The sequence below is a fragment of the Colossoma macropomum genome, unplaced genomic scaffold, assembly GCF_904425465.1.
Source record: "Colossoma macropomum unplaced genomic scaffold, Colossoma_macropomum, whole genome shotgun sequence".
NCBI classification, from domain to species: Eukaryota; Metazoa; Chordata; class Actinopteri; order Characiformes; family Serrasalmidae; genus Colossoma; species Colossoma macropomum.
Window position 1 is genome coordinate 13,549,593 of NW_023494797.1, and position 72,089 is coordinate 13,621,681.

The window sequence follows — 72,089 nt, forward strand, 5'->3', positions numbered from 1 at the left end:
CATTAGTTTAATACTCACCATTCAGTTTATTAGGAACACCTTCAGGTTCCACTGACTGGCAACTTGATGTCCACTTAACTTAAGGTCAACAATATACACAATGGGCCCATTTTCCTAGAACCAAATGAAGCTTAATCCTAGGCTAAAAAGAGTTTCCAGTTCAATTGCAAGTGCAATTTAGTCGAAGACTAAACTGGCCTGATACGTCCAAAAGTTTGTAGACACTTGCTCGTCCAGCATTTCTTCTGAAATCAAGCACATTAATTGTAAGTTTATCCCCCTTTGCCACAGTAACAGCCTTTACTCTTCTGGGAAGGCTTTACACTGTGTTGGAACATTGCTGTGAGGATTTGATTGCATTCAGCCACAAGAATATTAGTGCAGTACTGATGTTGCATGATTAGTTCTGGATCACTACAACCCATCCAAAAGTTATTAGATGGAGCTCTATCATTCTACTGCTCCACAGCCCAGTGCTGGGGGGCTTTGTACCCCAATAGCCAACGTTTGATATTGGCCATGGTGACCCTAGGCTCATTTGAGCATCCTATCCCACTGGTCAATGCTTTTCTATAGATGTTATACAACACCTTGCTTAATTCACAAATAAGCCATGTCTATAAGCTTTTGGATATATAGGGTAGGTGTACAATTACAGTAGCCCCCCTTTAGCCCGTTTGTCATTGGTCAGTTTCTAACCATAAGGCTCCTGTTGTCCAGATATTGTTGTGGCGGATGATTCTCAGCACAGCAGTTATGCTGACATGGTAGTCTATGTGGTGCTGGTACAACTTTATCAAGTACAAACGTTGCATCAATTTGTAAAAAGACAAGAATATCCAGCCTAAAGTGAGTCTGTGGTCAGGAACTGACCACTGATGGAGGTCAAGAGGATGCACAAACTGTGCATCAACAGATACAAACTCAATCTATACACCAGTAAATATATAGATATATATATATAGAAACAGCATAGCTGTCAACCAATATGCTTCACAGAAGTTACATAACACGTTTCTTCCCCAGATCTCTAAACCCATTACATAGACAAACACCTATAACCTGCTCACGTACCCTGGGGTCTGTTATTTGGTCGATATAAAGACAGCTAAGTCATAGCTAAGACTTCTTCATACAAAAATGGTACAATGCTTCAGCTAATACTAGACAGTCTATGAAATTTGATGGTGGTCAAGAAAGGGCCCGAGGGACACTATTTGTATTGGAAATTGTCTTCTGGTCTTTTTATCGAACAAAGAGGGTTGATTGCTTGGAGACAGAGGGGTCCCCAGAGTGGGGAGCAATTATTGACTTTGCTAAGTCAACCTTTAATGTACAAATCACCGTACAAACCCCGTCCTTGTCACAGAGCCTTTCTCTCTACAGCGGAGAGCATTCTGCTCACAGTCAAGCACACATTAATTCCTTTCAATCTTCACACTCAATTTATTCTGAAACGTCCCTGCCAATATGCTCGGGTCTCTGAATTAGAGCGGGTGAATAATATGAAGAAAAAAAAAAAAACATAAAATAAAACTTGACCTCATAGCATGTCTGTGTGTGGGGGGCCGAGTATTGTAAAGCTATTTTATTGTACCCCAAGGATATGCATGGGCAGTGGAGGAGGGTAAGCTAATGGAATAAACAAATACATAGCAAAGAGCCAACATAATTAAACCCTTTAGTTACGCTTGGGCATTTTTAACAAGTGACATTTCTGTGTGCTTGTATCATGCTTTTGGGTGAAGAGTGAAATTCATTAATGGCTCATTTTAATGGACATTCAGGAGCGCACCTTTTTTTTTGGCCACTAATGAAACGCAAGTGTTTAGGTCTATTAATGGATGGGTGTGCTTTATTATTTCTCTTTCTCCTTCTCAAGGCAACACATTCCCTCACACATTCACTCTTAAAATATAGGTTCCTCAACAGGTCTTTGCTTAGATATCTGGTGCTGCAAAAATTGGAGATTTATTTATTTATTTATTTAAATTTACAGTCAAAATGGCCATTAAGTACAACTCATTTGTTTTTCAGCATCAGGAAAAAAGAACAAAACAATTTTAACAGATAATTACACCTCATCAACTAAGTATAATCAGTATTTAGTGTGTCCACACTTCGCCTGTATTACGGCTTCCATGCTTTTTTGGGTGACTTGCTTTCTGCTTTGCACAGAAATCTGCAGGAATATTTTTATACACCTCCAAACTTCAGTCTTAGAAGTTGGTCGAATTTTCTGCTTCTCATGATCCAAATCATACCAAACACAAATTTAGATTTATCAGTCTATAAAAGCTTCCTTCACATCTCAGATGTCCAGTTTTGACCTAATGAATTTTTCTTCTTTTTTTTGTCTTTCATTTTCTCAGCTTGATCAGAAATATCTCCAGCAAAAATGCAAAAAACTTGTACTTTTTTGCCATTTTGACTTGAAATATTAAATAAAGAAGGGTGGTAATTTTGCAAAGTACGGTGTAGCTCTAGGGCAGGGGTCAGCCTGTTAAGAAGATGCTATTTTGTCAGATCAAACCAGCATTTTATGTCCATTTTTCCATCTTGGCTGTAAATTTGTCTCAGTATGTGCTAATGTACTTGTATAGGCTACAAAATATAATATAAACAAAAACACAGACTTAATTTGCTCTGCTTTAAGCTTTAGCTCAGATATAGCCACTTTTCTCACTTCTTGTTCTAATTTTCCAGTTCTACCTTAAATGCAACTGCAGCACCATTTAAGGTGGAACGGGAAAATTCAAACAAGACACTGGTAAATGACAAGCTTCATGACTTTTTAGTGTTTGACAGTTTCTCATTGCAGATTTAACATATCAGAAAACCAGCTGAGTGCTTATAAATGCAAATAAGTCCATTTGTCTTCAAATTACTGACGTTCATCTTAAATCTTTCTCTTTGCCTTTTCGTTAGCTACTAGCTAGGTTGCATTGCTATGGTGACCAGCAGACCTGCACACCAATCTTCAGGGTTAAAGCGTGAATTTGCACTTATACATTAACTCATAACTCACTAATACAGCGTTAAAGGCCATTTATTGTTAAAACTGTGTTGAATGATCAGCAGAGCTTTATTTTACTGCAAAGGAGGATTATTTTATTTTTACCTAAAAATCCAATTCTGCTGTGGAGCTGCAACAGGGCAGTGAAAGAGCCACATGATGCTGACCACTGTTCTAAGGAAATCCTTCAAATGCAGTTGCTATAACTGAAGTTCGGGGGAGTAACATGCCTGAAACCCCTCCTTCTTCCAGTCTAATGCCCTGTAAATTCACATCCCCACTGCCACCCCATCTCCTCCCTGTTCATCTGTCCAACGTCAGTCCTACCATAGCTATGGGGGTGGTCCGGCCCAAGCTCTCAGAGCTCTCCTCCCTCCCTCAATGAGTCTTCCCTCATTCTACCACCACACATTGAAGGCATGGTCTGAACTCACCATTTGGTAGAAAACCTTTAGAGAGTGTGGAAGGTCTTTAAACTTTAAAGAGGTTCTTCACCCTCACAGATCACATTTATAAACATGCTTCTTTAAAGAACCATCCTCTGAAAGGTTCCTTAGGGAAGCAGACATGCTTCTTCTGTGGCATCACTTCAAAGAACTTTAGTTGTTAAGAGTGGCGTTCACTCCTACAGCCCATCCATCCCCCCCACCCCCCGAACCCAGCGAGCATTTACTTCATGAATACATCTATTTATAAGATTGTGCATGGAGTATATTGATCATTAGGAGTTCTCTGCTTGAATAGTTCTACTAATAATGCTTGTTGGAGAAGAGATTGAGAATTAAAGGGGGAAAAAAAACTGACCCATAATAATGAATAGATTAACCTCTCTCCTCACCCTCCTAATGGACTGGAGCCTGAGATCAAAGCCAGCTATCAAAAATTACACGTAGATTAGCCTCAGAAAGGCCATATACCAATGAAGCTTGGTACATATTTTGGCAGGGTGTCAAAAAGGGCTCTATTGATGTCAGCATCATCAAAGTCAATCACACAGCCCTTCTGTATCCAACCAGGTCTACATCTACGTCATTCACGACTAAGGAGTGCAGTTCACTGTATTTGCATTTCACAAGGATCAGAACTGTTCGAGAAAGGCAAAAGTCAACCTAGAGAGCAGCCTAGGTCTGTGGAAGTGCTTGTAATTTTCATGTGGATGATCAAGCCTCGCTGATGCGTTTTCTGGATGTCTCCGGAAAGGTCTTTGTCATAGCAACACATGGATCAGAAGACTTGGCAAGAGTGAGTCAGAAATTAGGATGGGACAACAGTGACACCCAATGGAAGGCAGAGCTCTGCTCTGCAGACGTGAAAGGAAAACAAAAGTCCTGGTCACCCTTGTCAAAGAAAGTAGGCATTCTTATGGCAGTAAGAGGTTAAATAAGAGATAATCCAGTACTTCGCAAAGAGATGCAGACAAAATAGCATGTAGCACTGAGTAATGTTCAATATGAGACTGAACAGTAATTACAAGCATCCTGTTTGCGCCACTCATGACCACCTTTGACATAACACTGCCATTAACAGGTTGTTGTGAAATACATCAATAATGCATTTACATGGCCAAAGATCAGCAGCCCTGTTTTATCATGCCAGTGCCGTGGCTTTCAGTGCAGTGGCCCTGCTTGAATAATTAAGCCATTCTCTGCATTGTGCCCTTATGCTATGCCCTGCAAATTGTCCATTTGTGTCCGCGCAATCACATTTCTGAAATGACCTACGCCGGAGGCCGGCTCTAAAATGAAAAACAGTTCTCTTAGCACAGTGCTGAAGAAGAACGCTTTTAGGCGAAAGTGTCAACAAAGTCACAAACAGCACCTGCAAAGTAATTCACATAAACAAATAATGTCCTCTTGAATGTTTATTTGTGATTACTCAGGAGATGTTTTTGAGGAGATAATCCACTTGCATGATGAAGGAGAGGGTTGAAGGAAAATAACTGTAAATAAACCGGAGTTTGAGAAAATAGGACTCCTAACAACAGTGCAAGACCTGGTAGTCCAACTAAATTGTCCCCCTCAGATAAACAGCACTTAAAGCTTTCATCTTTGAGAGAGAGGAGAAAATCAAGCTGCTTCAGATCTGAAAAAAATCCACAAGTGTTTCTGTCCATCCTTCCACTGTGAGAAGACAACTCAGCGCTATGGGTCTGGAAGGATGTGTAGCTGTCCAGAGGCCCTTACTGAGAAAAACAAATGGACAAAAAAGAAGAAAATGGAGATGTGGCGTGGTGTTATGGGCCGATGAGTCTAAATTTGTATTTGGGAGTACTTGGATTGGAGAAGCAGAAAGCTACTAACTTCTAAGACTAAACTTTGGAGGTGTGAAAAAATTCTTGGAAAAAGTGAAAGCGAGTCTGCTGAAAAGAATGGAAGCTGCAGTAAAGGCAAAGGATGGATGCACTAAATACTGAAAAATAACTGATATTGTGGAGTCGGCAGAGAAGAAGATGTGGAAAACATTGCAAATACGGGCAAATGCTCTTTTATTTTCACCAGCACTTCAACAGTGAGTCTTCATGAAGGCTATAAATGACTACTCCAACACAAAGGGGGAGAGGGGGTAACACAGGAGGACACAACACATGCACAAGGTGGACAAACACACATAAAGCCCTCCCTCCACAGACTCAATTCAACAACCCAAATTCAACACATTAACACACACAACAGCAACAACAACAACAGCTACAATGAACGTCCTTCTTCTACAGGGAGTGTGGTGCCTCCCGAAAGCCACTTTGCATGGCCTCAAACTCTAAGTTCCACACAGCAACATGGCCTTTGGTGGACACGACAATATTATACTTAGTTGTTGAGATTTGTTGTTTTCTACTTTTTTCCTGATGCTGAAAAATGAATAACTTTTACTTCATACATACTGGAAACTACATAAATGGAGGTCTCTGACTTCTGCACAGTGCTATAGGCTCAAAGTTCTTTAAACTTCATACAACATGGGGCAAAACTACATCATACTGCATCGACACAGTAGCAGTAAACAGCACATGTGATCTGAGTTTGGGTCTGTGTGTGTGCATGTTTATCCTAAGATCAATATTTACTCATTTTCAAATATTCCGGCAAATCAAAAGGCTGTAATTATCTGACATTACTCTCTAGAGATCAAAAGAGGCACATTTTACTCAGGCTGCACTACAAGGCGAAGCAGGAGCCCTCATTCAGGGAGAGTTAATCACCGTGTGGTGCCGTGAGCTGAAGGAATTCTGGAATGAGATGAAAAACAAAGCATGAAGAATGATCCACACCAAAAGAACACGGCTCAGATTCTCAAATATCACCCATCTGCTGTGTTGGACAAGAGAGTGCGGTGGTCTCTTTCACTGCAGAGTGCTTTGAGTAATGTTTGTCACTGTTGTACAAGGGGCCTTTTGACTGCTAAGAAGTAAATCAATCATCTTTCTGCTTGCTAAAGCCCTGAAACTCACTACCGTCGGTAGAACCACTCTTAGAATATGATGACCCATTAACAGTAAGTAAGTTAACTACAACAAGGACACTTAATTAAGTAAATATGTAAAGCTGTTTGCACTTGTTTTTGTGTTTTTATGCACTTTATTGTTATTTGCCATGTGGTTTATGTTATTTGTACCTTAAATAGTAAAAGTGGTTCCTAGTGGTTCTTGGCCTAAGCCTATGATTCTAGGAAAAAGTCATTACATCTCATTTAGAACACATCTTACTCAGTAAAATTATTAATTTAAGGCTACTTACATAAAGACATCGTAACACATGCATAAACATTAAATAACAATTATAAAGCCATACTTACATATTTATAAACAGTTTATACCATTAATTGCAAGAAGGCATAATATGTTTTGTGACATAAATGACATTGCGTTGACTTAATGGGCCTTAAACTAAACTGAGAGGCTAAAGTTCCATTTATAACACTGTTATGAACCATCTTTTCCAAGTTTTGGGAATTATAAGCCAAAGGCCTAAGAGCATCAGTTCTAAGGAAGACTTTGATTCTCTCAAACTTAAGTGATTGTTTTCATACACATTTCTCATATATGTAAAAGTAAAAGTGAAAGTTTCCTGTCTAAGTTTATATTTGAGCACAAAAGTACAAAATTATATGCTTTTAAATGTGTCAAATCCAGGAAGTCTGATATATGGTCACATATGGTCATATATCATAAAGGGTCCAGCATATATTTTTTAAATATATCCATATATCTCTATAACTGCTGATCTCCTGGGTTTTTAACGCACAACAGTCTCTAGAGTTACTCAGAATAGTGCAATAAAGAAAAACATCCAGCGAGCGACAGTTCTGCCAGTGGAAACATGTTGTTGATGAGAGAGGTCAAGGCAAAATGGCCAGTTCAAGCTGACAGAAAGGCTAGGGTAACTCAGATAACCACTCTGAAAATTGCAGTGAGCAGAAAAGTATCTCAAAATGCACAAATGTCAAACTTTGAGGTGAATGGGCTATAACAGGGTCCAATTCTGTCAGCCAAGATGAGAAAGCTGAGGCTTCAGTGGGCACAGGCTCACCAAAACTGGACAGACTAGAAAATCGCCTGGTCTGAGGAATCTTGATTCCTGCTGAGGCACACAGATGGTAGGGTCAGTATTTGGCACCAACAGCATGAATCCACAGACCCAACCTGGCTTGTGTCAATAGTCCAGGCTGGTGGAGGTGGTGTAATGGTGTGGACAATGTTTTGAATGCCACAGGCTATTTGAGTATTGTTGCTGTCCATGTGCATCCCTTCCACATGGACAGCAACATCCCTTCCCCAGCCACAATTTACCCATCTTCTAATGGCTATTTCCAGCATGATAATGCACCAAGTTACAAAACAAAAGTGGTCTCAAACTGGTTTCATGAACATGACAATAAGTTTATTGTACTTCAGTGGTTTTCCTAGTCACTGAGTCACCTGATCTGAATCCCATAGACAAATTCTGGAAGTTGAGTTCAATCGAGAGTGTTTTGAGAGCAAAGGGAGGCCCTACCTAGTATAAGTACAGTATTCCTAATAAAGTGCTCGGTGAGTGTATGGCATGTACACATATATGTCTATACGTGACTAATACAAGGTCAATATATGGGAAATCCATATATTCTCATATATGTCATAAATTTGAAATCTGTATATTGCCATATATCAGATATACATATGGGAAAAGGGAATGTACTGTGAGTAATTACATTTATTTTATGAACAGTTTCTATGTGGGTGATCCATGTGAGCACAGACATGAGAAGCAGTGCAGAGCAGCCACACAGGTCTACTTAATATAAATTGTACAATAACTCAAGTAGAACTGAGATATGATGTTCTTAACTAGGCCTCTGCCTTGTAAGTTCCATTATCTGGGAATGATGTTTCATAACAGTGTTATAAATGCATGTCACTTCAGTTTAAGGTCCCTCGCATCAGTACAATGTCATTTACTTCTTAAAACATCTTACGACAGCTTGTGATTACTGGCATAAGCTCGCCACAATTATTGCTTATACGTTATTCAATGCTTATGCATGTGTTAGTCTTTATGCATGTAGCCTACAAATAACTTGTTAGCAATTATCTTTTAAAGAGCTAAGGTTCTTCAGGAAACCAAAAGTGGTTATTCTATCACATTGCTCCAAAGAACCCTTGTTGGCACACTTGTTTATAAGAGTGTATAAACAGTCGTACGCCAAAGTTTGCGCGCAACTGGTCGAATTACTTGTTTTGTTGATTTTTGTCAAAGTAAGACATCCTCTACAGAAAACACACTCCTGCACATTTTAATGCACTCTTGCTGTTTATTTGTTGAATTTAACATGTTGAAAAAAAGTGAACTGTGCAAAAGTTATGGCACCCTTTATATTTTATGGGTTTTTTTTCCCCAAAAAATATTAAACTCAGTAAATAAATATAAATTGTGCACTAGAATTTACAGACAATATGTTAACTTATTTTCACTGAGAAAATCAATAGACCTGAGGTATTCAAAGTTTTTGCACTGTGCATCTTAAGATCACATAATGTATAATTCTAACCCCATGTCTGCACAACTGAACTTCATTAATAAGCACTGTTTAAACAAAAAAGGGACCTAATTACACCATAAGGTGTTATGGTGCTTGGTTTGAAAAAATACCCACTGCTGCAGCTCTCACAAACTGCTGAAGCAAAGCTGGATCACAGCAGAGGCTTGACAATTTCTGCACGACCATAAGAGCCTTCGTCGTGTGAGTTTGTGTGCTGAGCACAATGATTCTCAAGTTTCCGTCAGCAACACATTTTCTCGGCCAAGAAGTAGCTGAGACCTAAAAATGAAATGTGGTAAATGCAGGAGTAGGCAGGCATGTGCTATGAACGGGTGCTTAATAATTTTAACAGTCTGATGTTTTGTTTAGCAGAGGAATAAATACCCAAATCATTCTGAAGGGAGTTTTCAGAGAGAAACAAGTCACTGATAAACAAAGGACTTTTGTTTAGTCGATTTATTCAAAGACGTACAAAAGTACATTCAGCATGCCATCAGTATCGTAAAATAGTTTCACAAAATAGAGCTTGTGTTGCTAATGCATCAGCTACTGAGCTACTATCCCTCACCTGCGGCCTAGAGCATGCAGCACGTTTGGAGCTTCCACACTATAAGCAACATGCTACACATTCATCCATTCAGAACATATACAATACTCTGAAAGGTTTTGTGCAAATATCATCCAACATGAATCCATAAATACATAAATAAAGATCTTAATTAGAAAAGAGAAGGTATGAATCCAATTGGGGTTGGTCAGTCTGGCTTCACTGTGAAGCATCTACCCTGACTCTTCCCAAATCATTGTCCCACTCTATAGAGTCTCAGTCCCTGCTTCTATTACTCATAGTCGCTGGAGTCCACGCTGCCTTGGGTCGAGATGCTGGTGGAGTCCTGATAGGCCAGCCAGTGTCGTGCCTGAGTGCATCTCCTCAGGCTCTCCAGGGACTGCTGGAAAGAGCGGCGTGCCTGGTCCTCGTCCAGAATCCCCTCTTCGTTTGCTTCTTCTGCAATTTTACTGCAGGTGAAGCGGCTCTCCTGCTGGCGGCCAGGACGACCATTCTCACACTCTGTGGCCTTTGGACTTCTCACAGGCTGGGGGAACTCCTCCATGGCCAAAGCCACCAGATGAGAAGGCACAATGTTGAGGCGGGTCAACTCCAGAGAGGCCATTGGTTCAGGAACAAAGGTCTGGTGGTGGTCACAAGGAAATCTTCTTCACCAACTGTTGATGGTCTGCAGAAAGTTCAAAGGCTTTCTGTTTTTCTACGTCAGTCGTGTACCAATTGATGCAGGAATCAAGGTTCGAATGTGGTACGAAGGAAACCTTGCAAATTCTTCTTCACCAGCTGCTGACGTGCTGCAGAAAGTCTGAACTCTTTCTCTTTTTCTCTGTCAAAAAGCGAGGCCTGTGTTGAGGAACAAGTGAGTCCCAAAGCTTGAAGTGTAGACAACCTTGCCTGGAAATGCGAAGCCCAGAAGAAGCGGACGAAATTACGCTCTAAATGTGTTCCACGCTGTAGTCTTCGCTGCTTCTTGTTCAGTATCCGTCTTGAGTGCTTGTAACCACCAGCCACCCCAGTGATGCTTTATATAGACCAGTGCTTCCCACTCACTTCTCCCTCAGAGCCTGCTCTCCTGCCAGCCCCTCCTTCCTCACAGCGCCTTTCGCACTTCCGACTTCCATTCCGATCTGCCGGAATCTCCCCACCCCTCCCCGGAAGCTGAGCGCGCATGCGGGGTGCAGCGGGCAGGGGGGCGGAGGGAGAACGTTCGGGATTTGGCAGGCGGGGATCATCACAGACAGGGATTAGCTTCATTGATCAGGAAGAGTCAGAGAAGATACAATAATGGCAAGCATGAATTTTGGGCTGGTGTCTGTTTTCAAGCCTCTTGTTTGTTAATGCTTGAGCATGAGAATGTGAAAGAGATGCAGTTTGAGCTTGTGTGGGTGGCTTGGGTGGGATGGAGCTGGAGCAAAAGATCTATTTCAGGGCCATGGCACCAGATGGCCCCTGGCTGGAGGGGAAAGAAGGACAGAGAGGGAGAGAGAAAAAGACAGAGACAGAGTGATAAATAGAGAGAAGGAGAGCGAGAGAAAGAGCAAGAAGAGGTGTGGAAAAGAAACACCATCATCCATGACCATACTCTGTGTGAAACCTGCAAATGAAAGCACAAGCCAGGGCTCCATAAGGTCAGAATATGTGTAATTATGGAGTGAAGGGGTGTGATTCATGCGTAAGGAAAACCATATGGCTCAGCTAGGGAAAAGGGGTTAAAGCGACAAGCAGACCATAAGCACCTATTCTGCTGATCAGAGCGAGTCAAAGGTGTAGTATTACAAAGCAGGTCTTTAAATGCTGATTTCAACAGCTTTTTAAGCTCAATAGCCCTTGGGCCAACAGAAACCTGGAGGAGTTTTTTTCTCCTGGATATTCAGACCTGTGCTGCGGGTCTTGCTATGAAAGTAAGAGATGAATTATTATTTAATTTCTATAAATATTACACGTTTGTGATGAATCATCACTATTAGAGCCTTCAGTTTGGGCAATAAACACAAAAGCTGAAACAAAAAATTACGCAGCTCTACAACAATGTTAAATTCTGCTAGCACCCCTATGAGGTTTCTAATAGTATGTGAGTACTAAGCTAATGATGGTGTATATGAACATTTTCTTCTAGATTTGAAGCTTGTACAAGACATTCCATAAGTTATATTTGACATTTGTAACAGACATGATTACATTTTACCTTATATGTGGCACTCATGAGTGACTCAGTAAAGACTCCTGGTATAGAGCTGCTGCTGTTTTTCATCTCTAATAACTGATTGAAACCTGGTTAGACTACAGCACATATTCAGTCAGTGATCTATGTAGGACTTTCAGGAGGCCTCGAGTGAAGTCCTTTCTCATACAATTGGCTCCATTCATTGTAAATCAAAATGTGATAGTTTGATATCACTGTGACTTCTTATGTGTCCAAAGGAATGTGGAAACTTGACCATCACACCTATGTAAGCTTTCCAAAACCATGGCTGTTAATCAGGAGTTGCCCCCCTTTGTGGCTATAACAGCCTCCACTCTTCTGGGAAGGTTTGCACAAGACTTTGGAGTGTGTCTGTGGAAGTTTGTGCCCACTCAGTCACTCAGTATTAATTTAAAATCATAAGTTAATGACACAGGTCAAATAAAAAAAAATACCAAGAAACATAGTTTTAATTAAATGTTAAGTCAAAGAGATACATTTTTTTTAAGGTTTCTTAAAAGTGAGCTGTCTAATAGAAGGTGAAATTGAGTTGCACAGTTTAGAGGCATAATAATTAAAAGAGTCTCTCCATGTTTGTATTTTACGGAAGGGTTTGCAGAAGGCCAGTATCTTCAGATCTAAGATCACATGCTGGAACAGACAAACATTCTGCGATGTAATCAGGAGCTAGGTCACTTAAAGCCTTAAAAACTAGTAGCAGTCTCTGTTTTGTTCGGTTCTGTGCTGCTGCATTTTGTACGAGTTGTAAGGGATGCATTGTTTTCTTAGGAAGCCTATTAAGACCAGCATTACAGTGATCAACTTTGCTTGTAACAAATGCATGAACAAGCTTCTCTGCATCGCTTTGAGATGGAAAAGGCAGAACTTTAGCAATATTTCTGAAATGATAGAAAGCTATTTTAGAGACTGCATTTACATGCAGGACAAAACAGAGTTTAGAGTCTAGGATCACACCCAGGTCTCCTACTTCAGGGTTGGTACATGAAGCTAAAGAGCCAAGCTTCTCGTAAAGCAGTTTTCTTGTCTTAGTAGAGAAAAGTGTAGCTAGTAAAGACAGTGAACAGTCATCACTTCAGAGATCATGTTTCCACTGCTCCAGAGTCCAGTGGTGCTGTGCTTGCGCACAGGCTTGTGTGCAGCTGCTCGGCCAAGGAAACCCATTACATGAAACTCCTGAAGCACAGTTCTCACAGTGATGTTGCTTGCAGAGGCAGTTTAGTAAACTCTTTAGTGACGGATGTAACAGAGGACAGACAATTTTTTTTAATGCTCTATGTGCTTCATCACTCTGTGGCTCTGCTCTATGCGTTTGCATGGTCTACCACTTTGTGGCTGAGATGTTATTGATCCTAGATGCTTCCATTTCACAATAACAGCACTTCGGGCAGATAAAGCAGGGAAGAAATTTTACCAAATAACTTGTGGCAAAGGCAGCATCCTGTGAGTTTAAAGTCACTGAACTCTTCAGTACGAGCCATTCTACTTCCTATAATTGTCTATGGAGATAGCATGGCTATGTGCTTGATTTTATACACCTGTTAGCAATGTGCGTGACAAGCACCTGAACTCAATCTTTAGGAACCACACAGTTTTGGCCATATAGTGTACTTACCGATAGGGCTGTTGTCAAGACCACCCTCATCAAGTCCAAGACGAGACTATGACTAGTTGACATTGAGTCAAGACTGTCTAAAGTGGGCCGTGACAAAGTTAAGACTGAGTCCCAAAAAAATGGAGTTGTCTAGTTTACAACTGCTTCCAGTAGAATGAAATGACACACAAGATACAATGATTAAGTTTTGAGTTTCTTGAGTATGCGTCACTGTTCATTGGTGACAGCAGTACTTTTGTTTGTTTGTTTTAAGGGTAGTTGGAGACCATCTATTTTTTAAAAATGCCTTTTAGGCCAAAATCTAATATCAAAACTATTATGAAAGTGTCTTAGTCATCAGGATTCAGCATTCATAATCATTTCATGTTATAACTTTGTGTGAGTGAGCTTTTAGAGCCATTAGATACTTTAGACGTCTGGTTCCTATCACCACCACTGTGAACCATTCTGACTCATTATTGTTTTCCAAAATTGTGCATATCACCTCAAACCACTCTGAATTACTTTATATCTCAAGCATTTAATTACATTTTTAATTTTAATTACATAGATTTTTGAAAAGGGGAATGCCAGTGATTAAGTCATCATTTGTTAGGCACACTAGCCCGGTTGCAACATTGCAAAACTAAAGAAACTACAGCCACCAAGCATGTCTTGGCATTCACTACATGTCAAGTGAGAGGAGAATTTTAGCCAGGTGCTTGAGAGGCCATTACGCATTACACTGTGGTTTTGAGAGGAACTTTTACCACTTTAACATTGGCAGTCTAAACCCACCATGTAGGTGCTCATTACTCAGTGGTGCTGGAGCCGGTATTCAGCTCAGCCTACTGACAGCAGCAGGTACTTGTTCCATCACAACACCATACTAGGCCGATGCATTGTGGTGCAGAGCTGTAACTAATTCCCTTAGACACTGTGGACTTCAAAGCGGATGGTTCTCAACCCAAGTCCAGAGTGACCCCTTTACCCAGTTTTAGCATTTTCCTTCCTCCAAAATGACTGATTCAGCTCATCACAGGCTCGTTAATTAGTGAATGAGTTGAATCAGGGAAAATACGAAATCGTTGACTGCTATGAGCATTTTTGGACCTCATTTTGGCAACACTGCTGTCCCATCTGCTATCCTCTCTGACACAGATCTGTCCCTCTGCTCTCTCAAGCAGTAAGCCAGGCACGTTAGTCAACTGTGCGCTCTTCCCTCATATTCGTATTCCTGTGTGTCATCTTTCAGTTCTGATCTCTGCTGTAAAGAATACAAGACTCACACCAGGCAACGGCTATGAGAAAGCATTCCGTTTATTGTTGTAAGCCAAGTAAGTCTGAAATTCACATAACAGACATCAGATCATGCTTCATTTCATCCACTGACTGCTCAAGTGCTGTGGTTGTTCTCACTGCCCAATCCAATCGAATGCACTGGGAACACAAAATGGGCTGAAAATAAATGCATTTTTATAACAAATCTGGCACTACCTGGTTGACAGGAAGCATTGTTTTGGGGAATGTACTATACTAGCAAAAACAACTGTGCTCTTATTCAAACCTACTCACCGAATTTAACTTACCCCCCTCACCTCACTGCATTAGTAGTACCGTCATCAGACAGATACACTACACTAATAATCACATACACAATAAACCTGCCACCCTGTCTTAGTGCAATGCAAATTCATCCCATATGAAGTTCGAATAAATGCCCATAAGAGTTTACAGGGCACTTGTGCATACAGCCAATGGAATCTGTGATGCATTCTAAATGCAGGACATGCAGTTCATAAAAAACTGCTGTCAATCTAAGAACAGAAATATGGACCAAAGTCACTGAAATTAAACATACAGTAAACACTTTTAAAAAGTTGATTCAAAGGACCCTTTTTTAGCTTTGGAATATTATCTATAGCTGAGGTCTTCAAAAAACCAGACCTTGAATCCAGATTCAGTAATAAATGTACACTAGGCGGCCAACCAGGTACATCAACAGGTTCAATTAACTACCAGTGATTACAAAATCCAAGACGAGAAACTGGATTTCAGGTCTGGATTTGAAGACCTCTGATCTACAGCGTTCACAGAAAAGTCACTGGAGGACAAGATGAATTACAGGTTTGTACAGCTATGCGGTATTGTGCAAAAGTCAGACACCACCGTTCATTTATTTCATTTTCAGTCAAGGACACTATTAAGTACAAGTTATTTATTTTTCAGAAGGCATTTCTGAGGAGGTTAGATATAAAACAAGAAGCAGAAAATGCAACCAACGTCTAAGACTGAACTTGAGGTGTGGAATCATTTCCATGCAGATTTGATTGAAGACCTCAAAGCAAGTCTCCCGAAAAGAATGGAAGTCAAAGGGTGAAAGAATTGATATATTTAGTAGTTGAGGCTTGTACTCAATGAGTGTGTTTACATGAATTTCATAATCTGATTGTCAGTAATCTGATCAACATGTTTACATGCACTTGGGTAATCAGATAATAGGAAAACTCCAGGTCTTTGTGAGTCAAACAGTAATCAGATTTCTGCTTTGCAACCAACCAATAAACTCACCAAAGAAAACGTGACATAAACGTAATGTAAAACTCAAACTTCATTTATAAACACTGCACCACTTTACCTGAAAATATGAACAGGCATCATCTAGAAGATGTAGTTGGTTTCAGCATTGCTTCAAAAGTGTTTTGCTGCTGTCTCTCGGCAATGCTGCTAGCTTAGTTCCAGAGCCGCGGTCTGTTTTCGCACATGCGCAGACTGAGAAATCCGAAAGAAATCAGAGTAAGAGTTTACATGCACTGAGAAATCTGATTACTGAGCTAAAATCCAGCTCTCTTTATCGGATTTCTTAACTCTAATTTCTAGATCATACTTCGATCTAAAAAATCAGAGTGTGCTGTTTACATGACTACTTGAATAATCAGATAACTGCAGAAATCAGATTATGATCGGATTATTGAGTTCACGTAAACGCACTCAATGACTGGATGGTCTCTGACTTTTGCACAGTACTGTACTTCACGTTACGTTTTACCCACATCTAGGACACTCATGAAAATAAAACTTATCAGGGAACCAAACTAGAATATAAAGGGCAATTCCCTGAATTTAAACCTGAATCTAGGTCAGGGTCTTTAGACTCAGTTCTGCAGCATAGGGGTTTCCCAGCTGCAGCACACCTAATCCACGGAGTACCAGCATTGTAATTTACTCCTAAATGAGACCTCATTTGTGTCCAGAAAATAAAGCTTCATGCTTAATATGCAAGCATTAACGTTAATGCTAAGAAGTGCTAAGAAGTAGAAGGACAAACTGTAAAGAGACCTGCAGAACATTACAGACACTCATTCGCTAATGTTCTTCTATTAGCAAAAGTTAAAAATGTATCACTAAATCCGGCAAATTTAGATTCTGTTAGCACTGAACTGATGGTGACTTCTCTGCAGGACTGTAGTAAATTCAAGTACAGATTGAAACTATCACAAATGAGCAATCCTATTACGAGCAGTGTAGTGGGACTGTGAAAGGAAAAGGAGTTTTAAGGAATTAGAGGTTGGTCCATCACTGTTTTCTTCTTCTCCATCTATCCGTCCAGCCATCCTCTTCTTCCACCTTTTCTAACCCTGCTTCTGTTTCTTCAAGAAACGCGCACGATGAGAGAGGCCCATGTTCATGAGGACCTTGGTAAGCAGTCTTGCAGGGAGCAGAGCAGAGGTCGCCCAACCCTACGGCAATAAAAACAATTACCAGGTTAAAACAGTGCTGGCTTTGAACTAGGGTTAAATGACACGGACAAAATACTTTAATTTAGATTATATTTGAAGCAATAATAATGATTTTATAAAATGCCAGTCAACATGAAATATAAGAAAATACACATTTTTTCAGAAATTTATCAATATTAAATCATAATCGACATTAACAAGTATTCCACCAAGAAATGTAGTCCCTTTAGAGTATGGTATTGTTGCCAAGCAACCATGTACTGCTGAATGAGAAGGTTGCGTCGTCCATCACTGTATACTGTGGTCATTTCATGAATTTTTTATCGTATAACAATGAACATCTGATAACACAGCACTGTTTAATGCAAAAACTTCTGCTTTATAAGTACTTTTTTTGTCACCATTTACCACCGCGTGTCTTATTTAGCACCAATCCAGTGGTGCCGCTCTTCTTGTGCTGGGGCTGAATCTCACAAGGCTCCCTGCTTCCTACATACTGCACTACGTAGAAATTTAAATACTGGATCCTGCAGCCCAACAGTGCAAAATACAGCTAAGAAATAGTCATTTGGGACTCCGACACATCCATACTCGATAAATGATGCACTACTTGGCTGTAGAGGCCAGAATTTCTAAACTTTCATAGTTAGCACACCATTCAGGGAGTACGGATTCGTTTGGGACCCTGGATTTGATGCTACTTCTGACTGAAACACGAACTTTTGAAGCCTGTAATTCATTCAAGTGACATTTTTAGACTTTTATACTGCCGTTTTACAGTTAATCATACCGTAAGTACTTTAAGCCTGTGAAATAAATGATGAAGTTGTTTAGGCTGTTGGCGTCACCTTTTAGCCTGTTAGCTAGCTGACCAGCCTAATTCTAGTTAAGAACATAAGTCGTCAGCCCCTCAGTTTAAACAAAAAACGGGTTCTTACTTCACTGATATACTCGGTGGTCCATAACAGATTTTAGGTGCCTATTTATGTAATTAAGATATGCTATGCAATATATTCAAAATCCATTAGTCAACCAAAAATGATATGTAGCCAGTCTTCAAGCTCACCCTACAGCACTAAAGGATGAAAATGAGTCTGTAATTTTAACCAAAATTACTGACTTTCATTGGGCTACATAAATACCTTGATTTATCAAAATACCCATAGAAACACTCATCTGGTCATGTGATTGGTCAATATGATGACAAGCACAAAAAAAATTGCTTAGAGTTCTCATCTGCATATTGCAGTCTTCTGTGATATCAGTATTGCAAAGGCCAATATTGCGCTAATGGATAAAAACATTATTGTGCAGCCCTGTTCTGAACTCACCATCAAACAACCAATCACAATGCAAACAAACTCAGGTAACATACAAACATTTATCCATCTACACATTGAAACACCAATGAACTCGATGAGAGGGCTAAAATAGGAAAGGGTCAAACTCCTGAAAAAAACAAAAGCTAATAATCCACTTTAATCCACTTCCTCACGTTACAAGCAAAGTCTATTGATCTATATGTCCTAGATTTGAGCACAGCTGGTCAATACAGGACACAACAGGGTCAGCCAGCCAGGAAATGTCTCGCATTTCCTTGTAAGTTCAGCAAATGCTTTGGAGAAATGCTTTTGAGCGACCTTGTGAAAGTCAGGTCAAGTTCTTACCATGATGGCGTGCGGCAGGTATCCATTAGTCTGGCTCTGAAGACCCACAGTGTTCAGCTGGGCCGCTACATAGCGCTCAGGAGTGGGAATGTCCAGAGAGGCTCTTTTGATCTTGCTCAGCTTGGTCGTCACATAAAAGGGCAGCACGCTCTAGAAAAGGTGGACAATTTACCTTAAATAAAATGAACTATGATGCAGTTCCAGATTCTATTCAGATACCAAAGGCTACAGTTAACATCAAACGAACAGTTCTTTGTTCTCAGACTGACTGGCCACCCTATTGTCATCCTGCTTCTCTCTGCAACAGTTTTCTTTCACTACTTCTCTTACTTTCTCTTACCTGGATGATGACGCCTTTGCTCTTGTACTCAGCATCAAGTCCACGAGAGAAGAAGTCCACAAAAGCCTGTTGGGAGGCAATTGAAAGCACTGATGGTCATTGGATTCTGCACATTTCAACCTAAATAAACCCCATCCTTCAAGGACAAGCACAGGTACACTGTATCCACTGCTGAAACAGAGCGATGTGAAAAGTGTTTAGAGCCCTGCAAATGCTTAACACTTAGAATCAGTTACCACCAGCAATAATAAAAGTATGGTGCTATTTGATCAATTATTTCTCACTCATAGCTCACTGAAGCAAGCAGAGAAATTCTGTTGGAAGTGCAGACTCTACTTTCAATTTACACCATATTTCTGTTTGGAAGTAGAGGAAGAGAACATTTATTAGGATTTGAATTAAGATTGCGTCAAAATTTTGGCCACAAAAAATTTGCATCCTTCATACAACTCATAATAAAATATCTAGAAAAAGAAAAATGGTTGAGAATTAGAGTGGCCTACAATGAAGTGATAAAACCTGACAAAGTTACAAGACTTTACAAATGATTTTCATGGTAATGAAAATTAGAAACAGCAATTAAAAACACTGTTTCTTTCACTCTCCTGACAGAAGCTAGAACCATTTCACAGATTGTATGAGGGACATCAGACAAGTGATTTATTCACGCTGGGTATCAAGTCAGGATATAACACTAGGGGTGTGCATTTTGACAAATTTTGATATTTGACTACCTGCTATGGGGTCATCAGACAAGTTTATTTTGTTTATTTTTCAGATCCCCATTAGCCGCTATCATGATAGTCGCTATTCTTCCTGGGGTCCAGCAGACACATCATACATTACAAAATAGTGCAATAACAATCAATACAAGTCATACAAAACATGGGTAAAAAACAAAAGACAAACAAAAAAGAAAGAGAGAGAAAACAAAAACACATGAAAAATGGAAAATAACAGAATTTAAAACATAAAAACAGTAAAAAGATGATAGAAGACAGAAAAACATACTGAAAGAAACAAAGTGATTTATTCATGCTGGGTATCAAGTGAGGATAAAACAGTAGGGGTGTGCATTTGATTTGATATTTAACTACCCGCAAGAGTTTATAAACGGATATCCAGTTAACAGCAGATAAGGAACATAACGTCCAATAAAATACTTCGGCTGACATTAACACAGAGCTGGAGCTGGAGGCCTGCTCTTTTAGAGGACAGCACTGGTGTTAAGAGGCTAAAATATCTGTGGCAAAATATTTAGCAGCAAGCAGTGGAACACATTCGAAAACGTTTATTATTCAGTAAAAGCCGAGGGAAATCGGTAGTTATCGTGTTTGGATGAGTAACGCAGCCCGACTCCCTGGATGAGAGCTAAAACTACACCTAACTGGTACAACACTGGATGCAGCTGAGGACTCATATTAGATGAGGTACAAAATGATCACTGGAGAGATAGAGATATATATATATATATATATATATATATATATATACACACACACACACACACACACACACATATTATATATATATATATATATATATATATATATATATATATATATATATACACACACACACACACACACACACACACACACACATATATATTATATATATATATATATATATATATATATATATATTTTTTTTTATTATTATTATTATTCTATTTTAAAACGTTAACATTAGTATTTATCTGGACAGTACCTTTTTTCCCTGACAGTGTAGTTTTATGTTGAATGTCTTTGTTCACTGTCAGCTCAGTGTTTTCCTACTGAAAAGACTGACTGACAATAATACGTGTTTTTTCCCCCCATATACCTGGAGTTTTTTTTTTGTTTTCAAAACTGTTTAGTGTCCTGAATTTCAGTTTCGGTCGAAAAGTTTTCATTTCAGTGAAATTCACTAATTCTCATTTATTAAAAGGCTATTGCTCTGTGAACAAATTTCCTTTGCAGAAGGAAAAATTCCATGTTAGTTATTTCTTGACCTCAAAATAAATGGAGAATAGTCATGCAGACTTCAACCTGTTGAGGAATGTGAATGAAATGCAAATGTAATTCACTGCATAACACACTACGCCATTAGGTACATTCATTTGAATAGTACAGCAAAACAAAGGCAGTAACTCTTGATCTCTGAGGGCTTAAAAAGCTTTAGATACAAAATCATAAAAGCTAATGCAAGTTCCTGCCATCAAGATTGCCTCAGAAATGTACTCTGTAGTTGGCCAAATCAAGCCAGCAGTGAATTGGAGGTCATGTGACTTGGTGGCTTTGAGATGAAAAAAGTGAAAAGCAGGCTTAGTGAAAAGGGGAGGACGCCTTTAAATACAAAAAAAGCCCAAACTCTGGTTTATTCTGATCCATTTCTATTTTAACCATTATTCACTTCCTCATCCTCAGTCATCAAGATTAAATCCCAGCGTTCACCCACTGGACTGGACACGCTGCCATTGTTGAGTGTGAAGCATGAATGCGAGAGATCGCCAGGGTGCGAACTTCGTTCACAAAAGGAACGAGTGAGACAGCTTTGCTGACATCACATGTTGCGTATGTGTTGCTAAGATACAGCATGAAGAGACAGCGTGGATCACCGTAGTGTTTGACTACTGCAGTCTTTATACAGCGAGTCCTGAGCAGAGCTACAGCCACCTAGGGTTTAAAGCTGCCTTTAGGGCTGCCTACTTTTCATATATTCACATAACAAGCCATGAAGTGTTGCTTATTTCCTTCGCCAAGGGGTCTACAGGACCTCAAGTTTCAAAGGGTCAGATAGAGGGCTTTAGAAAGATTACACCCTCGCTCCGATTCAGTGAGTTCTGAATCACAGACTTTAACGGGGCCTTAAATCTGGACCACAGGCCAGATATATCACCACTCCTTAACTCTGTGCTGAATAAAATATAACGATCTTTTCCAAATTTATCGCAACATTTGATGATGATTATTAAATTTAAATGCTGCTTTTCTATGGTAAAGGAAAGTCTTACAAACCCGACTGGACTGTTTGGCTCTGTTTTATTCTCTTAAGGCCTCTAAAGACAGAGCGCGATTTATTTGTGTGATTTATCCAGACGTCAATAAATGAATTAGAGCACATGTATAACTTCTAATGTTGGGATGGGCAGTTCAGTCAAATGTGATATTCAAATATTTAATACATTATTTGGAATATATTCCAATAAAACCCCTACACCCACCATAAAAAAATACAGGGAACAGGCTACCCCACCAGACATGCCAGGAGACAGTGACCAGAGACAGTGATGCCACTCAGCATCTTATTATCACTGTACTGTACATGGATAAAAAGGTCTGACCCAGTATGAGTCCCAGGCTACACTGCCCTCTGGTGGAATACAGAGTTCAGACATCTCATGATTCTTGCATAAATGTATGTCAGAAACAAGCTTATTTGCATATTAAAATTCACTTTCATAACTATTAGATTATTCAAACATTCTGAATCACCCCTGGACAATGTTTTGCACACCAAATGCAACTTTTCAGATGGCAAAAATGTGACAATTTGTTCACCCTGATTTTGTGAACTTTAGTCTACAACATGAATTTACTGACCAATACCTGTGGCGTTGTTATGGCGACAATCAAAATGACGTACTGGCTGTGTCCCATCAACTAGAACACTTGTGAAAAGTATTGGTGAAAAGTACTAGTTTACTCTCTGCTTTATCCCATTAATGGCACTAGCATCTTCGAAAGCAGCTCTAAAGCAGTTCAAAGTGTGTTATGGTCATCTGAGCTGTACATTAGAGCTCAAAGTTTCATCTACTGAACCTGCTGTCCTTTTTCTGTTCCATAATGGAAAGCAGCCTGCCAAAAGTCACTGTTCGCCTGTTTGTGAGAAGCAAAGGATGTATTTTTGCAGTTGAAGACATTCTGCCTGTTTGTTCAATTTTTGCCGCAATGTGAAGAACTCGGCGAAATATCCGGGTGTGGATGATTTTGATGTGAAAAAAAAAAAATCTTGCCCTAGTGTCATTTCTTCACGCCTTACACACTATCGCAGCCATTAACTACACAAAAACTGATTTACAGAAAGGAAACTTCATATTATTGAAGTTTTAACTTTTCTTATAAAGCAGTCAGAATCACCTAGTACTACAGTCACTGCTAGTGTGGGGTCTCTTGACAAAGCAGAGAATGTAACTAATCTCAGACACCCTCTATTCTGCACAGTGTCATGTTTTCCCTGCTGTAATAAGTCTGATTTAATTCAAGAAGGGTCTCATAATTAGCCAATAAACTGAGCTGAATTAGCATTTTAGAAGATGTTTTACAGTGCAAAGCTGTGGACCCCCAGGACTCCACACTGACTTCCTGGTTGGTTATGCTGACAGATGTTTTCATGGCTTTACTTTTCCACCAAACCTGAAAAGTAGACCCTGACTGATAAAAACAGTTTTGTCTCAGTTATCAATTTTGAAATTGATAATTTAAAACACTGAAAACTGATTCAATTTAATAAACAAACTCCAACAGTTTTGGTAAAACAGGGATTTACTGGCCGTGAAATGACTGTCAGTCGTCAGCCGAGTTGCTAAATGTGATTGTCAGGTCTCAACTGTCAAATTTCTCAAACTCAGTCTTCAAAAATATAAATACTGCAACACAAGGATGGAATTTCCCAGAAATCTGTGCAGTTTTGATGTTTATTTATTTAAAATCTCTAATTTTTCATCAGTTCTGTTCACATAAAGGTTTTCATGACATATCACACTGAAGGTGAGGATTAGGTGCATTTTATCCATCTATGCTATTTAAACCATGATTGTGTTTATATGTTCAAGTTTACCAGTTGAGCCCACTAGTTTAGCATATGACAGCGGTCAGCTTAGCAGCCTCTGGCTTGCATAAGAGAATAACACCATTAACATCCTCAGAAATTAGTGACTCTCCTTATAAGAGAGGTTTCTCTTTATTGTAGCCTAGTACAAACAAAACAACGTATAAATGTTGGCACTTCATCAGGAGTATGTTCACAAATGCCAACTCAAATGGCAGAAACTTATTATTAGCTCATCTTCTCAGTCAAGCCATAATAAAAAACAAACAGATGAATGACGTTTTGAAGTCAACTTGAAATCAAACGTTTTTACCTCGTAGTTCATGTCCCTGGTGATATTAAGCACAGTTCATAAAAATATTAAAAAATAGACACAAAGTTCCATCTTTAATTAAAATGTAATGACTACACTTTCTGATCTTTGATTACATCACACTGCACCAGCCGGCAAAAAAAAATAATATTAACAAATAATGTCACGACCCAGTTTTATTACTAAGCTCTGTATTTACTGTATTACTTAGGTTTTAATGAAAAGTAAGTGTTTTTTAAACATTAGTCGAAATGTAACTTCTACTGTCTTCACTACTGCAAGCTGAGTCTCCTACAGCAAAGGTGTGGGAGTTGAGTTTACATCAGTACTACTAAGCGTTTCAGAGGCAGGCTCCCACAGGATGTGGGAAATTTTATTATTTCATTATTTTGACTGTTCGATTGATTACATACGCCATCTCCCTTTCCAAATTTTTAAAGTATTACTTTTTTTTTGAAGCCTGTGTTTGAGAACGCCAAGTAAATAAATGAAACGTTCATTAACGGGGTGTTTGTTATAAATGAACATGTCATCACAGTATTAATTACACCTAAACAATAAAAGTAGTGCAAAGTTTTTCCTTTTTAATAATAACCTCTGGGACAATTAATCATTACCTGCATTTTATGACTGAGCATCAGAACGAGGGAACTAAAGGTGGAATGAGAGTGGCGGCACTTACCTTAGAGGACGAGTAGAGAGTGAGGAGAGGAACAGGATACATGCCACTCGCAGAGGCAATGTTCAAGATCACGCCTTTAGACCTGAAATGGGACATAGCAGAGGTCTGTAAAGACAATGCGAATCAAAAAAATCCCATTTATGCACAGTCGTACACCGTTAGAAATAAAGGTTCTGTGTTGGTACAATTTTTGTTTACCAAGGTACAAACAACGTAAATGTTCCCTCAAAAGGTACAACAGTGGTTTTAAGGTGCAACTGTGCACCTTGAATAAGTTTTTCCAGGTCAAAAGTACAGATTTGTACCTTTTTCATAATCTAATGTTTTAAAACAGAGCAATAAAATAAAAGTCTGGAGGCGAGACGGGGTGTGGAGTCAATACAGCTTAGGAAATATAATTTCAGTGGATTATGGTTCAGTTATGTTCCCTGACTAAAGGGTCCCACCCCAGTGACAAGAGGGGTACAGTCCCAGTGGCAGTTTCATACCCTTACTTCTGAGATTGTAGGTAAAATTTTGAACACCCTGGTCAAATTACATGTTTTGTTGATTTTCTAACCGAAAATAAGTTTAAGAAATAACATTTTCTACTGAAAACACATTTAAATATGGCATTTTTTGCAATGTTTTGTGCACATTTTCCACTTATTTGCAGAGTTGAACACAATGGAAAAAACAAAACATAAAACGTGCCACAACTTTAACACGGGGCATATTTTGTGTTTTGTTTTTTCAAATAAACAGTGTTTGTGTATTAAAATGTGCAGAAGTGTCTATAGAGGACGTTGTAACTTATTTTCACCAAAATCAACAAAACATGTCATTTGACCAGGAGTGTTCAAACATTTGCATACAACTATTTCTTTATGTTTTGCCCACTGATAGTTGCCAGACTTTGCTATAAGTTCACTGTGCTATCGGGAGAGGTGTGAGGACCAAAAAGGATTCCGGAAACTCCATTATAACAACTTTATTACCCTGTTTCAGAAGCTTACCTGGTTACACTTTATTATGCTCATTTAGTTATACTCTACTACTGGTTTTATTCAACTTGTTAATTCTTCTAATAATTATTTACTGTTATAAGAACTCTAAAAAAAAACTCTATTAAACCCTAGAACTCTATTAAAACTCTACTTTTGTTTTTTTCCCCCTTTTATTACATTTTACATCACTTGAAATCATCAACTGCCCTTTACATTGTAGTGAACATTTCCCAATGAATGGACCACGCAAAACTCTGAACAGCAGAAGGTTCAAGTATAATTGCTTCTGTCAGCAAATCTAATGGGAATCTAATTAACACGATATCACTCACTTCAGCTGTCAAGATATGTTTTGGTGTCCAAATTTTGTTTAGTTTAGTACTGGAGCTAAACAAACAATAGAAGACAATAGTCACCCAAATCTCTTCTGTCAATAGATTCCCATAACATCTCTAAACTGCATCCAGGTCTTCAATAAGACTGCATAGACTAGTCACTGTGGTTTAGGACTCAGTATGACATACTGTGAACTATAAAAATGAGCAAAACTTGACTGTCTAGTTGACGCTGTGCTCGGCCATTTTAGTCAAAGGGTGTTGTGCTAAATTCTGACTTTCCTTCATGTGCACGCACGTCATGCAGGCATGTACCCACTGCAGAGTATGTTTTCACGATTTCTGTTATTTCTATTTATAAATAACTATTCATCTGTAATTTCTGACCGAAGATTTGTTCATAAATAGAAACAGAGATCTAACACCCATGCGCCTACATGACTTCCGCACACACCAGGGGGACTTGGATTCTGTGAGGAGTCAGAATTAAGCACAACACCTGTTGTGTTGTTCATTTTTGTAGTTCACAGTGAGTCATTCTGTGTCTTTAACCAAATCAACAAGTCTCTACTACTGTAATGAAAAGCTGGATGCAGGTACAGAGAAGTTTTGGGGATCTATTTACAAAAAAGATTTGGGTGACTTGACTTCTAGTGTTTGTTAACCATGTTAGCTCCAGCACCAAACTAAAGAAGCAAAATTTAGACAGTAAACATGTCTCGACTCTCTGACCACATCGGGCGCAAGTGGAAAATTGTGCACGATTAATTTTTTGCAGTACCATTCTTTAAAAAATGTTTCTTCCTCCTTCTAGTTACTGTTATTCTCAAAGTTATTTTATGGACTAATTACGTTGACCAGTGTTATTGGTCCATACTGCAGACTGGAGTGCTGCAAGCCTGGTACCTCAGCACCCTCTAGTGGTCCACTGACGGACAAGCAGCATTCTAATGCTTGGCTCAAAACAAAATGAATCTTATTTTACTTTGTTTGGATCCAGAACCCAGTTACTTTATTTTGGTAACAAGACTTCATGACCACTGTGCAGCAAAATATCACACTTCCAAGAACTTAATCAGCCTCCCCATAGTCTTAATTACTCACCTCTCAACCATCCTGGGCAGCACTAGACGAGTCATCTAATGTAAAGAGGAAGAGGAGGAGGAAAAAGAGGAGGAGGAGGAGGAGGAGGAGGAGGAGGAGGAGGAGATGTGAGAAATGAGGCACATACCTTCTGGCTGTTTTAGTTCTCTTCATGCACAATGTACTCTTTGTTTACACGTACAGTACTATGTGAAAATCTTTCGTATCTGAACAAACGAGAAAGCTATTTGTCATTTCCGAAGCCCAGCATTTAAAAAGTTACCATTCAAAAAAAATAAATAAATAAATAAATAAATAAATGGGGTCAAAAAAATTTTCGTTGCATGGTAGCTTCTATCAATCAAACTCACATTTAGCAATAGAAATTTTTGCAATGTATTTGATCGATAAAAAAAAAAAAATTAAAATTTGGCTTCCCTGACTCATAACCTACTGAGAAGGAATTCTGTTTATTTTACTTTTTTGCTTCAATTCATGATTTATTTTTTTGCAAAATACATTTCTGATATAGGTCTTCTAAACATTTCAGATAGCAATAAACAATTTTCCCAACAGTTCACAGGACAAAAGCTGTGTCGACATTCATACAACGATACTGAAAATGTCCATTTCCTTGGCCTCAGGAAACTTTCTGAAGCATTAAAATGTCATTCCCAAAAATCTTGTGGAAGCTGGGAGCTGATGAAAACTACCACTTTCAAGAGAGACGGAAATCAATACTTTTTCATCAAAAATGTGAAAACAGAGAAACTAAAGCAGTTGGAAGCTAATCTGGTCTTGGAGCAACTTTTTATCAGTGCAAATTCAGTAGTTTAAAACCTATTTTTTCCCCCTATATATTTGAGTTTTTCATATTTTGGTAAAGAGTGACCAATCCGCTCAGGTATTTTCATACGGTCCAATCAATTTAAAAAGTTTGGGCACCCCTGATGCAACTGTATTCTGATGTTAAAACTCCTAATAACAAATCCTTTTCCAGTTGATGCTTATTTGCACTTATTTAAATGTTTTATTGTTTTGTTACAGACAAAAACACATTGTTGTGAAACTTTTGCACAGTACTGCAAATAAGTTAATTTGTATTTCTTGTTTTTTTTTTAATCTTTGACCTTTTAAATGCCAGCATGTAAGTCATATCTATGGTTTGTTTAACCCTTTAAAATGCACAGGACATGGACACTGTCCATTCTGCACTCACAGCAGCACAAAACTTTTAACTCTACTGCAGGTTTGTTCTTCGTGTCGAGTACACTGCGTACTTTGAACAACGACAAAGAATGGTTGGTGGAATAAACGGGCAGTTTTACTTTGTCCTGAAGGTGGCAGCAGAGACTGAGGAGTGAACCTAAATGAGATTCACATTTTCCACAGGTGCCCCCAGATTCAGAGGACACTAAGTTTTCCATTAGTTTCAGCACTGAAGAACAAGTCAACAATGAAGTCTATGACACATCAACTATAATCAGGGACAAATAAACACAGTACTGACCTGGCAAACTGAGGTGATGTTGATGTTGATCATCTTCGTGATTAACTGTAATAAGAACAGTTGCATTCCTTTAGGTAAATTTCACCAACACAATGTTAAGAAATACAGAGTAGAACAGAGAAACAGTCGGGGTTAAAGGGAAATTCCAGCAGTTTTTGAAAAATTTCTGCATAAATAAATATTTAAGATGTAAACAAAGTCATTCAGAGTGGTTTGATGTGAAATGCTCTGTACAGAGAAAACAACAGAATTGTGCACGGTGGTGATGACAGGAAGCGGAAAGCATTTAATGCTACATTCGTACAGAATGTTTTTATATGAAACAGATATGAATAGACTGCCTGATGCCTGAGACACTGTTTTCCAATTGTTTTGAGATAAGTTTTTGGTTTACAACTTTTTTTTATTTTTATTTTTTTTTACATTCATGGTGGAGATGTACATGCTGTAATGCAAAATTGATGTTGTAAGGCAAAATAGCCCCCATAGAAAGTATAGAGAACAGCTATATTCACGTTTCAGACATCATAATTCCTGGTTTCCATTATCCCCACTGTAAAGAAATCATTGGTAAACTTCTCTACAATGAACCCTTTCACCCCAAACTACTGGGAAGGATTCTGTTTACACTGTAATGGCTCAACTATGAATGTGAGCTCCACCAATTTCCAATCTGTGGAATTCCCCTTTGAAGCATATATAAAGTGCACTGGCCACTGAACAAACAGAAGGCGTTATAAAAGACACCACTTACATCATCAAGATCTGGTATGTTGAGGAAAAACTCAGGGTAAGAGTAGGAGACTCCAACATTGTTGACTGCAAATAAAATAAAGAAAGTGAACTCAGCATCCAAACAGAGAGAAAAAAAGAAGAGGCTAACACTGATGTATGCAACTGGACCGATGCGTCCACTCGTGTTCAGCTTCGGGTCCAGTAGGTGGCAGCAAACACTAGCACATAGGCAGCATTCATTAAAGAAACACTCCTACTGTACTCAAAATATCCACTACTTTAGAGAAAGAGCAACCAGTTACACAGTCCACGCCCAGAACATTTTGTTCCAAAAACCCAAGTGATACAAAGGCAGTACACAAGACCCATCACGACTACTGAAAGGGCAGAGAATACCACTGACCGGGTGAGATTCGGTGCATTCTGCATGCACTGGAACACAAATGCAACATACCTAGGACTCCTATTTCAAGCCCAGCCAGTCCAGATTCAATCTTGGAATAGATGTCCACAGATCCAAAGTCTGCAGAGATGGTTTTGGATTTGACGTTGTACTTGCTCTCTGAAAAAGAAGAGATTAAAAAACATTGCAGCATGTTAGTGCCTCTGTATAGCAATATGGGCCAAAAGATGACTGTTTTAAGGTGCGAAATACTCTTTTTTTTTTAAATCAGGCTCCTGTTTAAAAATCTAATATGGCAGAAGGGCTGAAATATTAGTGACGTCAGAAGGGAGATCAAGAGGCACTGAAGCAAGGAGGACAAAGCTGCAGTGTCGCCTTCACTGTGTGCTACAGACTTCGCACGAACAAACAGTTCATTGTGTTATAAACAACACTGCAAATTTCAAGAATGGTAATATAATCGAAACCACAAATTAAGCAGGGATAGCATCAGCAAAGTTGTCTTAAAATTGCCCATTTAAGCACTGAGTGGCACTGAATTCTACAATTATGAGCATGACAAGTCCAAATGTCTGAAGAGAAGAATAGGAGCAGACACAGGAAGTGGTCGGAGCATGGGGTGACACGCTACATGACGTAGACAGTCCCCTCAAGCTTCCAGTCTGTCCTTCTCTTGCACAAAAAAAGTGCCAGAAACCCAATAAGAGACAAAGAGGACACTTGGTCTGTCCTTAAATTACCTGTCACTCAAATTAGGAAGTTTGGCCTGAGCCTGTAGGTTAAACTGATACTGTCCCCGTCTATGGGGACTATGAGGCTTCTGAAGGGGGAGGGACTTATTTAAAAAAAAAACAAAAAAAAAAAAACAAATAGCTTGAATGTGCTTCTCCATCAGTGAACACACGCCAACTACACAGAGCTGGGGGGATGGGAAAGAGAGAGAAAAAGCAAGTGAACGAGAGAGAGAAAGAAGGGAGGGGGGTGAGAGAGACTCCATTCACAGACATCAGTCTCCGTTCACAGGCTCTCCCCAGCAGACGCTGTCCTGCTTCATTGAGAGAGATGTGCAGGAGCAGGTGAACTGGCGCATCTCTCACACAGACACACGGCACAGCCAATTAAATACACCATCCGTCGCTACGTCTACCCTGGCGGCTTCAGCAAGCCAGCTGTTTCAGACAAACAGTTAAAACTGTTAAAATGAGATTAAATAACGACCGTAAAAGATCTGGCCGACCACAAGAACAGTCTCCATCAGATAAACAGTAGTTCAAGCTTTCATCTCTGAGAGAGAGAAGAGAATCAAGCTGATTCAGGTCTTCAAAAATCCACAGGTGTTTCCACTGTGATAAGACAGCTCAACACTATGGGTCTGCAAGGATGTGTAGCTGTCAAAAAGGGCAAAAATAGACCAAGAAGAAAAATTAGTGCAAATTAAACCCAGAAGGTGTTGATGTTCTCAGAATAATGGACTGGCCACCCCAGAGTCGAGACCTCGGTATCAACAATGTGTCTGGGACTGCTTGGATCATATACAGTACTAAAGGCAAAAGGGGGACACAATAAACATGAAAACATACATATTACGCTGAATGGTTGAGGCTTCTGTGTAATTTTAATGAAAAACTAAATAACTTGTACTTAATGGCCGCTTTGACTGGACAGTAAACAACTGATTTAATTATGTTGGTCTCTGACTTTCGCACAGTACCGTAGTTTCATTTCACAAGCCTTAAAAAAATAAGGCTTGAGTGTGTGCAGCATTCTGCTGTTATATGTGTCCATCCAGATGACTTCACCCTTAAGATTCTTTTACTATTTTTGTTCTTGAGGAAGCGTCTGAGGAGAGCATGCTTTGACCGTGCTCATCTCACGATCGCATGCAGTACACGTGAGCCAGAGCGAGGAGGTGCCTCACAGCCCATGCTCAAACTTTGCTTCAGCCAATGGTGTTCCAGCCTCCCAAGCCACGCTAAACTCCACGTTCTCTGAGATAAAATAGTATCCCCTTCACTTCACAACATAATAAGAACACTCTGATGCCAAAAAAAGCAACATATGCAAGGGAAACACTGGAAATGAGTGGAGTTATTGTGCAAAGTGCACACATTCACGATGCTTTTGCGACCAGTTGGCGGAATTACTGTCCATTTTCTCCATCGTCCCCTCTGAGACATCCCCTAAGACGCACCTCCATCTGCGTAAAGTCTGTGTCCCTCTCCGTGTTGCAGCAGCAGCAGCGGCGGCGGCGGCGGCAGCAGCCAGGCAACTCAGCTGGCACACAGCCTGCCTTTCAGCACAGCACTAAAAATAGCCCAGTTCATTAACATCCACACTCATTCAGCAGAGGGAGACACTTGCTGCCTCACACACACACAAGCAGCATTTTCCCCTCACGATTCAGCCTCAAACACACACACGCACACCCAGGTACACAGGAGAAACACAGCAACACACACGCATTCACACATGTGCACCACATCATGCCTTCGACACAAATCAAAGTCAGCCAATCACAGCGCTTAGACGTAAAGGAGGGGTTCAAACCCAGCCACCCGTCCACACATTCCTCCAGTCTGTCTACCAGCACAAGCCTTTGTTTAGCTTTTGTCGTGCATCTGTGAAAGCACTTCAAAGCTCCAAAAGGAGGGGGGTATTCCACAGGGGCGTAACAGTTCCCAATATTCATAGCTCAGTTCGAAACGATACAGTGGTATCAATGCTAGGGCTGAGCGATATTTAGATTAATCATGAAAAAATAGGATTATCTAGTACACTGCCACTCATGTAACTGACATTCAGCCATGGAGAGCTAGTCAGAGAGTGCGATACCACTTCTATGCACTGCTTTTTTGTTAACATATTGATTTGAGTATCAGTCGATATCTATTTCTTTAAAAAATGACGACATTTTAAAATGAGCTATTTTTAATTGAAGTAGGCTCTCATGCTCAAAATCACTCTACTCCCCCACTGGAAGAACTACACAGCTTACACCATCACATCACCCAGTGCGAGCGAGTGCTATTTCAGGACAGATTTGTTACAGGATTGAATCAGATGTATACTTTTTTCCCTTTGATATTCAATCCAGCATTTTCTGCTTATATCAGTCTCCATCCAGCGATGCAGGCAACCATGTGACATTTGGCACAATTGCAGCCAAGAGGAGGTCTCAGAACTAAATCACACGGTGCTTAGGACCAATCACAGTCAGAGGGCAGTCTCCAAGCAGACGACACAGTCATGAAGACCAATCACAGTGAGGGAGGAGGAATCAGAACCAACAGCGCAGTGATCTGGACCAATCGCAGGTGATTAGGAGTTCTGTTTAGGAGCCGACGCGCACCACACCGTATAAACTCAAATCACCACATTTTCTCGGTCAAAAAGACATTGAGTGTGTTTACATATCATAATCGGATTTTTTCAGTTATCCGATTTTTCAAGTTGTCTTGTAAACAGCACATGAAGCCTGTTATTGGATTTCTAGAAATTTGATAAGCAGAGCCGGAATTTAGCTCAGTAATCAGCTTTTTCAGAGTGTTACTCTGATTTATTTTGGGTTTTTTTTTTTTTTTCACAGTCTGAAAACGAGAGCTGTCCCTGAAACAGCAAGCAGCGTTTAACACAGCGCCCGCAAGACGGCCACAAAACATTTGGAGCGACCAACTACGAGCTTGACAAAATGAAGAATCTGAACATTCTTTATCTTCTAAATGATGTACACTCATATTTTCTGGTAAAGTGACTCCATGTTTTAAGAAAAGGCATGGTGAGACAGTTAAGCTTTACTTCACGTCACAACTTATTTTGGGAATTTATTGGCTGTTTGCAAAGCAAAAATGTGATGATTGTCTGACCCATGCAGATCCAGAGTTTTCCCAATTATCTCACCCAACTGAACTGCTGTTATAGCAACATTATTAGACATTATTGGATACTGCACTTTGGCTAGCATTGGGCTAAGTGAAGGGGGAGAAGAAGGACCAGACATGCTCTCTCGGACTATTATGGATGGCTGTGGCATTGCCTGGGATCAAACTTGTGATCTCCCGACTGATCTTTTTTCCCCCCAACATGTACCATCATTGCCTGTCAAGTAAAAGAATCAGTTTCACTCCAACATTATAAAAGTACAATATCTGAGACTTTAGAAAGGCTTATGGACTATGTACTTATTTGTCAATTTTATTATACCTTAAGCAATATGAGCAACGTATTTTAAAATGTGCAATTTATTTGCGCAAATGTTGTGTAACACCCTTACAATCCCACAGTCCTGTGCACTCTTATCCACAGGCTGAACATCCACAGGATAATAAAATCCATCATGATTGTTATGTGCGTACTCTTTTACAGTTTAAGTGAAGTGAGTAACCCTGTAGTGTCGCACAGAAAAATCTTTCTGTATGGTAAAATGTTTTTCTCTTAAAAGGACGCCGAGTCTTGTTAAGTGAAAGAGGGACTGTACAGTACTCCATGCTCTAAAAGAGTCTTGGTCAGTATATCAGTTGATGTTGAGGGTGTGCAGATTTAAAGCTATTGGCAAAAATCGGTCACCACTGTTCACTTCTACTACAGCTAGGGTTGTGCAATATCCACTTGTTTCATAGCTCAAAAGCGTTGTATGTGATGTAAATCATTTATGTCCCTTTTGTGCCATCTTGTCCCGCGTTATTTCAACATCAAAAATAATCCACAAGTTTGATTCACCACCAAATAAGTGAATGTACTGCAGAACTTCCAAGCCCTGATTCAATAAATGTCAAAAGCCAACCATCTAACAACTGCTACATGTTAAACAGTGAGGGATATTGTGGTTAACATTAGCTTAGCTGGCACAATAACAGCTCTGCTCACCACAGAATATGTTCTACTCTGGCTAACTAAAGCACTGAAAGTTTAGACGATAGTCTGAGGGAAAGAACTCGAGCAACTGGTGGGAAAGAATACACAGTCGAAACTAAACCTGTTCCGTGTCGTTTGGATTGGCTAATTTAAAGTTAGCAAGCAGGCCACACACCACAGTGCAGGTTTGATTATGAAATGCTGCTCTGCTAAAACAAGCGTAGATAAAAACTGATGTCATCCAGAGCAAAAGTCGAGTGACCGGTGTTGGAGGGACAGAAAGACAAACTGAACCTGTTCTATGCTTTAGGACTGTAGCATTTTGGCTAAGCTAACGATAGCTTAACTAGCAGTTCAAACGTGCCACACACCACAGCACAGGCCTGGTTCCAGCTAACTGATGCCAAAATGACCCTTGTTGGGGATATCTGAGAGCGCAGAGTTGAGTGACTGGCGTTAGAGAGAAAGCTGAAATCGAACGTGTTCTGTGGTGAGTGGACCTGTTAGCCATTGCTGAGCTGCTGTCATACTCTGTTTTTCTGAGGTTTTCCTGGCTCTGATTTCCCCTCTTTTCATCAATGCCAACTACTGTTTCCCACATCAGTGAGCTAAAATATAGATGGGTGTAATAGGATTGGTTATAATTGTTTATATTAATATTTAATGAAGTATATATTTTGACCAAAATAAACTCTAAAATCAGCTGTTCTCTATAACACACTTCCTTAATAAGCGTACAGAAAATGGTAGGACATATGAGTGAAATGCTCATGAATGAAGGTGAAGGAGTCATTAACCGAGAGTCCACTCCACACAGAGCAGACCAAAGGTTCAAGGAACGTACCGATAGCTTTGGCCACCTCGTCCAACTTCTCCTGAGTACGACTTATGAGGACGATGGAAAAGCCTCGGCGAGCAAGCTGAGAGAGAGAGAGAGAGAGAGAGAGAGAGAGAGAGAGAGAGAGAGAGAGAGAGAGAGAGAGAGAGAGAGAGAGAGAGACAATCAATCATGTATGTGTATTACCTATAACAAAATGTATAGTGCATGTAAAAAGTGCATATTTATAGAACTCCACAAAACATTTTAATGCTGCTTTTAAAGAATCAGACCATCATATGAATCATTCCAGTGAAACACTAATGAACCTGAGCGCTGAAGTGTACTGGGCTATAAAGGGCTTCTCGAAGTGGTACAAAATCTAAGAATTTTCTAGGAACTACTTTTGCCCTAATAGCGGTCAAAACATGGGGCTAGGTCTACGAATAAGCAGCAGTGTTGATGGCTTGCCGGTGAGTCTGCCACATGAGGTATGCCTTTGAGAGTGGAGTCCGGAGTCCTCCCCTGATCTCTCACTAAGACCTCTCCACTGATGACTCATTGTGATTTCCGTGAAGTGGAAAAAAGAGAAAGAGAGAGAGAGAGAGGGGAAAAAAAAAAAAGAAAAGAATAAAACCCCCTGGAATCTTACCTCCTCCGCATAGGCTTTCCCGATTCCATCTGTGGCCCCAGTTACAACTGCGGGGAGAAAGAAAGAGGTAAAGGTTAGTGAGGAGAAACAAGGCATTAAGAACTTACAGCAGCACATCAGTGCAGACTTAACCACCATGGAAAACCCTATACTGTCCCATCCACTCCATCACTGATAGCTAATGCAGATTTACAGTAACAACCATAGAGAAGTAGAGGACTTTAAGTCCACTAGTGCATCATGATACAGGACACACATCCCGATATGTGCCTTCAGATTTAAAAACTGCTATCTAAAACTATAAATACTACGAATATTATCCAACATTTTTATAGTCTGTGCTGCACTAAATTCAAACTGGAGTAATTCTGTTTTTATTTTTAATGAAACATGCAATGGGTCAGTAGGTGCACTTTGTAGTTCTACAATTACAGACTGTAGTCCATCTGTTTCTCTGCATACTTTGTTAGCCCCCTTTTACCCTGTTCTTCAGTGGTCAGGACCCCCATGGACCCTCACAGAGCAGGTACTATTTGGTTGGTGGATCATTCTCAGCACTGCAGTGACACTGACGTGGTGGTGGTGGTGTGTTAGTGTGTGTTGTGCTGGTATGAGTGGATTTTTGGTTGATGGACTATTCTCAGTCCAGCAGTGACACTGAGATGTTTAAAACTCCACCAGCACTGCTGTGTCTGATCCACTCAGACCAGCGCAACACACACTAACACACCACTGCAGTAACATCAGTGTTACTGCAGTGCTGAGAAAGATCCACCAAATAGTATCTGCTCTGTGAGGGTCCATGGGGGTCCTGACCACTGAAGAACAGGGTAAAAGGGGGGCTAACAAAGTATGCAGAGAAACAGATGGACTACAGTCTGTAATTGTAGAACTACAAAGTGCTGCAATGGCTGCACTGTTAGTCGGTGGAGGTACAGCAGGACGAAGAGTGCGTTCCTCTGCCCCTCTTGCCCGGGCGTCCTCACCTCACCAAGACAACAGGGCTATTTTAAGCCGTTTGGTACATCAAACCCCCCCACCACTCTCAGCTCACCTCTTTGTAAAAATAGCTGGGAGGAAGGCATGAAGGAAGATGGCCTGCATCACATTTATAGAAAGAGCAAGAAAAGCCCCCGATTCGTGATCAGCATTGTGCGGTCATTGGGGGCATAGCCCTCACAGCGCCACCCTTGACCTTGGTATGGCTGGTGTCAGAGGAGGCAGCGCTGATTAAAGATTTACATGAGCAGCCTCCTGCATCCAGTGAGTGGGTGCAAAGAGAAGAGAGAGATAGAGAGATAGAGAGAGAGAGAGAGAGAGAAGAAAAAGGGGAGGGAGGGAGGATGACGAACAATAAGACAGCATGAGGGCGGGGCGAGTGAGGACTGATCCTGGGGGCAGCTAAAAATAGAAAGGAAGAGTGAAAGGCAAGCAGCGAGTGGAGAGTATAGTCGTGGGGGGAGCGACACACAGTTAGAGGCGAGGGAGACATTTTTTCAGTTATTTTTAAGCATATTTACAACACCTGACTCTAAAAGAGACCAGAATTAAAAACAAATTACTCAATGGGCGAGAGACTCTGGAAATATACTGAATGGGTGAGAAGCTCGCACTGACGGCCAAAGTGTTTCCACGTCAATAACGTGCCATAAAAACGGCCACAGCAAGCGCAGAAAATGAAAGTCAACGACCGCCACCCTGTTCACTGACAGGCTGCTGTAGAAAGACTCGGACGGCTCGAGCGCATCGCTCATCAGCGCGTGTGATGTTAATTTTGCTCAGCAGAGTTTCAGGCCTGCCCTGCAACCTCCACTTTTCCATTCAGAGGATGTGGGGAGAGTCATCATTCACATCAGTGCAGAATCTGCAGAGGGGGAAGAAGAGGGTGGGGTGTCTGGCTTTGAACCATTTTATGAACTCGCTTCTTTTAGCTTGAGCTATATTTAGAAGGGCATTCCACACCGCGATCAGAACTGATTAGAGAAATAAAACGTGTTTTCCGTTATACAGCAGCTGTTAATCTTCCCAAAATCTGTTACGAACAGAATGAAACTATTCCGATATTTTTCTCTTTATAAAATACTGTGCAAATGTCAGAGACCACCGTTCATTTATTTTATTTTCAATAAAAAAAACAGGCATTAAAAGTACAAGTTATTATTTTTTTTGAGAATTTCCTGAATAGGATGAGGAAAGCAAAGGAAAACTAGTGATCTCAGAACAAGGGACGGTCAACCTCACCTTCTACTTACTGTTCATTTCGAATGGAAATGAAATAAATGAATGCTAGTCTCTAAATTTTGCACTGTACTGTATGCAAAGACACTGCAACAGGGGGTCTCATCTAGCTACACACAGAGTTCCCATGTGTACCAGTTTTACTGTGAAGGGCATAATTAATCCTTCTCAGATGCACAGCCTGAATGACACCTTTCACAGAAAGCTGACACACTGAAGGTGAATGAAGAATTTTTGGTGCCATCACTTCCTCTTCTTTAGAAACTGCAACCTACAGACTGAAATGCAGGAATCTGGTCAACTGAAACATGATCTTATGAGAGTGAGGACGCCCCCTCTCCGGCGCATGCTGCTGCTGCTGCTGCTGCCGCAAAATATTCTGTGGGGCTAAAAAAAGAACTAGAGATTAAAAATACCAGGCAGGCGCTGCAGCCTCGTCTGGAACAGCTGCAGCGCTTGAATACAAACGAGTCTCCACTCTCCTCCGACACCGCACTGGGGCACGGCAGCCGGGCCAAGCATGCAGCTGTGCAGCCAGCATCGATGCATGCTGGCTGCACATTTGGCCCGGCTTCCATCACCACAGACAATAATTCCAACGTTTCCCTTCACTAAGAAAACAGCAGAAAACCTGTTGAATAGAAACTCACATATAGTAAAAGGGCACTGGGCAGTCGCTGAATTGCTCCTGTAAACATTTACTTTCATGAATTCAAGCATTTAAAAATTAAGCTGTAAACCTGACCAGTGTGCTCTGGGACTAGTTTTCCAGAAGGAAGAATCTGTGGTAATACGTTACCAGTGTAGTAGTGAGGAGTGTTCACAGACTCACTGCACAGACAGCAGAAAAAAGTGAAGGTAACTGGAACTTCCCTTTCACTGTGTGGTTTCAATTTTCTAACGCTGGATAAAACATCATAAGAACAGCTTTGGTAAGACATTATGTCTTAACCTGTAGTGGCTGTAGTTTCAAACTCATTTTATACAGTCAAATACAGTCGTAAGCAAAGCTTTGAGTGCCCCTAGTCAAATAACATGTATCGTTGATTTTCTGATTGAAAACCAGTTAAAACATCCTCTATAAAGAACAAACTTCTGCACATTTTAAAGCACAATTACTGTTTTTTTTTTTGCTGAATGCATCATTTGGAAAAAAAAAATAAAACATTCATATTCATATACATTTTCAATATGTTCAACTCAGCAAATAAATATAAATTGTGCACTAAGTTTAAGTTTGCTCCCTGTGGAGAATATATTCACTTATTTTCACTTAGAAAAAAGAAACATGTAAATTGACCAAGGGATTCATTCGTTTGCCTACTTTTGCAAACGTTTATTCAAGGAATTCAGCGACTGCCCACTGGCATCTATTCAGTGGGATTCAAGTTTAAACAGGGAAATGTGTTGAAATTATTACCTGTGGTCATCAACATTAGGTTGATATGAGGTTGAAAACCACTGGTGCAAGGCCATAACAGCAAATTAGGGTTGAAGTGTTAAGGCTAGTTCATGTAAAAATGATGGCAAGCTTAAAAAAAAAACAAAAAACAAACAAAAAAAAACACAGGTATAATAATGTGGTGTAAAAAATTTAATCCAAGCTAGCTCGATTTTCTGTGCTGTACAGCAAGTTAAAAATCAGGCTAACCAGAGCTCTGTTGTCATTACTCCAATCCAAGCAAATGACAAGCCCTACTCTGACTAAAAAATACAGAGGTAAAAGAAAATAAGTGGTCTATCAAACGTGAAAAGCTGGGGAATAACGGCGAGCACTTTAGTGCAACCTACAGACTGTTTATAGCCTTTTTTGTTCGTCAAAATCATGAATGATGAGTGAGTTTTTGTAGACTGCATGACAGTGTGTGCACTTTTTAGTTCCATCGTCGCTGCTACTCGAGAAATACATTTTTCCTTCCTGGCTTCTTAGTGTGTTTAGAAAACCGCATTGAACTTGATGTGAAGATTCCACTGCGTTAAAAATCGCATCCTTTTGTGTGTCTGAAACATTGAATATGGTGTAAATACGACTTCAGTCAGCAAAGCTAATGAGTCATCAACAATGTCAATTATAGAAAACAAACTATTTCAACAATCAGTGTCGAAGCTACTGAAAAAAGCTCTCTACAATCCTCTATAATGCTTATATAACACTCATTATCTATCACTGATAGGAACAGTGGAGGGTGATACTGTTTCATGGCACCATAAAAAGACATTACTAATGGTACAGAAGGAAAGACAGTGGTGCTTTTATGGGGGAAAAGTGAGAAAAAACAGGAAAAGGCATAGATGGATCAGTCAATTAAATGAACAGCGGAATCAGTTCTAGAAATAATCGTTGCAGCACTACAAATATCACCGTGTTTTCAGTGTGTCATGCTCAGACAGTACCATTCACCACAAAACATTACAGATGTTCTATAGTGAACCTGTTCTACAAATGGAGCTGTTGTTCTATTCATGCGCGATTCCGAGTCCATTTCATACACAGAGGGCTGTGACAAACATAGTCTGACCTCTATGGTTTAAAATAAATAAATTAATAAATAAATAAAAAACATAAACACTCTTTACATGCGCTGTTCACGTGGGCTCCATCATCTTCTCCTCCGACACTACGATCCTCCCCTTACTCGGAAAACTTTTGAGAGAGAGAGCGAGAGAGAGACAGAGAGAGAGAGAGGGAGAAAAACAAAGAGAGTGAGAGCGAGAGAGAAAGAGAGAGAGTGAGAGCGAGAGCGAGTGCCATCCCTCGCTGCCCTTGGACGTTCCCGTGTATGCAGTATTATGTAATCGCACACCCCTCTCCGTCCGCAGAGCGGGATCCTCACTCTTCATTGGATGCTGCAGCAGAGGCTTCAAAGGGTCCCCTGGGCCCCCACTCCCAGTAACATGCTTCTTTAAATAGCATGGGATGCCACGTGCCTCTCTCAATGGCTTTATTTGCTTCACATCAGCAGCACTGTTCAAAAGGAGGGTTTTAAAATCGGCTGCTCTAAAAATAGCTCGAGATGCATTCGGTTTTCCCTGAGGCGAGATATTTTCAGAAAGGGGGAGAACTATGTGAATGTCTTCTGCGCTCAAGTGTGCAGTACAGTAACATTACATCAATTCATAAATATCCATTAATGAAGCATTCATAAGAATTTGAAATAAGAGAGGAGAAACTGGGATTAATGCACAGAAAATAAATCTGAACAAATATGCAATAAAGGGGGGTTTATTGCAGAGAAAATGCATATTTATAATATAATGTAAAAGGAGAAGAGGGTGCAGATCTCTGTGAACAGGCATGATGGAAGTATAAAATACAATGGATATCCACTCTAATCTGTACACAATTTGCAAAAGAATACAGTTACAGTTTAGAAATGTTAGCGGCAGTAATATACACTGAAGCACAGGCATCTCACACTAGTCTGTTTATTTAGTGCACCACAGCAGAAATAAAGAAATCTGTATTACCAGTTCAATGCACTGTGCTCAACTGTGGCAAAAGAAGTACGGGCAGGCTAATCTTTGTAAACAGTACACAATCAAAATTCTCAAGTCACACAGGACTGACCGATTCACCTGAGCAAAATAACCAGCTGATTCATTCACTACGTACTGTAACTAAGTAACACTGAAGAAAATGACACTATTCACATGATTTGCCAAAAACATTACGCTACTGCAAACAATTATCACAATATATGAAATACACCACAATATTTTGTTTTTCTGAAGTCATAAGTTGGAACAGACAAAGTCCCAGTAGTGCAACATTTAGATGATAATATCAAAAACAACAGTACACTCATTTCATATACTACACTAAATACAATTAAACAGGACTGATTATACTCTCAGAAAAAAGGTACTAAACCGGCACTGGACCAGTACCCCTTTTGTTACTGGGGAGGTCCCCTCAAAGGTACCTTTAGTCTTGGAACATAATTGTTCCATAATCCATTGAAATTCTATTTTCTAAGTTGTTCTGACTCCACACACCTTTAGTGTTCACTGTTGGACCTTAAAACCACTGCTGCACCTTTGAGGGAACGTTTACATTGTTTGTACCTTGATGAACGAAAAATGCACCTGTATAGAACCTTTATTTCTAACAGTGTATGCTCTCTTTGTAATGAAAAATGCAGTTCATCAGTGTTCTTTAAAGGGGATTTCCACCTATTTTTCAAAATTTCTGTCTAATTCAATCACCGAGACGTAAACAAAGTCATTGCCAACTCATATTTCTTTACAGTGGTAGTGACAGGAACCAGGGCTTGTATTGGCAAAGCGTCTCAGATGATCCAGGATCTGTTCCAGTTAGTCAAAACTTAAAGTTCAACCAAAAAAAAAAAAGAATAAAATAAAATAAAATAATAATAATAATAATAATAATAATAATAATAAGGAATCCGCATTGATCCTAAATCAATGCTCCTACTCTAAGAAACTTTGTGAATATAGGCTAAGGGCCCCCCCCACCACCCACCCCCACCACCTTGGAAGGATTTAAAAAAAATCATTTAAAAAAAATAAAAATTAAAGAGAAAAATCAAGTCAAAAACTCAAAACTATCCTATAACAACGTTTCAGGCATCTGGCAGTGGATTCATAACCATGTCATGTAATAACTTTCTGTGAGGGAGCTTTTAGAGGCATTAAACTCTTCAGATGTCTGGTTCCTATCACCACCACTGTGAAGAACTCTGACTTAGTAAGTTTCATTAAAGAGCATTTTACACCCAAACACTTGAATGACATTGTTTGTCTTAACTATACAAACATTTCTGAAAAATCAACGGAATTCCCCTTTATATACTGACAATATCCACATTCCTACTGTGACACAATTTATCACGATAACGATAAATATCGGCATAGTGACCACCCCCACCATCACCTGAACTAATTTTAATGTAAATAGACAAATGTCAGGCCTATGGAGCTCAAAAGCATATTAGGCTTTTAATAAATAATGCATTTTAATGACAGTACTGAACTACAGAATGCAAGAACAAGCAACACAGAGCGAGTGAAGGGGGAGAGCAAGAGAGTAAAAGAGAGAGAGAGAGAGAGAGAGAGAGAGAGAGAGAGAGAGAGAGAGAGAGAGAGAGAGAGCGGGCGTGAGACATTGAATGTCTGTGTGCAGGCAGGGATGGTGGGGGAAGAGCACACATTGTTTTATGAGTGAGAGGAGAGCTGGAGAATAAAGAGGCTCAGCTGAATGGGAGGAGATATGCAAAAACAGGCAGAGCTGTAGCACGTGTCTCAGAGGGTGCACATCACGAGAGATGTGAATATACACGAGGATCCACATGTCCAATCGCATCGTTGCTCTCAGCCAGCCAATTACAGCCAGTCATTCCCTGGGCTAAGAACAAATGCCTTCATTCACAAAAGTAGAAACACAGAGCGAAACTAACATTCACACATCAAGGGGGAACCGTCACAAACGTAAGAATAGCTCACGCCTGTTTGTTTTCCAAGCGTATGCGAACCTCCTGCACGCTCATTGATTTTCATGTGTTGCTGGGGTGACACTCAAGTTTACAGTCGATGGTCGCTATGCTGAGGCCATGTGATACAAGAAGACACAGCTTCTGAAATGAAATCATAAAGCGCAGATATGGACTAAAGAACGAGTCGTGTAAAAGTTGATGGAAAAATAAACATTGTGCAAAATTATTGTGATCACACATTTAATACAGGGTCTTGTTTCTGTGCTAAACGCAAAATAACTGGAAGTTAATATTATGTTGTTTCGACATGGTAGTTATTATTATTATTACTATTGTTATTATAATTAATAACAATAAATTCAATATATTCAATAAACATATTTAATTTTAACTGTTGCATGTTACTTAGAAATGTGTAGGTTTAAATTCCTTCACCCAAATTGATATTGATTTATTTAAAGGGGAACTCCACTGAAATTTCTGCACATGTAAAACACTAAGACGTAACTCGTTCAGAGCATTTTGATGTGAAATGCTCTGTTCTAGAGAAACTTACCAAGTCAGGACTATTTACAGTGGTAGTAACAGGAACCGGCACTTACCTCACACAAAGTTATTACATGAAATCGTTACAAATACGCGTCTCCGATCTGATTTTGGCAGAAAGTTAAAAACATGTTCATGGTGGAGAGGTACACGCAAGGTAAAGCAGAGAGGTCCAAAGACTACTTTGTTTTCCTGACTAAATACTAGTTTACCATCATTAACATTACATGTAAAATTCAGACACGTGAAGGTTCGCTGGTTGTTCTGGCTAGTAAATAAAATGGACATATCTGCATTGTAGACATCACAAACTCTGGTTCTCATCTCCACCGCTGATTAGCTATTTTGCTTTCTAGCTGTCATGACTTATTATCTCCGAACTGGTGACTGACAGGGCTAGAATTCAAATAAACAAACAAAAATTACTCACTGCTGCCCTCTAAAGGTGCTAGTCAGAAGTTAGAACATCTGCTGTTGTTGTAAGCTCCAAGACGCATCTCAACAAATTTGATTTCGCTTTCTTGTGGGGACGGGCCTACAAAGCCAAGTCACCAAGTTTCTTTACAATACACTGTTCCACATGTAAAACACTGTAAAGGACTGTTTACATATCAAAAACAGAATTTTAGAGAAATTTTTAAAAATCTGTGTATTTTACATTCTTTTACATTCTCTGGGAACGTTTCCTGGGACAGCCTGCATCTTTAACTGGCCACAACCAACAAGGACTGTTTGAGTCTGTTTCTGATAGACAGTCAAGCTGTCTGGATCTGACTGGCTCACTGTCTGCATTGTTTTTCTGATAAAGTGGGTCATGTTTTTACCGATATCACAATAGTTGTGTTTCAAGGCTACTCTGTACTCTCCAGTGTGAATCTAGTCTTTCTGTGAACATTGTTTAAAAAATATATATATCATTTTCTGCTTGTGACGTTGGCTAACCCAAAACTGCACGTTGATAATAAAACAGTTATGCAAATTTGAAGGCTCTCTACATAGGACCATAAGGTGCCAGACATTCGTGCCATTTATAACACTGTTACGAAGCATAAATCTCAAGAAATGGAAACAACAAGGCAAAAATAACAAAGCCTTAAAAAAAAAAAGAACACCAGGTTTATGTTACATTATTATATGTTATATTATGTGATATTATTTACTAATTTTATGGAAGACTCTGATAATCTCAAACTAAAGTCATCATTTTTATACATATTTTCCCAGTGCAAATATCAACACATGCAGCCACAAAAGCCACAAAAGAAGTGTACGTCTGTCCTTTAACTCTATTAGAAATATATAGAAAGAATATATGGTGTCCTTAGAGGGGAATTCCACCAAATTTTCAAAATTTCTGCATAATAAATTAGGTTTGTAAACAAAGTAATTCTGAGTATTTTGATGTGAAATGCCTTGTTCTAGAGAAACTAACAGAACCAAAGTTGTTCACAGTGGTGGTGACAGGAACCAGCCATCCAAAGAGTTTAATGCATCTGAAAGTAACACAATAGAAAGTCATTATATGAATTGTTGCCTGATGCATTGTTTTATAATAGCTTTGCGATACGGTTTTAGCCTTAAAGGTTTTTTTTTTTATCTATTCATGTTCATGAGGTACATGCAGAGTGTTGTAAGGCATAAAAGAACCCAAAGATTTTTTTTTTTTTAAAGATTCATACAAATACATACCAAAACTTCTGTAGGTTGAGTCATTCTGATTTATATATTTGTACATTAGACCTCTGCCCTTTCGCCACCACTATTAAGAAATCCAAGTTATCAACTTCCTCTACAATTAACCATTTCACAATGTGTGGAACTCCATTCCAACTAGGCCTCGGCTTTACAAATTCCTTTACTTGGATCGACGCTTCATAAAAGTGATATAAATGGACCACGGAGCGCCTGGCACTTCAGTTTAAGAGCCCTTATATCAGTACAATGTCATTACCTGCATAAAAACACCAACTCATCTTGTGAATAGTGACATAAGCCAACTGGTTTTTTAATACCTTATTTAATGCTTATACATGTGTAATGAAGTTAGCCTTCAAATAAAGTGTTACCCAACATTCTTCAGATGTACTGAAGAGCATCAGCCCTTACGGAAATGCCAGGAGTTGAAGAACTAAACTAGTGCTTATCAGTCAAAAGATGGCACTGAAGATAAGATTTCACAGCAGGCAATGAATGAACGCAGCAAAGAAGTCAAAACATTGTTTTACTGAGTGCCACGGCATGACGTGCATAGTTCAGCTGACTTTTGGACTTCCAACTACAAGTCTTGCTCAACGGTGGCTGGAGCGGGAGATGAGGTGATCCGGCTAATGGCATTGCAACATTTATTTTTAATGAAGACCAACCACATCCAAACATAGGTTATATTTTCAGGTCATTTTGTGCAAAATAAAAACGTTAACAGTTTTATACATTTGTACTTCGAGTGCAACAAGAAACCGCTTAAACAACAACTGTCTTCAGTTTAAGTTCCTAGTACAATCCCAAAGCTTCTTAAAGAGCCTCTCCACATGTCCAAGGCCTTAATACCAAGCATTTTAAAGAACACTCCCTTCCAGAAAGGAAAGGAAGTGCTTTATTTTATCTATATTAGAAAAAAAACAAAGCCCATCTTTCATATTTGCTGTACCTTGATATCCATAAATAAAAAAATGTTTATATTACATTATACTAGATTATATTATGTAGAAAAATACCTACCTTCGAAAGAGTGTGGAGCAAAATAAATCTTGCTGGCTCCCAGGAACCTCTCTAACATGGGTCTTTGTTTACATACGTCTAATGGAACATAAGCTACACTGGTAAGGTCATAGGAAGATAAGGATGAAACCACCTTTTTAGCTAATCTCAACAGACCAAACTGTAATTTTCCAACATTATCTGGTATAATCAGTGGCAAGTTGGCTTCTATTTTTGCTCAACAGTGTATATCTTTTGTGAATAGTGAATAGTGCCTAGTGCCTATGTCTAAGTAGTCAAGCTCATATTGTTAATACAGTATGACAATACACTATAGATCAAGATCATAGATCTGACTGTAAACATGCACACTGGCCTTTCTTCCGGGTGGTCAACGTTTCCAGGCAGCGGCAGAAGCAGCTCGTTTTAAATAGCGGTAACTATGAACAGAATGGACTGAACCAAAATATGGTCAATAGTGATACAATATTGTGTTTGAGGCTGTAATGTGAAATGTTTTGGGGGGGAAACAGGGTCCATATGCCTTTAAGAAACGCAAAGGTTCCCTTTTTTTCCTGCTCCTGCTGAAAGAGAGGAGTGAGAAAGTGAATGAAAAGGTCTGTTGTGAAAACTACCTTTTGCTTTCTCCCCACATTCTCCTTATTTTATGTTAAGTTCCATTTTAGTGCATGAAGCTGCTAATAAATGCTGCTATGCTTTGGAGCTCCACTGTGCTTCAGTGTGATTAGGCTGTGAAAAGCATGCTAAAGTGACTGGGTATCACCTCAGAGCAGCTACCCCTGACTCTCATGCCGTGTCCAAAACGGTCCCCTAATCACTACCTACATTTGAAAATCTGGATCACCATACAGATCACTATTACAGAGAACAGAATTTGTGATGATAGTAAACAATTTCAAACACTTACATTATATATGGTGTTGCTCTTTACTCACAAACAATGCAGTGTATCATGGTGCATTACCCCCTATATATCAGTTGTAGGCTACTTATTGCCATGAATTGTGTTATTGTTTGAGTGCACTGAATCTTCTGCACTTCTACACTACACCACTGAACCCCATCTGTACTACTATATCACTATATAGCAAACAGGGCACAGTTTTGGACACTGCTTAAGTAAAGAAAAGTTCCCCTCATCCCCATCTATGGCCAGGAAACAAGATCAGAGAATGACCTAAAGGCTATACCCAACAACATACTGGTCCAAGTTTTGGTTTTTCCCATCCTCCAGCTTTCAAAAGCTGAAAGAGATGCTGAAAGTAATTTAAAACCCAGCATTATCATATCAGGTAAAATAAAGGCTGCTTATAAAAGTTCCTTTTTCACTAAACACTGCAGTGAACATGAACAGCTGGTGCAAACTCATGATTACATGACAAAAATGGACCCTACACAGTCCAGTTCAAGGATTGTCTAGGGAGTCAAAGAAAGTTTAACATCACTAGAGCAGCTTTAGTAGCACACAGGTTTGCCAATATCAACAAGGATATCAGGAGCATATAGTTTACCAGTATTTAATAATGATTATATAGAGGAACACAGTAACTCAGTTCTCAAGATCACTGAAAAAGTTCTGTTTTCTTAAGTCCCTTGGTTAAACATCTCTCAAATAAGTATCAGGTTTGGTACAAAACCCTGTTATATCAGAGCAGCACTATCAGCTTCATCTACCTAGAAGTTCTTTGTTGCTGTGACGTAAAGCTGATTTGTCCTTGTGAGCCCAGTGTTGAAGCTTAATAGAGGAAGCATGACTGTAATGAAGGTAAAGCCATGTGGCCTGATGATCATGCCAACGCTGGCAGCAGCTTTCAGGCTGCCAGGCCCTCCAGCACACCTTGATATCGAGGTGCGGACTGGGTGTGGGTGTGGCGGCCGTGCTGTGGTGGACTGACCTGCCCATGTGCCGAGTCTGGAGGCGCTGATCAGGGATCCGTTCCCCACGATCCAAACCCGGAGGCCGGAGAGCAGGCGGTAGAAAGCGCGGGCCGTCAGCCAGGCCACAGTCAGAGCGCCCAGCCAACACAACAGCTGCCCTGGCTGCAGAACCTCCATCATAACAGACCTTATATATTAATATAAAGCACTACACAACCCAGAAAACCCCCGCTCAAGTCCTCAGACAAACCCAACAAGCACCTCCAGCCATGGACTCCTTCCACGCTGGCTATGTCTTCCGATGACGTCGACGCCGGATCACGACTGCTGATTGGCTGAGACCCCTGTCTGTCAGGATTTAAGGGCGGTGCTCTTCCAACGTCTCGAGCGTTGATTGGACCGCGCCTTGTTTGCAAGGCGAGTTAATGAGGATAAGGGCAAGTTTCAAATCTTCCGTTTGCTCTTTTAAAGGGGAACTCCACCGATTTTTCCAAATTGCTGCATAATTAATTGGTTGACATGTCAACAAAGTCATTCAGAGTAGTTTGGGGTGAAATGTTCCATTCTATGGAAGCGTACCGAGCCATAATTGTTTACAGTGGTGATGATAGGAACCAAATAACTGAGGAGTTTAATGCCTCTAAAGGTTCCCTCTCGTAATATTATTACCTGAAATGGTTATGAATAAACTGCATGATGTCTGAGAATGTCTGAGACATTGTTTCATGGTAGTTTTGTTTTAAAACTTTGGTCTAAAACATATTAACATATTAATCAATGCATTTTAATCCATTCATGGGAGGGATACATGCAGGTCGTTGTGAGGCAAAATAGTTCCCAAAGAAAAGTTATTTTTTCAGACTGACCATTATTTTACCATCATCAGAACTGCATATAGAAACTCAGAAGACATACGTAGGTTCACTGGTGGTTTTTAATAGTAAATAATATGGCTATATTTGCATTGTGAACATCGGGACCCCTGGTTCCTATCACCACCACTGTAAAGAAATCTGAGTCAGTAAGATTCTCTATAAATGAATTATTTCACATCAAATCAATCAGAATGACTTACTGAATGCTTATAAAATCATTCAGAGTGTTGTGATGTGAAATTGTAGAGAAATACACTGACAGATATTCTTCACAGTTGTGGTGATAGGAGCCAGGGGCCACACTATCTACAATGACCAGTGAACCTATTTGTGTCTTCTGAGTGAGTTTTGCATTTAATGCTGATAACAATGAAATTGTGGTCAACTTTCTTGTATGTATCTCTCTACAATGAAGGGACCTGAAGCAAAAACATTTTAGGCCAAAACCCTATCAAAAAACTATCTTAAAGCAATGTCTCAAGCATCAAGCAACGTATTCATAAGCATTTTATGTAATAACTTTTGATGAGGCAGCTTTTAGATGCATTAAACGCTTAAGACGTCTTGCTCCTATCACCACCACTGTAGGTTTCTCTAGAACGGAGCATTTCACATCAAGCTTGTCTTAATGACTTTTATTATATATTAAAATATAGAACAATCCTTGGAATTCCCTTTTTTAGTTATGTTGTTAGTTCATGATAAAAGATAGATGATTGTGTATCATCTAGTATTTTCTTGCATCTGTATTGTCCAGAATAACCCATAAAAGACAGCTTTAACCATAAGCCCACTTGTCCTTGTGTTTTATTACGTTTGCTTTACATGGTGCTGTCATGGCAGAATGATCATGTCATTGACATCTGTTCACACGTGCATATATGTGTGTAGAAAAACTTCATCATTTCCAGTACAGTTGTCAGAAACAAGTACTTAAAATTGTTACAACAAACTGTACGTGATATATTTATACAGAACATATTAGTCAGTAATAACAAGTTACTGATAATAGTTTTAATTCTAGCAGAGTAAATTTGAGAGGAAAGGAAAGCAGTTTTTATTCAGTCACATTCACATTAAGACCAGGACAATCAAGAAGAACTTTATTGTCATCAGAACCATTTTCAAGCATATACTGGAACAATCAACATTGCTTCAAGCTCATATAGATACATAAACATAATCATGTAGTTTTTATGTTTTTGGAATTGTATTCCAAACACTAGAGAACATCATTCAACAAAAAAAAAGAAAAGAAAAAAAACAGATTTTAGACACTTTCATACATTTTCAAATTTATTTGTGAAATACATATTATATATATTTATTTTCCGTATGCAGGTGCAACAAGACATAGACTGCATTTAACGCAATTAAACAAGACCTGAAGACATTTTTATAATACTTGACAATATTTGGTGATACAGGATATGAATTACTATATTTAGCTTTCTTAGGTTTGCAAAGAAGTTTGAATGGGCAAAAAAGATGAGCAAAACAACAGTGTCACATTTAAAAAAAAGGCAAATTGCTTTGGGGTGGGATGGGGGCATATCCTTTTTACTTTTTGAAATGATTTAAGATCATTTTTATGGAATAGCATGATGGCTTATGTTATTAATAATATTTTTCATTAAATGCCACACCAATAATTGTGGATTGTCATAACAAGTTAAAACAAAGAGACTGCGTAAGTGCAAACACACCACACGCACACTGAGCTGTGCCAAAAGAAGTGTCTCTGTCAGTGTGCAGCAGCGCTTAGTGAAGCAGCTAGCCTATCAGATAACTTCTCTTCCTCTTATTTGTATGATTAGGTGATTATTATTTACACTACAAAGCATCCACATATGTAATTCCTGTTAATAACATTTGTTCATTTTTATGTTTTAATGTTAAATATAAAGCATTAGAATATGCAAACTCAATTTTCTTTGTTTACCCAGTTCTATGAATGAAATCTGCAACTTTTATGTGGTCCTAGTATTCCATTTAGGCCATGTCTTCTTGATGCTGCCCCTCCCACCCCCTTATCAGACCAAATTTGCACCCCTGAAAAAGGCGATTTAAAAAAATGGAGATGTTGACAAACATAACTTTTTCCATTCAGTGTTTGAAACAGGAGGAAACTATCAAACAATCATAAATAAGCAAATAAAATATGATGATGTCATAATGGAACGTCTTCCAATCTGCTACTTGTTACTAAGTAGGTTATGCAGCTACTCCCCACTGGTTGTTGTTGTTTACAGGCTCTCAGTAATTGGACTCAATCTGTTGTTATGATACATGCTGTTGTTCAGTCTTCTATGACACACTCAGAAAAACATACATAATATACCTTATATACCTTATATATATATATATATATATATATATATATATATATATATATATATATATATATATATATATATTACCATTAGCATTTATTTTAGACCAAAAAAACCCAAAATAACTATATCAGAGCATAAAATGTTCACTTTCTGTGCTGATTGTCATGGATTTCCTACTGTGTCTGCCCCTCTTTGCTGGTTTCTGCCTCTGCCTAGTTTGTTCTCTTGTTTCATGTGCTTTTGTTTACCTGTGCAATGTGCTTATGTTGTTGTTTTGGAGTTAGCTCCTCCCCTGGGCTGCCCTGTCTTCAGGCCTCACCTGTTCCTGCTTTCTAGCCCCACCCTTGTCAAGTGTCCTTAGGTATTCCATGTCTTCTGTGTTTGTATATATACACCCTTTTGTTTAACATTGATATCAATGTTCTTGTTTGCTTTCATGGTGGTTTCCATGCTCGTGTTTTCTTTGTTTGTTCTACACTCTCAGAAAAAAGGTACTAAACTGTCACTGGGGCAGTACCCCTCCTGTCACTGGGGTGGGACCCTCAAGGGTACAGCTCAGTACCTTTAGTCAGGGAATATAACTGTACCATAATTCATTAAAATTATATTTTCTAAGTTGTATTGACTCCACACACCCCATCTCGTCTCCAGGCTTTTTATTTCATTGCTCTGTTTTAAAACATTAGGTTATGAAAAGATACAAATATGTACTTTCCACCTGGAAAAGCTTATTAAAGATATACAATTAGACCTTAAAACCACTGTTGTACCTTAGAGTACATTTACATTGTTTGTACCTTGAGGAATGAAAAATGGACCTGCGCAGCACCTTTATTTCTAACAGTGTAGTGTTGGTGTTTTCTAGTTTTCTTAGTCCATCTTTGTTTATCTCAGTTCTTAGAGTTTTCGTGTTTGTGTTGTGTCATGGATCCCCGTACCCTTTTCTTGCCTGCATGCTATTTGGATGTTCCATGTAAGAACTATAATAAACACTCGCACTCTCCCGTCTGCCAAGCCAGACACATCGTCACACAGACACATGCTGGAAGTGCTAAGATGTTCCACTGCAGTTCTACATAATGCATCAGGGGTCTTGAAATCTCAGTGTGACTAATATTTGTACACTATAAAAATATTTAGTGTCAAATAACAGCAATTTACTGGGAATTTCTCCAGTGTTCATTTTTTAATAGTGCTCTCATGTTGTATAATAAAATGTTTGATGATTGAATTTTCACCCGTGTATTTCTAATGTTCAGCTCATATGTGCTCTAACGTGCACCCACAGCGTTCTGAGGACCCTTTTGATACAGTTTTGATACAGTATGTACAACTTGTAGAGATGTGGGCAAACAAACCTCTGGCAAATCTCTCTAGCTTGCTTCCAGGAGCACTTTTCACAACAACGTAGTTCTGTTTATCAATGACATCAGAACTGAACATCACTTACACCAGCCATTCAGACAACAATGATGGCAGTAACCCAATATCTTTTAATCACAATATCCCTTGTGAAAAAGAAGCATATAAGTACACCAATAGTATACTCAAAGTACATAAATACGGAAAATTATATAAATTCCGAATGTACAATGTTTTAATTTCATGTGCTTTATGGAAATAAATCATATATATATATATATATATATATATAAAAATATATATATATATATATATATATATATATATACACATATACATATATATATGTGTGTGTGTGTGTATATATATATATATATATATATATATATATATATATATATATATATATATATATATATATACTGTTGTTGGACGAAAACCTCATATATCCATTTTTGTTGTTTTTAAGTTTTTGGCATAATTTAATTTGAAAATACCTGTTGCTCTTTACATTGTGTGTAAATTTCATGAAGAATGGACCAAAAGAAACGACCCAAAAGGACTTGGAAAAAAGTCTGATTCCATTGACTGACATTAAAAGTAAAGTAGGTTTTTTCCTTCTCCTTTAAAGTTGCCATATATATATATATATATATATATATATATATATATATATATATATATATATATATATATGTATATATATATACCTTATTATGCTATAAGGACATTCAATTGAAGAAATGTATTTCTTAACATACTGAAGCATACCTAAACAAAAGCTTATTTGTCATCCATTCAAGTATATTTTAAAGCAATGACATTTCAGTGTGCTTTTGTGTTGCATTTCAGTTGCATTTCAGTTGAAATATAACCCAAAAGAACTGGCGATTAAATGTGAGTATTGGTACACATAGTCTATACAAATATAAAAGATATTTCTTGTATAGTAGAATTTGTGCCTTAACAACTGCTTAAGTTAACTTCACTACAAGACAAGTTGTTCTAATTTAGAACAGCAAAGCACTTGTAGGCATAAAAGACGTTTTTGAATGTTCCTCAAATATAAGTATGCATAAGTTGCATTTAGGCATTCCTGATAATATGTTTATGTGTATATTTACTTACGTTTTAAATATGTGTTTTATTTGTTGGCTGTATTTAAGTGTATTTAGTGAAACTGAAACATAATTTAAAATGCAGTATATTTATAATACATTCCAAATGTAATGACAGTTATGTCAACAATGCATTTTAAATCTACTTAGGTGTAACTTAAATTGTAACTAAATACATTTAATATATATTTAATTATAACTTACTTACAGATTACTTTGTATTTAAAAGCACTTAAGTTGATCCAAATCAAACATTTAGTATGTATTACAGTGTGTTTACAGTATGTACCTTTCATATTAAATACAGTTTGAAATGTACACTTAAATGCATTTGTTATTACAGGATGAACTAGTTAGTTTTGCTATTCCAACCAAAACATGTCAAATGCATTCAAACACATCTTCGGGTAGAAATAACATGTTAAAATAAACAAACAAAAATATCCAGTGAAAGGAACTGTAGATGAAGAAATAAAAGCTATTTAACATGAAAACCCAAGCAATGCTGCAGGCATGTGCACAGATAGACCCAGGGGGGGCTTGAGCCCTCTTGCCCCTTGTCTTTATTAATGTCCTGGAGATCAGCATGTATAACATTTACATAAGGCCCCCACCATCGTTTATAGCCATGTTCTAGTAATAGAGCTCTTGGGCCAGCTCGGATTCCACAAGTTTAAACACCCATGAGTGCCCCCTCTTGACTTAAACCCAATCAAGTCTGACCAATCACATGCATGCATCACCACAGCGCTGGAAATCCTGCCCGTAAAGCACCTATTGCATCTCTTTAAGAAAGCGTCATTTAAACAACCAAACACAGTGTCAGCAGTAAAGATGATAATGCCATTATTGTAATCAAATCACAGAGGCAGTGTGGAGAGATCACCTGCTTTAAGAGAGTCTGTTCATTCATATCGGTTGGGTAGTGTAGTGGATAACATCTTTGGCCAATATGCAGCAGTAGTGTGCTAGTACATGAGTCTTGGTGTCAAAATCAGTTGGACTCGGTCTTGTCCTCAAGACCAGCTGAGAGAGATACCTACGTTTGAGGTAACTGGAAAATGAACTGTTATCTATCATTATTAAATTTCAACAAAACCTTCAAACAGAAAAACAGGTCTTTATCTACATGTCTAAATAAAATCTGTTCACTGATGGTTGAGGATCTGATCTTTCCATGATTGATTACCAGGGTATTATTTGTTTTTGTTTGTTGATGTTGTTTGGTTTATATTCAGCTTACTTTAAGTGGTGATGCTGAATACATTTTAGAGATGAAGGGACAAAGAAGAACCTCACCAACATTTGCTTCCAAAAGTTATGATATTATAACACTTCATAATATTTTTGGCTATATTTACTTTAATTATCCTGCCTTCTGCCCAATGACAGCTGGGATAGGCTCCCCACCACGACCCAGAAGGATAAGCGGTTTAGATGATGTATGTATGTATGTATATATATATATATATATATATATATATATATATATATATATGTATATATACATGATATATATGTTATACAAACTCTAAAGAGGACCTGTCCTCTTTACAAACACTGAAGTTCCTGCTATAGACTGATAAAACAACCTTATGATCAGTTATTAATCTCAGCATTATTGAGCTCTTTTGTGGGATGATCAATCTCATAATATTCCTCCTCAAACTAATAAACTCCATGTTATCATGTTTGCAGGTGAAAAGTTTAGCACTGGTGTTGTACTGGACTCCAGTTTGGCGGGTTGTGGGAGCAGCAGTGACTGAAGCAGGCTGTGAGAAAGAAAAAAACTGATTTCTTTTTGGTTAAATGATGAGACATTTTTCATGAAACATATTAACAGAATAATCTGCCCTGTCTCTGAGACACTGGCCTTTGTGGATTTTCCTCTCTACACTTTTCAAAATAAAGCCGCTAAGTGTTCTTTAGAGTGACGTATAGAAGAAGCACCTTTGGTTCTCTACAGAACCTTTTGATGTATGGTTCTTTAAAGAATTATTGTTGTGAATAAGATATGTTTAAAAGACCTCTGCATAATGTAAAGGTTCTATAAAGTATTATAACCCCATAGACACCCAATGACCACCCTTTATTTATGTAATTTCCAGGGCAAGTTTCTTATTCATCAAAAAATGCAGAAAATATATATTACAGAAAAATGCACAGAAGCCTCAACAACTAAATTATATATATATATATATATATGTATATATATATATATATATATATATATATATATATATATATATATATATATATATATAAACTTCCAAACACATTCTGTACTCTGGGGTGTCCAGTCTATTGTTCTGAGAACACCAGCAGCTTGTCTGTTCGATCTGTGAGGGCCTCTTGACAGCTACACATTCTTTCAGACCCACAGTGCTGAGCTGTCTTCTCACAGAGTATCTTTTAACCATTTTAAAACCATTTTGGAAACTCCTGTTTTTTTTTATCATTATTTTTCTTTGACTTTCTCCTTATGCAAGTGGATTTTTCTATATCTAACCTCATCAGAAATATCTCATGATAAATTAATCACTTGTACTTAATACTTGTACTGGTAATGAGGGAGGGTCTGTTAATACTACACAAAACTATTTACAAGATTAAATTCTAATTTTCCTATTAAAATAGCATTTTGAGGTACTTAAGTAATTATATGTAAGTGCAATATTATAAAACATATGTAAAACATTCATTTTGAAAGCTCCTTATTTTGTAGATTGTTCTGCATTTTTGGCTCCCAGCCCACCATAAATATTGCACTTTGCACCCCCCGCCCCAAGACAAGCACCCCTGCTCTTTTCCATTTAAAGATTTTTCCAAAACCAGCATCCAAGCAAAAAGACATTTTTTATGCTCAAAATATCCACCTAAAACAGAACACAGCAGCAGCTTTACCATATTTTTCTTATGTTAATACTAATAATAGTATTCTGAAGATAACCTCCACTTGAAATGCTTTTAGACAGAAATACAGAAAACACTTCATTTTGTGCCCTTCACTTTTAAATGGACACTATGTTGGAATAGGCCTTATTTATAGTAGTACAACTATTTAAACTTGGAAAAACAAGGTCTATTTGAATTGACACTTGTGAAGCTTTGGAGGCTAACCTCATCAACTTCACCTATCTAAGTATGAGGCCATTGTTAGATCGATAAAATATGTAAGAACATATTTCTTCAAAAAAAAAACAGACTTCTTAAAGGGACCACGTCCTAAATTTTTCTCTTTTTCCCCTTAAAGCTGGAGTAGGTGATTTATTTTTCAAACATTTATTGTTATATTTCCTGACATGCTCTTTACATCCCGATAGCAATCAATAAATCAAATGCTCTGTCAATAAAAAAATCGTTATCTGTGGAGGCACAAGACCGTAAAAACCCACTCTAATCAAACTGAATTAAATGATTGGATGGCCCACCTGCCTCTACCTACCTCATGACCTGCCCATATGCATGTGCTCTGCATGTGTACTCATTCGCACATAGTATGTCATACAGTTCTACACACACACACATGCACACACGGGTGAGCGAGCTAGATTCACAAGAAAGAAAAAGAAAGAAAAGAAAGACAGAAGCAGAAAAGGCTTTGAACAAAAAGAGGTTGGATAAAGCAAGAGGTCAAACCAGAGTGAACATCGGTGTGGCTTCCAATGGAGGCGAAATCTGAGGCTGGAAAGCGACGCTATTTTTCTGTTTGGTTTGTTTTGTTTATGGGGGAATTCAGTTTCCTGAATTACATAGCCAACGTACTTAGCTACATATGTAGCTACATTATGTATTAGTCCAACACTAAGGTTAACTAAGCTGCAGGTATAAGCCAGCTAGCTATGTTTATTTTATATTTAATCTGTGTGTTTTCGCTGCTGTCAGAAGGAAACCTCGTACCTCCATTTTTGTAGTTTTTAAATTTTTGGCATAATTTGAAAATACCTGTTGTCCTTTACATTGTGTGCAAATTTCATGAAGAATAGACAAAATAAACGGCCCAAACTTACTTGGAAAAAAGTCTGGTTCCATTGACTTACATTAAAAGTAAAGTAGGTTTTTTCTTCTCCTGTAAAGTTACCATTCTGGAGATACAAGGTTTTCTTCTGACAACAGTGATATGTTTGTACACCGTGTACATTCATGTGTTTTTGGGGAGTGGCTTTGGAAGGAGGGCTGAAAGTAGGGGGTGGTATTTTTTGGGATGGATTTTTTCAAAAACTAGTTGACACTTCCAGGCTTCTACAAAATCACCTACTCCAGCTTTAAGGTCCACTTATTATATTTGTCATTTTATGTACCAAAATAGTCAGAAATCATTTTTAGATGACCATTTTACACAATCGCATCATCTTTTAGAATTTAACAGGATGGTTTTGTTGCTACATCTTCAAGACTAATGTAATTAAATGTCCTCTGTTCTGATTGGCTGCCCTGTATTGTGCCTTTAAAAAGCAGTCTTGGCTGAAACACTCCTTACAACCTCAGCATGAACAGGTGCCGTTAAAGTGCTCTAACTGAATAGGTGAATATATGTAAAAGTGTGGTTTCTGTGACATCACAAAAACAGTCAAATCAAAACTGTCAGTGGGACAGTACCCCTCTTGTCACTGGGGTGGGACCCTCAAGGGTACATCTCAGTACCTTTAGTCAGGGAATATAACTGTACCACAATCCATTAAAATTATATTTTCTAAGCTGTACTGACTCCACACCCCGTCTCGTCTCCAGACTTTTATTTTATTGTTCTGTTTTAAAATATTAGGTAATGAAAAGGCACAAATACATAATTTTCACCAGGAAAAACCTATTTAAGGTACACATTTGGACCTTAAAACCACTGCTGTACCTTTGAGGGAACATTTACATTGTTTGTACCTTGAGGAATGAAAAATGTACCTGCACAGAACCTTTATTTCTGACAGTGTATATGGACTGTATGGAGTGGGGAATGAACGATATTTTGAAACCTTTACAAGGTTTACATACTACATCAAACTCTTTTAAAAGAAAATTTGAAAATTTGGTTTTCTATGATATGGGCCCTTTAAGATGTAAACTTTACAAAGTAACAATACTTTAGATAAAGAAAACAAGCTCCTTTTATCAACTCTGGTTATGTATAAGTGTACATCTATGTACACAGACATGCATATATACAGCACTATGCAAAAGTCAGAGTCAAAACGACCTGTCAAAACGACCATTAAGTGCAAGTAATATGTTTTTCAACATCAGCAAAAAAGCAGGAAACTATATATTTATTGAACAGAAAATTACACAAAAGCCTCACAGACTCTACTTGTGCACTCTACTGCCACTTTAACTCTTCCATACTTCCAGTCTTCCCAACAACAGCTGTTCCCAAAGTAGTCAATGACATAATGTTCCCCTTCAAAGAGACACTAACATTCACAAAAACAACTACCCAAACTCACCTCAGCTGCCTTCAAATTTCTTTCTTACGAGCATCTAAAATGATATTTCTAAGGAGATATAAGGATAGGAACAGACAGATATAGACATATTATATATAAAATAATCCACTTGCATAAGGAATGAGAAAGTCAAAGAAAAAAAGGTCAGTTTGGGTCTGAAAGGATGTGTAGCTGTCGAGAAGCCCTTACTGAGCTACTGTGCACTAGAACAGCAAAGCTGGACATCTGAGATGTGAAGTAAGATTTTATGGACTGATGAGACCTTCAGAAGTAACAGAAGGCAGTACATACACCACCAAAGCAATGAAGCACTTTTCAAACCATGTCCTCAACCACCTGTCAAGCATGGTGGAGGATCAGAATATACGAATATATAACAACATCTGTAATTTTCGACTGAAGCAATTTAAAAGCTGAAATGAACATATTTTTATACATCATGCAGTACAACTCTGGAAAACGCACAGTCAGGAAGAAATTAATTCCACGCAAAGATAACGGCTCTAAGCACACGGCTAAGAAGATCAAGACATACTTATCAAACAAACAAGCTGCTCTTGTTCTCAGAGCAATGGACTGACCACCCCAGAGTCCAGACCTCAATATCACTGAATGTGTTTGAGATTACTTCAATTGTAAGAAGCAGAAAATGCAACCAACTTGTACGACTGAACTTTGGAGGTGTGGAAAAATATTCCTGAAAGTGAGTCCCCTGAGAAGAAAGGAAGCTGTAATAATGCAAAGAGTGGACACACTAAGAAAAGAAAAAACACTGATATTATATTTAGTTTACAGTACTGTGCAAATGTTTTAGACACCTGAGAAAATTTCCATTTTCAAAAGCTGTTCATCTGGGCATGTACATGTTTTGGTCCAGAAAAACACTAAGATTAGAATAAATACAAATTATATTAAAAAATAAGTAGTGACTTTATGTATGACAATGTGTTAATTTAACAAACCTCTCCTTAAGGACGCCCAGTATTATTTGTAGTTTTCAGCCAATACCTGGTTTGACTAATCAATACTTCATTAAATCAAATCAAGTGTGCCACAGATGGAATTTAACAAATCCATATGAAGGCAAATGCCACAGACATCTGCAACCAAACTTTGTTCTTCTGTTTCAAAAGATATCAAGTATTTGCAAGAAATTAGTGCTACATTTTACTGTATTAAAATGTAATTATTATGAAGTTTTATAGAGTTTTTACAAGCACAAACACACAGCCTTTTTCTTGACACTGTAAAATTAATCAAAAATTATTAAAAATAATAATTAATAACTTGTACTTCACCAAGTTTTCCAAATTTCTTAATAAATCCTTTGCTGAAATGTAAACAAAGTAATTCAGAGTGGTTTTGATGTAAAATTATTAATTGTGGAGAAACATACTGACTGATTTCTTTACAGTGGTGGTGATAGGAACCAGGGGTCACCATGTCTACAACTTAATATAGCCATTTTACTTACGGTACAAAACAAGCAGTGGGCCAAAACATGCATACGTCTTCTGAGTTTTTATTTGTAATGTTGATAATGGTAAAATAGTGTTTAAAAAAAAAAATATATATATATATATATATATATATATATATATACACACACATCTCGAGGACTATTTTGCCTTACAATGCCCTGCATACATCTTCATCATTTAATCATGCAGAAATTTTGTCGATGGAATTCTCCTTTAATTGTTGCTTTGACTGGAAATTGGAATAAATGAAGGGTGGTCTCGGACCTTATTAACATTACTTCATGTGTGTATTAAAATAGCGCTATAAGAGTCAAACCTTAATCTTAACCCTTTCAAAGAAAGTAAATGTCTGATTATTTCATTTTTTCTAATAAATCTGCTTCTTTGTGCATAAAAAGTCAACACAGCTGAAGCTGTAAAGGAACAGAAAAATTACAATATGACTTTTTTATTTTTCCTTTTTTTTTTGTTCCTCAAATAAAAAAAATAATATGAATTGTAAATATACAAACTCACAAAAAACATTCCTGCATTGCTCAACATGGCTGAAACTCGTTAAAGGAATACTCCAGTGAATTTCAGCTCAATCTCAAACTACTGTATCTGTAACGTATAATTAATTACCGTATATTGCTTTTGTTTTTTTCAGAAAACCAGAAAATCCATTCACTCAAAGCACACTTGTTGTTGCTGTCAGAACAAAACTTCACATCTCCAAAAATTTTCAGGAGAAGGAAAAAAAATGTTTTTAAAGGGGAATTCCACCTATTTTTATTTTTTTTAATTTCTGCATAATTCAATGGTTGAGATGTAAACAAAATTATTCAGAGTGGCTTGATGTGAAATAGTTCATTGTAGAGAAACCTGATACAGATTTCTTTACAGTGGTGTTGATACGAACAAATCTACAACACAATACAGCCTTTATATTTACTTTCCAGAATGACCAGTGAACCTACACTTTTAATTTGGTTTTATATGTAATGTTGATGATGGTGAAAAAAAGTTTTCTTTGGGGACTAATTTGTCTTACAGAGACCTAAACGTACCCCTCCGCCATGAATGCTTTTTAAAAAATACGTTAGGCCAAAACCTTCTCAAAACTATCATAAAACACTGTCTCAGATATCAGGCAGTGTTTTCACAACCATTTCATGTAAGAACTTTCTGTAAGGGAACTTTTAGAGGCATCAAAGTTTTCAGATGTCTGGTTCCTATCACCACCACTGTGAACGGGGTGCTTCTCTATAGAATGGGACATTCCAGTTAAAACCACGATTATAATAAAAGTAAGTGGGCGCTTGCAGCATCTGCCCATTGCTTTGTATCAACAAGTCTTCTGTTCCTTTTACAGGGATATGTATATGCTACATATACTGTAGTACATACTATATATACCAAAGCATATACTACAGTGAACATACTACAGATACAGCAGATAGAGGTTCATTAGCATTACAAATAATTCACATTAGAACAAAAATCTAAAACATGCTCACATCACATTTTCACATCACATACATATAGCATCATTTGCCAATATTCATGTCACAGAAATCCCAAAACTTCTGGTCTGATAAATAATGCAGGGCCAAAGGTGTTAAAGCCAGTATAGTTCAGCTTTTACAGGTTATCAGCATCCTGTTTTATACTGACGATGTATTTCCATTCTAAACTGCTAATATCTGCACAAATAAAGCAGAAGGACCACAGGATTACACATTCAGACAGATCCCACCCTAACTTTAGTAATAACAACAATAATAACTTTATTTGCATCTCCGTTCCCACATTTTTATTAATGTAAAATGTAAAAAAATGATTCTATGAAGATGCAATTACTCTACATCTTAATTAATTAGGAGGAAGCTCTACAATATAAAGAAATGTCCAGAATGATGAACAGATGGGCTTGATTCTATAATGACTGAGAAAGCTGTAGAACATCGAGAATGAGAATAAAATTAATATCTAGAACGACACATATTTGATGATCAAATCTCAGGGCAGAAAACATATCAAGGAATTCCTGTACATAGATAATAGCAATATACTAATTCTCAATTATCATTTATATGCATTGCTGTTCTTATAATAAACACTTAAAATATGAAATAAAACAGTACAAAACACCTTCTGGTGACTAACTTACAGTATTTCAGTCTAATTATTCTTGAATGAAATAACTATAATAATAAAATAAGTGCAATAATAATTATTAGTGATTCCAAACTTGTATACAAAGTGCTATGCAAAAGTTTGAGCACCCTGGTCAATGTACATGTTTTGTTAATTTTAGAAAGGAAAATAAGTTTAACACATCCTCTACAGAGAGCTCCAATCTTTTTAGCATGTTTACTGTTTGTCTGCTAAAGTTAAGACATAAAACATGGCCTGTGCAAAAGTTATAGCACATTATATATTTCTATGTTTTTTTTCCTCTGTAAATATATAGAAATTGCTCAAAATAGCAGAAAATATGACATTTTGAAGTGTGTTCTCTGTAGAGGGTGTATAAACTCACTTTCACTTAGAAAATCAACAAACATGTAATTTGATCAGGGAAGTTCAAACTTATATATAATACAAAAACACAGCTCAAATTGCAATCCAGACATTCCAACACTGTAAATTTCACGCTATAGTGTCCAATACTTCGGTCCTCTAAAAACGCTGCCAAACTGCATCAATTTCTCTCCTTTCTCTGATGTATTAGTGCATACATTTAACCCACACACACTGCTTTCCAATATGAGCAAACAACAAAACAGACTACAACACCTTTACTTACACAGTAGTGGACAGTGGACAGTAACAACACTACTTTTTTATGTATTTGTACTTTTGTAGTATTTCTGTTGTTTTTTTAGGACTTTTACTGTCACTCTGCTATATTTCAGGATAAAAAAATCAGTTTTTTTATCCAGTACTTTCTGCAAGATACTGTGAATTAAAAACTAGATTTTCCAAAATATATAGGAATATATAATAATATATAAGAATATAAAGCACTTTCACAAATAAAGCAAACCAATCATTGCGCACCTTTCACTAAATCCCTACCTTAAATACTGAATGTTCAATCACAGCTTATCATCTGTTAAAGAAATTTAAAGAAATAAAACAGAGAAAGTGAAATTTTACCCACTGCTAAACTGAAAACACAAGGGGAGAAATGCTGGAGTGTTACTATATCTCCAATGTTTTTTTTTTTTACTTTGTTGTACTTCTTTGTACTTTAATTCAAGTAAAAATATAAATAGAGCACTTTTACTTCTGCTTGAGTAATATTTTACCAAGTATATCGGTTCTTTCACTCATGTACTAGATTTGTAAGCTTTGTCCACCACTGAAATTACACATAATTACAAACTCCAATACACATCACATCAATCCGAATCCCTCTGTGGTCATTTTTAGAACTAAGTTTATAGATCTGTTACAAGTCATTTTAGCCTTATATGACTAACAGAAGTCTTTGTTATTTTCCTGAACCATCTCTCACATTGTAGCTGGACCATTAGCTTTTTCTTTCCCTAAAATTACTACTTTTATTAAACAAAACAAAAAAACAATGATTATAAAAGACGTCCAGAGGATCAGGCAGTAGCACAGCATGTTGATATGCTTAAGCAGGAAAAAAACATAATTCTGGCATTTTTCTGTCTTAGTTTAAACCTTCATAGCTTTAAATGTTCCAACCAGTTTACAGGCTTATGCAAAAGGTTGAACACCCCTGATTCAACTACACGTCTTGCTGAATTCATACGTTAAAATAAGTTAAGAGATCCTCTATAGGGAACACACTTAAATATGGCATTTTTCTGCAAATTTCAGACCACAATTTCTATTCATTTGCTGAGTTTAACATATTGGAAAACAATAAGACATAACATGTGCCAAAACTTTTCCACAGGTCACATTTTATGTTTTATTTTTTCCCCAATATTTTAAAAGCAATAAATAAAAGTTTGTTTTCTATAGAGGATGTTTTAACTTATTTTCAATCAACAATACATTTCATTTGACCAGGGGTGCTCAAACTTTTGCATAAGACTGTGTTTACCTCTGTGTGTATTAGTGAATACATTATTTCTCACTGCTTTTACAGAGCTGGGGTCATTTTTTCATGGTTGTATACATAATTTATTGAATTTTTGTTTATCTTTTATCTATCTTCTGCTATAGCTTACATCTAGACTTTAGACTTCACTTTGGATTAAATTAATATCTGTGCAAAGCATCTTATGAAAATATTTAGACCTGGTTTTAGACTCTGTCTGGACATCCCTTTATGTTTTATGTTTTACTGAACTCTTACTTTCTATTGTTGTATTTCATTGTGAGGCAGATTGCATTATGACTTCTATGCATTTGTATATATAATATTTCTGTGATTTACTTTTGATGTGCTTTTCTGAAATATTTGAGCAAAATGACATTTCCTGATTGCAGTCCAAGCTCTGTATATTTGTATAAATGTATATTTGTATACAAATATACAGCATTTACATTTGTGAATACATTCACTCTGACCCTTTAAATGAAGCATATTACTTTAATTTGAATTTGAAGACATCACTAGTAAATACAGCAGTTTTATATTGATATTGACAGCAGAAAATGTATATATATCTGCAAATATTTTATGGTTTTGCTTTTTTGCAATGAAACTTTTTATTATAATCACCCTTATAACATATGAATAACTAAGCTAGTTTGCAGTTTTATATGTAGTTTTCCATGAAAGTAATAAGCCATAGGATGTAATAAGGTTGGAATAATAATATAATATAATATAATATAATATAATATAATATAATATAATTATATATTAGCAGGTTAAGCTCATAAATAGTACTTGTGTGGGTGTGTATGTATGTATGTATACAAGTTTTTTGGTACTTTATATGCGTTTAGCTGAAGACCTTTTGTGATCACACACACATTCATATCAACAGAACCTTCACTGACTGACAGTTTGAGACCAGACAAGATCAGTTTGTGGCCATGTAACACAGAGAAACATGAGATGAGTTTAACTGAGTGTTTGTGATTACTGTGCCAATGAGGATCCAGTTCTGGATTCATAATTAACAAGCTTAAAATGCTGTTTAGTGGAAGCAGCCCGAGACGCTGCGCAGACTTGTTTACTGCACTGTGCATGGGCCAGACAAAAAGAGAGAAAAAAAACACTCAGGTAAAGCCAAAGTCAGTCCATTAAAAATGTTTACAGACTCCATTTGGTCACTTTCACCTAAAAATAGAGAGAAAGTCAGAACGAACAACAGGCTAAAGTCAAGATTACATATGAGACAAAAGCAATGCTGTTAAAGGTTAAAGGAGACTTGAGTGCAACTCTTTCAATATCCCATTCAGTATGATAGAACAAAATAATAAATGATAGAATAACAAATAATAACAGATTCAATAACAAATAAGAAAACAGCAAGCAGAGCATTTGGGGTTCATTACTCAAATTTTAGACACATAATATATAGCTGATACAATTTCAGTGGTACTAAATAGAACAGTAAATATAGTGACAGGCTGAAATGACTAAGATATTACAGACTTTTATATTTGTGTATAAAACTATCAGGTAAACTAAAAAAAATATTCTGTATCACTGTAAAACATAATAATTGCACTAAAGTCATTTTATTTGGTTTACTTATTTGTTAAGCTTACTAATACAAATCTATTAACTCTCTATATTTGTGTCAGAGTTTACCCTGTTAAATGAGAGGTTTGGATGCATTTTACATGTTTTTACTCTCACTATGATGGTGTTTTATGTTTAGGCTCACAAGTTCAATGTTTTACTATAAATGCTAACAGAATGGCAAACATGCATTAAACTACTTGAGTCATCAGAAATGGTGATTCTAGTCTTATCTGAGCTTATCTAAGTTCCATTTAATATAATGAAACAGTAAGCAGAACTTTTGAAAGCCACCTAAATGGACACCATTTAAAATTATTAGGCTGTTTGAGTAGAAATGTGGAATTAGAAAGTAACTCTAACTCATATAGAACATTTTTTAGCTTTAACCTGTTAAGTAACTTTTCTCAACTTTTTTGAGGCAATAAGTTTGCATGATTATTTTAAGTCAACTAATTTAAGTTTACAGACTTGTAACGATCCTGGAACCATATTTTAAGAGATTGTTTAAAGATCCATAACCAAGAGGCCCTCCAACATATATCTTTGGTGAGTATCAGCTATATAGAAACATCATCTAGACAGAACCATTGTTTTTACCAAAGAACCCCTTAAATAACCCCTTTTTTAAGAGAGTAGTTTTCTGGGGGGTTTCTTGAAATTTACTTCTCTTTGTAAATTATGAAATTGTGCAGCATCACCTCCACAAAATAGTGCAGTTTGTTTTCATTCTATTTTAATGTTTTTGTTTATTTATCATTGTCATTTTTGTCATTTATATGGTTAGTCTGTATCTTTTTTATAGCAGATGTTTTTCCTGATTTGAGGCACTTTTTGGCCCCAAATCTTATGTAATTCTGATATATATATATATATATATATATATATATATATATATATATATATATATAAAACATTATATTATATTATTATTTCAATCTTATTAAATCCTAAGGCTTATTACCTAGTAACTAGTAACTACATGGAAAACTTTGCAAACTACCTCAGTTATTTATAAGATTTATTATATTTAAAAGTTGCCAGAAGCAAAAGAGCACAACCATAAAACATGGGCAGATATATTAATAATAATAATTAATTTCTATATATTTCTATACATTTAAACTATGAACTGACAAATAATAACATGGCACGACAGACAGATTGAGATTTAAGATTAGAAAGACTGTCTTTTAAGAATCATTTTTCTTCTTCCTTCATCTTTTTGAATAAAAGATGCTCTTATAGACAATTCAAGCCTCATCATTATCAGTACAAACATTTGGACTAAAAAACTTCTGAGGCTCTATAACAGGACATTTGGACTGTGGGAGAATAACATCCCAATACAGTAGCTTTAAAGATTATATATTTTATATAGTAGCATACAGTCATTTTTGAAGCAGGCTTATTGAGGTTATGAATATAGCTGAATTTGTATATATATTGGGTCTGATTAACCCCTTAAATGCCCAGGACCCACCAATGTGGCCATACCGCCACTCCTCACTTCTATAACTTATAAATAACTCAGCTAGTTTGTACAGTTTTCCCATGTAGTTACTGGGTCATTAAGCCTTAGGATGTAATAAGGTTGGAAATTTAAGAGGTTAAATGCATGCATTAAGCCTGTCTCGCCTGCAGTGAGCCTGAATGTCATGTTTGGTGCATCGTGCGAGCTCCGTCTCTCTGCTGCACCGAGGGCACTGAGGACTCTCTAAGACTTATTTTTACAGGTGCAAGACTACAATTCACAACTTATGTGGCTCTGTATCCTGCTCCTCTCTACAGATCACTCGTAATGACCCTTCATTTATTACAGTCCAGACCTGGGCAGGGATTCAGGCAGCTTACCAAGCAATGACTGCCCTCGGCGTATATTATTACTACTCATATATTAAAATAATGGCTCAAACTGTTCAAGTGTTCATAAGACATGATTCACTATTTACTATAAATAGGCCAATGCACACAAATATCTATGGGGTCTACCTCACTGAGCAAAATAATATGAGATCTGAGAGGATACACATCCAGACAGTTAGCTGTCGGACATTTCTAAGTATTTCTGACTCTTTAATTTCACAAAATGCAACTATTTAAAGCTCAGATTACTCAGATTACCAAGTAGAACATGGCTGTACTGAACAATGTCAACCAAAGGCACCCCAGTTCATCAAGAACATTAAGCTTTATGAATATAAGCGCTGCTCTGTTCTGCCACTCTACAAAAGACCTAAACATGCTGAGCATTTCATAATGACTTTATTATTATCGCTGTTTTTGTTTATGAATTATTTCAGCACTGTCTGCATCTTTTTAAAGCTGCAAACACCACATTAAGGCACGTAAAGTATAGTCTTAATTAGCCAACTGAACTAATTTGAGGAAAAATAAATGCAGAACATAAAACGATTCACCCTTGTGCACTGAAAATGTAAAGATAATAAATAATATTGCAAGGGTATGAATAAATAAATTAATAAACAAACAAACAAATAAATCTTCAGGGCTTGGCTCCCTAAAGTTAAAGGGAAAAGAAGAAAATGGTGGAAAGGGGGGCAATAAAGTGGAAAAACATCTATTTTTAAAAAATTCTTTGTAGTGAAATCATCAAAATGTAAACAAAGTCATTCAGAGTGGTTTGATGTGAAAAGCACAATTCCAGAAAAACCTCCAGAGTCAGAATAGTTCACAGTGGTAGTGATAGGAACCAGACGACTGAAATGCCTCTTAAAGATCCCTCTCAAAGAGTTATTACATAAAACGGTTATAAATATGCTTCCTGATGCCTGAAAAATTGTTTTACAATAGTTTCATGATAAGCGTTTGGCCTAAAACACATTTTAGGTAGACGCAGGGCAAGACAGTAAAGTTACATAAAACTAAATGATTTTTTTCAGATTTATCACTATTTTGCCTTCCTCAGCAGGACATACAAAGGTTCAGAAGGTGCACGTAGGTTCTTTGGTCCTTTTGAATAGTAAATAAAAGGGCTTTTTTTTGGGTTGTTGACATCATGACCCCTGGTTCCTATCACCACCACTGTAAAGAAAATGTGAGCTGTTAAGTTTCTCTACAATCTCACATCAAACCTCTCTGAATGATTTTGTTTACGCCTCAACTACTGAATTATGTATAACTCCATTTCCAAAAAAGTTGGGACGCTGTGCAAAATGAAAATAAAAATAGAATGCAATGATGTGCAAATCATTTAAATCCTATTTTTAATTGAAAATTGAACAAAGACAACATATATGTCCATTTTGAATTTGATGCCAGCAACACATTTCAAAAAAGTTGGGACAAGGGCATGTTTACCGCTGTGTTGCATCACCTCTTCTTTTAACCTTTTTCTTTTAACAACGCTGTGTGAGCATTCGGGAACTGACGAGATCTTCCCTGAAAAAGACGTTGTCTGGACGGCAACATATGTTGCTATGTTGTGTCTGTGCATATCGTTCAGCATTAATGGTGCCTTCACAGATGTGCAAGTCATCAATGCAACGTACAATAATGCACCCCCATACCATCACAGATGCCCGGCTTTTGAACTGTGCGCCGATGACAAGCCGGATGGTCCCTCTCCTCTTTAGGGTGGGGAGAAAGTGATTCCAGTGCAGAATGCCTGTTTTTAATGCAGTGTCACCTGAGGGCCCGAAGATCACGGCCAGCCAATATTGGTTTTCGACCTTGTCCCTTGTATACAGAGATCCTCTGAATCATTTAATGATATTATGTACCATAGATAATAAAAGTTCTTTGCTATTTTACATTGAGAAGCGTTACTCTTGAATTGTTGCGCTATTTGCCTGGGCGGTCTTTTACAGAGTGGTGAGCCCCTCCTCATCTTTACTTCTGAAAGACTCAGCCTCTCTGAGATGCTCTGTTTATATCCAATCATATTATTGACCTGTCGCCAATGAACCAGTTAGTTGTGCGATGTTCCACCAGTTGTTTTTTCAGCAATAAACAATATACCAGTCTTTTGTTGCCCTGTCCCAATGTTTTTATTTTATTTTTTTATTTTATTTTCCAAAAAACAAAAAAATTCTCAGTTTCAACATCATTTGATATGTTGTCTATTAAATATAGGGTTTAAATGATGTGCACATCATTGCATTCTGTTTTTGTTTACAATCTGCACAGTAACCCAACTTTGTTTGGAAACGCTTGTAGATTTTTTTTGAAAAATAGGTGGAATTCCCCTTTAAAACAGAATGTGATGTAATGTAATGATGACTATTACTCTTCATATCTGAGGCATGGCTATTATCGAGTTGTGTGAATTTGAAGTAATTGATGTAGGCTGTCTCATAGAAGCATGTTGTTTTCTTGAATTTGTGATTCATCCTCAACAACAAGCTCTGGACAATTGCGTTAAGTGCGCCGCAAGCTCTCTATTTAACTTAAAATAGCATGAAACATAGAAAGAATGTCATTTGTTACAAACTGATGCCTTTATAGTTTGGAGAGCAGACCAATGAGGACTATTGAAAGAAATTAGAGCCATGATTACAGATTTACTGTGTGTATATGTATATAGCCTGTGTGATTATATGTTATACATCAGCAAAAAACTTTGCTATAACATAATTTGGCCAGATTCAAATATTTTATATATATATACTTATACACTTCTGTGTGTATATATATATATATATA

At 37.8% G+C, this 72,089-nt stretch overlaps 1 protein-coding gene across 2 annotated transcripts; it reads right to left on the reverse strand.

The window, feature by feature from the left end:
* Positions 1 to 14,692: 14,692 nt before the first annotated feature.
* Positions 14,693 to 49,455, reverse strand: hsd17b12b (hydroxysteroid (17-beta) dehydrogenase 12b). 2 transcript variants are annotated; one of them, XM_036584340.1, is made up of 11 exons: positions 49,167 to 49,455; positions 36,317 to 36,363; positions 35,692 to 35,767; positions 30,048 to 30,155; positions 29,613 to 29,677; positions 28,859 to 28,903; positions 27,370 to 27,404; positions 24,945 to 25,026; positions 19,138 to 19,203; positions 18,798 to 18,947; positions 14,693 to 17,130 (listed from the first exon to the last, which is right to left on the reverse strand). In XM_036584340.1, exons 1-11 carry the CDS (start codon positions 49,327 to 49,329, stop codon positions 17,023 to 17,025), a joined length of 945 nt encoding a protein of 314 aa, XP_036440233.1. In that variant the 5' UTR covers positions 49,330 to 49,455; the 3' UTR covers positions 14,693 to 17,022. The 2 variants fall into 2 exon arrangements, with proteins under 2 accessions (XP_036440233.1, XP_036440234.1); XM_036584341.1 differs by lacking the exon at positions 49,167 to 49,455 and adding an exon at positions 47,272 to 47,344.
* Between the last annotated feature and the right edge of the window lie 22,634 nt (positions 49,456 to 72,089).

Excerpts from the sequence above, each read along its gene's own strand:
- hsd17b12b (XM_036584340.1), bottom strand. The coding sequence starts at position 49,329 with ATGATGGAGGTTCTGCAGCCAGGGCAGCTGTTGTGTTGGCTGGGCGCT. Across the intron at positions 30,156-35,691 it reads CGAGGTGGCCAAAGCTATCG|AGAGCAAGTACAACGTCAAA; the intron begins GTACGTTCCTTG and ends CTTCTTTTTCAG. Across the intron at positions 18,948-19,137 it reads GCAAAGGCGTCATCATCCAG|AGCGTGCTGCCCTTTTATGT; the intron begins GTAAGAGAAAGT and ends CACCTTTTCTAG.